The sequence below is a fragment of the Loxodonta africana genome, chromosome 1 (assembly GCF_030014295.1).
Source record: "Loxodonta africana isolate mLoxAfr1 chromosome 1, mLoxAfr1.hap2, whole genome shotgun sequence".
In the NCBI taxonomy this organism is placed as follows: domain Eukaryota; kingdom Metazoa; phylum Chordata; class Mammalia; order Proboscidea; family Elephantidae; genus Loxodonta; species Loxodonta africana.
Window position 1 is genome coordinate 155,504,272 of NC_087342.1, and position 72,089 is coordinate 155,576,360.

General features: G+C 34.3%; 1 protein-coding gene across 1 annotated transcript; it reads right to left on the reverse strand.

Annotated features, from left to right (window-relative positions):
• Positions 1–12,638: 12,638 nt before the first annotated feature.
• On the reverse strand, positions 12,639–44,056 carry LOC100666884 (ephrin type-A receptor 7). The gene is made up of 12 exons (XM_064294737.1): positions 43,955–44,056; positions 40,294–40,477; positions 34,620–34,728; positions 33,883–33,938; positions 29,297–29,422; positions 28,105–28,290; positions 27,475–27,536; positions 25,632–25,859; positions 24,698–24,847; positions 16,221–16,414; positions 15,092–15,247; positions 12,639–13,016 (listed from the first exon to the last, which is right to left on the reverse strand). The coding sequence occupies exons 1-12, from the start codon at positions 44,054–44,056 to the stop codon at positions 12,902–12,904; spliced, it is 1,668 nt and encodes a 555-aa protein (XP_064150807.1). The 3' UTR covers positions 12,639–12,901.
• Positions 44,057–72,089: the final 28,033 nt, after the last annotated feature.

Genomic DNA, 72,089 nt, shown 5'->3' on the forward strand with positions numbered 1-72,089 from the left:
TCCTAGCTAGAGCAATAAGGCAAGAAAGAGAAATAAAGGGCATCCAAATTGGAAAGGAAGAAATAAAACTATCCCTATTCACAGATGATACGATCCTATACATAGAGAACCCCAAAGATTCCACAAGAAAATTACTGGAACTGATAGAAAGATTCAGGAGAGTAGCAGGATACAAGATGGACATACAAAAATCATTGGATTCCTGTAAACTAAAAAAAAGAACCTTGAAAAGGAAATCAGGAAAACAATACTATTTTAAATAGCCCCTAAGGAGATAAAATACTTAGGAATAAATCTAATCGGGGATGTAAAAGACCTATACAAAAAAAAAACTACAAGACACTATTGCAGGAAACCAAAAGAGACCTACATACCATGCTCATGGATAGGAAGACTCAACATTGTGAAAATGTCAGTTCTACCTGAAGTGATCTAGAGATATAATGTAATTCCAATCCAAATGCCAACAGTATTCTTTAGTGTCATGGAAGAACTAATCACCAACTTTATATGGAAACGAAAGAGGTCCTAGATAAGCAAAGCATTATTGAAGTAAAAGAAGAAAGTAGGAGGCCTCGCACTACTTGGTCTCAGAACTTCCTCTACAGTCACGGTAGTCAAAACAGCCAGTACTGGTACAACAACAGACACATAGACCAATGGAACAGAATTGAGAACCCAGATGTAAATCCATCTACCAGCTGATTTTGGACAAAGGACTAAAGTCCATTAAATGAGAAAAGACAGTCGTTTTAACAAATAGTGCTGGCAAAACTGAATGTTCATCTGTAAAAAAAAAATGAAATAGGACCCTACATCACACCATATACAAAAAGTAACTCAAAACAGATCAAAGACCTAAATATAAAACCTAAAATAATAAAGATCATGGAAGAAAAAATAAGGACAATGCTAGGTAGGGTCGCTATGAGTCAGAATTGACTCGACGGTACTGGGTGGAGGGACCCTAATACATGACATGAATAGAACACAAACCATAAGTAACAATCCTCAAACACCAGTAAATAAACTAGATAACTGGGAGCTCCTACATAGTAAACACTCTCATCAAAAAATTTCACCAAAAGATTAAAAAGAGAACCTAAAGAAAAGATTTAAAAAACAACCTAAATGCCTGTCAACAGATAAATTGATAAAAAAATTTATGGCACATACACACAGTGAAATACTATGGGGAGATAAAGAAAAATGATGAATCCGTGAAACATCTCCAAATATTGATGAATCTGGAGGGCATTATGCTGAATGAAATGTCAGTCACATAATGACAAATATTACATGTGACCATTATTATAAAAACCCAAGAAAAGGTTTATACATAGAAAAAAAAAAATCTTTGACAGTATGAGGGAGGGAAGGGGGGAAGAAGGGTGGGGAGGGGAAATCACTAACTAGATAGTAAACAATTGTTAACTTTGATGAAGGGAAAGACAACACAATATAGAGGAAGTCAGCACAACTTGGTCAAGGTAAATACATGGAAGCTTCCTAGACACATCCAAACACCTTGAGGGACCAAGTTACTGGGGCTGAGGGCTGGGGATCATGGTCTTGGGGACATCTAGGTCAATTAGCATAACATAGTTCATAAAGAAAAGGTTCTACATCCTACTTTGGTGAGTAGCGTCTAGGGTCTTAAAAGCTTTCTAGCAGCCATCTAAGATACATCTATTGGTCCCATCATATTCAGAGCACAGCAGAATGAAGGTTACAAAAGACACAAGGAAAATATTAGCCCAAAGGACTAATGGACCATATGAAACACAGCCTCTGCCAGCCTGAGCCCAGAAGTAGATGGTGCCCAGCTACCACCATGGACCACTCTGACAGGAATCATAATAGAAGGGCTCAGAGTGGGAGAAAAATGTAGAACAAAATTCAAATTCACAAGAAAAGATCAGACTTACTGGTTGGACAGAGACTGGAGGAACCTCTGAGGCTATGTCCTCCATCACCCTGCTAACTCAGAACTGAAGCCATGCTGGAAGTCTACCTTACAGCCAAAGATTAGATAGGTCTTTAAAACAAACGACGACACACATGAGGATCACGTTTCTTAGTTCAATCAAGTTTACAAGAGCAAATGGGCAACACTTGCCCAAAAGTCAAGAGAAGGCAGGAAGGGGCAGGAAAACTGGATGAGTAAACATGGAGAGCCCTGGGTCGAAAGGGAAAGGGGGAGAGTGCTAACACATTGCAGGGATTGCAACCCATGTCACAAAACAGTGTATAAATTTTTGAATGAGGAACTAATTTGCACTGCAAACTTTCATCTAAAACACAATAAAATTAAAAAATAAATAAATAAACTAAATATCAAGTATGAAAACCCTGGTGTTAAAGGAAAGAAGTAGCTATAAAACTAGGGAAATACTTAAAGTGTATAAAAAAGTGTATAGCTTAATTATTTTAAAAAAGGTGGGGAGTAGAAATCTATAGATGTTATGGCAGTAGCCATATTTTAACTAGTCAGAATGCTATTTTGGAATAGCAAACTTAAAATTGCACACGGGTTATCCAGTCAAAAAGATTGTGAACATTTAATGTATTTATGATGTTTTATCCAATCAGATATTAAGATGTGACCCTTCATTGCTGATGTCATTTTGGTAGGTATGAGGCGTTGTTGGTCTTTGTGATGGTGTGCTCTGGTAGCTTCAGGTGGGGCTATGCAGACTACACAGGTCAGTGCAGGTGGAGGGGGTGTGAGCAATGGCATAACACAACAACTGAGAGTCTTCCCTGACGTTGCAAAGAGAAGCACTTCAGGAAGAGAATGATTGTCCTGAGAGCTGGAGCTCTGGAAAATAGTCTTCATGCTCTAGGTCAGGACCTACTGTTAGAGTATCAGAGAGTCACTGGTTTGGAGGGTCTAGTGATTTTTAGTTACTAAACACACATTTCTTAGGAATCCGCAAGGCATCAAGCACAGTGGTAGCTTTGGGATATAAATATGAGTAGAGCAAAAATTCCACCTTTTATCTGTGAGGCAACTTGATTAACAGATAAAAAGCAAGTAAAATATTACATAATGTAATTGTTTAATGGCAAATTAGAGGGTTTTCTAATTTCTTGACAAGACGGCAGTATAAATTTATATAGCAATCCCCACCACCACTTCTCCAAAAAAAAAAAAGCAATAAAAGATAAAGTGCAAAACATATTTAAATGAAAGAAAATAGAAATTATCATAAACAAACAAACCAAAAAACTAAACCCACTTCCATGGAGCCGATTCCTACTCATACTGACCCTATAGGACAGAGTAGAACTGCCCCATAGAGTTTCCAAGGAGCACCTGGTGGACTCGAGCTACAGACCTTTTGGTTAGCAGCCATAGCTCTTAACCACTACGTCACCAGGATTTCCAGAAATTATCATATTAACATATATATGTAAAGTTCTCCTATGACTCAAAATATGATGTTCATTAATAAAATGATTTAACTGTTTTATCACAAAATTTTCAAAGGAGTATTCAAGTTGTAGAAGTGAAGAAAAATGCTATTATGATATGAAATATAAATTGAAGGGGATTGTGTGTTTTTTCCTAAACTTATTAGCCCAGTAAAACATTACTAATATAAGAATTTTTAAAAGATAATTACATATTGCTTTGAAGGATAAAAATAGAAGCCATTTCCAGTGAAGTCAATGGAATTAACTCTGTGTTGGGCACTGTTTTGGGGTCAGTAGATCTAGGAGGAATACAATGTATTTCCTTGCACCCCTCAGCATCTCTGGGTGGTGCAAAGGTTACCATGCTAGGCTGCTAACTCAAAGATCGGAGCTTCTAGTCCATCCAGAGGCACCTCAGAAGAAAGAACTGGCAGTCTACTTCCAAAAAATCAGCCATTGAAAACTTTATGGATTACATCTCTATTCTGACACACATGGGGCCGCCATGAGTCAGAATCCACTTGATCACAACTGGTTTTTGTTGCACTTGGCTTCCTTCCCTCAGAGAGTTTATAATAACAAGGGAGTGCGTTATGGATTGAATTATGTCCCCCAAAAATGTATGTCAACTTGGCTAGTCCATGACTCCCTGTATTGTGTGATCATCCACAATTTTGTCATCTGATGTGTTTTTCCTATGTGTTGTAAATCCTAACTTTATGACGTTAATGAGGCAGGATTAGAGGCAAATATGTAAATAAGGCAGGACTGAAACTACAAGTCCTAAGTCAATCTCTTTTGAGATATAGAAAAGAGAAGCCACCAGAGGGAGGGGGGGACCTCATACCACCAAGAAAGGAGAGCCAGGAGAATAGCATGTCCTTTGGATCAAGGTTGCCTGTGTTGAGAAGCTCCTTGACTGGGAAAGATTGATGGCAAGGACCTTCACCCAGAGCCGACAGAGAGAGAAAGCTTTCCCCTGGAGTTGGCATCCTGCATTTGGACTTCTAGCCTCCTAGACTGTGAAAGAACAAATTTCTCTTTGTTAAAGCCAACCACTTGTGGTATTTTTGTTATAGCAGCACTGGATAACTAAGATAAAGTGTGAAAGAACTTTGTGTGCCAGAGGCGATACGAGTAGTTCAGTCCAGCACAAGAATTAGGTAGGAGGGGAGAATGATGAGAGATGACCCAGGCAGGGTCCTAAATGTTGATGCTGCATTAAATAGTTGAGTGCTATTCTCTGATCACTGAGGGGTCACTGAAGTCTTTTAAAAGGGGGAAATAACATGATTAGTTATGTGTTAGAGAAATTATTCTGAAAGTAGTAAGAGGATTAAAGGCAGAGAAAGAGAATCGGAAGCAGTGACATTAGTTGAGAGAAGATGAAAACTTAATTTAGGAAGCTGGCTGTGGGTATGGTGGCAGGTTCAAAAGATTCCTAAGAGCTAATATTAATTGGACATTGTGACCCATTGTTTATAGCCAGTTAGGTAGAGTTTGACTCTTTGGGTACTGATTTGATAAATATTATTGATACTGATTAAGGAAAGGAAAATAAAGAAATAAACCTGAGGTAAGTATAAGGATGAAGCTTCAGACCAAAAATATATATATATAACATATATCTTAGAATTCATTTGTAAGTGAATTAGTTATGAATTCCCAACCATCTGTTTATGAGCATTTGTTAAGCTGAAAGATAGAGAGAAAGGCATACAAGTATATTTTCCTGCAGAAATAAGACCTAACATGTATTTTAACGTGTTTTAAGCGGGTCTCTGGGTGGTGCAAATGGTTAAGTACTGTACTACAAACCAGAAGTTTGGCAGTTCAAACCCACCCAGAGGCACCTCAGAAGAAAGGTCTGGAGATCTACTTTTTAAAGTTCACAACCTTGAAAATCCTATGGAGTGCAGTTCTACCATATCACTTTACACAAATGGGATCACCATGAGTTGGAATCAAGTAGATGGCAACAATTGTGTGTGTGTGTTTTGGTTTAACATGTAGCAAGTACTCTTTATTTTCATAAGTATTTTTCTAATGTGAGTGAACAAATTTTACGACCCTTGAAAGTAGGTATTATGTATGCCCGTTTTAAAGATGAGAGGAAAGACAGAGAAATTAAATCATTTTTCCCTCTGTTACATATGTAGTAAGTAATAGAGCTAGAAATTAATCCCAGATGATCTGGCTTCAAACCCTATGCAATTAATTACTCATGACATTATGTTGCCTCTTCTTGATTTCAATAGTGAATAGACTTACAGTCTGGCCCAAGAGTCTATTTTATGATACTTTTACTGAACTATAGAATTATTGGCATAATCTTGAGATCGGGGCTGGAATGAGAGCATTTTTTATTACGATTGAAGAAAAAAATTCTTTCCCCTTGTCTAGGCCTAATTTTTAAAAATAGTCATTGGTAAATAGCTCTTTATTGTTTCTCTCATCAAGTCTAATTTCTTCTTCTTGATTTCAAGATCTTCTATGATGTAGCCCTGCTGGTTACAATGACATCTCCTATTCCTTTTTAACATCTGGAAGATGCTGCTATGTGCTAAGCTATATCCTGGTCTTGTTTACTAATCAGTTCCTTCTACCTTCCTTCCTCACACAGGTCCACATCTTTGTGTGTCTCTTCTTAGTCCCTCAGGGCATTACAGCTTTCCCAGCCTGCCACAGAAGCATCCGTCCATGATCTAAAATTAATTTTCTTCCTCAAAACTCACTTTACTGCCACCTTCATTGTACCCCATTCATCCTTCAGAGCACCTGATCTTAGCTTTTAGGGAAAACAAAAAACAATTTGAATTAATTTACACTTCAAGCTTTCTAAAATATTTATAGAGTGTCTACTGAGTGCCAGCAACTGCTAAATCCCAAAGCATAGAAAAGAAAGATTTCCATTTGGCTTCTGCCCTCCAAGAGCACTTGATCTAGTGGGAGAAACACACACACAAATGATCTGACAGAACACAGTAAGATAATCGCAACACCAGCAGCATAATCAGAGCACAGGAAGAATAATTAATTCTGGCTCCAGGGTGTCAGGGAAGACTTGGACAAAATAAATTTTTAGTTGTGTCTTGAAGAATGAGTGGGATTTCCCCCATTAAGAAAAGTGAGAGGGAATGTGCGAGTGGAAAATAAAACTACAGAAGCATGGAAGTGTGGTCTATTGCTCTGATTCAGGGGAAAAAATTGTAGTTAATTCCTATTTCAGACACCACTGACAGAGAGCTCTTGGTCCCTTAAATCCCATTTCTACCACATATGTGTTTTTTCTGGTCAAAATTACCAGTAGCTCTTCATTGCCTCTCCTGTTAAGCTTGCTTCCTTCTCTTTGACTTTCAAGCTTTTCTGTAACCCATCCCTGCCTTTTATAACCAATGATATTACTTAATCCTCTTCAAATTCTGAAGGATAGTCTTTCTGTTTTTGCTGGTCTTGTTTTGTAAGTAGATCAAAAAAGGGTTAATTGACCTTGTTTTTCTGGCTTCAAATGGCACCTAACCTAGGTCCCCCTTTATGTGTGTAGAGCCGTTGAAGTAGCCGCAGTAACCCTTGCCTTAACCCATGTCCGTTTCGTAGATAGAGCTAAGCAAGTCTTTGCAATGTCAAGGTCCTGTCATTTCTTTTCACTTGGGCTCTGGTGAATACATGTGCAGCTTGGTGGGCAGTTGTCAGAGTTCCAAGTGAAAACATGGAATCGCTATAAAGCATGGCCAGCAAATCTTCAGCCCAGCAGATTCCTGAAAACACTCCTACAAAAGACAGAGCTGAAGAAAGATGTGTGTTTCTTACATCTGCGAAGAGTACATTTCAGCCTAATATTTTGTCTGGCTTTCAGTGTTAACAGTGCGTCTCTCTTGCAAATTGACAGAGGGATAACAGGTTAAATTTAGAACTTTCTGTTTTAACAGCTATGCTAACAGCTTAAAAAGTTTCTGCACATTCACTTCACTTTTTAAAAGTGCTTTTGAGTTGTTTGCATCATTTCTATGAATTGTCAAACATTTTATAAATAACACGATCCTGCATATGTGGTTTAACACTCTCTGTTTTCCTAGAATGTTTGTCCTGTCATTCACATTATTTAGTGAAACGGTGAGACATGGACTGTACATGTTTGTCCTCTATTACCTGAGAACCAACAGTACTTAAAACAAACAAATGCATCTTCTTCCTTTGAGCATCTTCAGTTGTGATTTATGATTTACCACTCATTTAAAAACATCGTGCCTTCTTTAGTTATATGTAAAGTCTACAAATATACCTGTTGCATTAAAGGCCATGAATTTCAAAGAGGAAACAAAAATAATCTTCAGCAGGAGAAAGGACATTTGGAGTAATGAAATACATGGTGCAGGTTATATCTGATGGAGACTTATTTGCAATTCATGAAGGTTCAGGCAACACTTCATTTGCTACTGTTCCCAAATTATCAAAACTCTGAAATTTAGGAACCTCTAGATACTAGACTACTGTTACACACTTGCAAAACACTAGACTGGAGCTACTTATGAATACTTACCAAACTATGCAATAGGTTCAATTAATTCAGATCAATTAATTGCATTTATTTTAATCTCAGGGTCAATGAGAAGAGGTCTTGTTAATTATAGATTTAATTACATTCTATCACTGAACTTGAAAAAAAAAACCCACTTTATAGCACTTAACTGTCTAATGAGGCCCACAGAAGCTTTCCCATTGAGATATTTTATGCTCTTGCTCATGTTCTTCAAACTACACTGAGGAGCATTAGAAAAGTGAGCGCAGCTAGGTAGGGGGCTACTGTTGGGACACAAACACAAAGCCAAGAGACTGCTGTTCCCTTCAGAGCAGCTTGAAAATGTGCCTGAATCACCACGGACTGTCTTTTATCATTTGTTAATGTCAGTAGCTATGATCTTTTGAATTTAGGAATTTGATCATCTTTCTTTTGTATGTGTTCCTTTCAGCAGCTTTCTTCAAAATTGATATTGAGTTTTCATTGAAGTGAGCAAAATAAAACAAGGGGTAAAAATAGGAGATAAAAATGCTTTAACAGAAAATTGTTGCTGATCATCCTAAATATTAAAATATAATTCTTTGTGATGGTACTTGGATATCTTTAATCACACCTTTATATTTTGAAAGAGGGATGGTACGATGGTGGTAGGATAGTGTATCTTTGTACCATTTAATATACCCAGCAAGTTAAAGATCATTTTGATTCTCCCTCAGTGTCCTAGGCTACATAATGACCGCTGTGTGTTCTTTTCCTCATTCATGCCTTGCTTCTGTGACCACCATGTTATTCATAAGCACGCACATCAGGAATGGGCAGGGACAGGCCAAGAATTTGAGACTAACTCTAGATTTCAGTTTAACCTAGCCTGATCCTCACTATCACAAGCACGATAACCAGTGACAGCACCTCATCTTCTTTTGTTATTATTTGAAAACTTTTTGGATATCTGTTAACATTAAGCATTTGTAGAGCTTAAGATGATGATGCTATAGAATAGGGGTGCTTAGTTTTCTTCATTTTAGGTTATAGTTGTAATGATCACTCTGTCAATGTCAATGTTAACTCAACCAGACAACCAGAACTACCACTTTTTCAGCTGGCTCTGGATACTGTGTTTGCATCCTGTAGCATCCTAAAGACAAAAACTCTACAAGTTCCTCTATAACTTCAAATGCTTTAAGTACTTGTCAAGGTCCAATGATGAACTATCAAAATAGTCTTGTTACTATCATGTTGTTGTAGTTTCAAGCAGCAACAACAAAAAGACTTGAACTGAAATGTTTGACAGAATGGCTCTTTGAAGACATAGCCTTAACTTGTTATTTCATAATAACAAAAGTGGAATTAAGTCAGTGTGCGTGAGGGGAGGTAAAGACTATTAATTTTATTTGTATTCTGAATGGTTCACTGATATGTTTCAATAACATATTTACTCTGAATATCTCTTCTCATGATATTGTGCAAGACAAAGAATGCATAGGGACATAAAGGAATCTGACAATGATTAGAGACAGGATTTTCTTTACATGGTCTAATAGACTCGTTTATTATTTTAGGCTGGTAAAAAGAGACCTATGATTTGTGTTGAAGAAAGTTATTTGTGCTTGATACATTGAAGACACTGTTCAAAAGCAGTTTGTCCTTAGAAAAGGATGACCCCTGTAGTAAGTCTTAGGCAAGGAGGGACAAATTCAACCAAGAAAAAGCACATCTCACCCCCACGTTCCCCATGAGTTCTCCACATATAGCAAAAAATACACATCAGTAATTTATTTGAACATGCACATCAGTGAGTAGCACAGTCTTAGGCTACTCAGGAAACAAAAGGGAGAATATCAGCATTACCTAAATAAAAAAGAGAGGTGAAATACACCATTTTAATTGTCTTAAAAACACGGATAAGAGGAGCGATTAAAATATAGTCCTAAATAGTACTAGCTAATGTAGATTACATAAGTATACAATATGATTTAACTAATAGTGCTCTGACAAGCATAAACCACCAGTTCTAGTAAACAAGGCCCAGGTCAATTGCTCAGAAAATGTTAGATTCAGGTGTAATAAAACAGTTCTTTTATTTCAGTACTGAATGTAAAACACAAGTCAAGTGTGAAGACAGCGTTCTATAAAAGGTGGCTCTATTAAAGCAAGGAGGCCATTCCCTTTTGCATTTTTATAATTTTGGAATTCTATTTTTGACGTTCGCTTTCTCTACCTTTCCTCCCCTGAGCACTAATTTATCAAAAAAGACTTCAAGGTGCAAGTTGTACATTCTTATCATTATACCATTTCGTCTCTTTCTGGAAGAGAGTATTACAATCAGCATGACTAGGTTAATTCGTTTTCTCTAAATATTCGTTTCACATACCTGTAATTCAAAATCATAGTGTTGACTGGGAAAAGAAACCTACAAACGAGAGTGATGCAGTCATACACTTCCTATTGTGCTGTGTGTCTTTCCCATCCCTTCTCCCCTTTCCCTGTAAAGAGCTGTAAAAAATTTAAGGCAGATGAGGTATATTGCTGAAGAAAAAAGTTATTTTTGAAAAAAAACTCAAAAAAAACTTTTATTCTGCCCTTCTACTCAAGAAAGACGACTCAACTATAAATCTAGTGCTAGAAAAAAGCAGGAAAGACACCGTTTGCATGTACCATACTATGTCTTCTATTTCTAGAATGGCTTTTTGTTAATTTAATTTTAATAGAAAAAATAAGCACCTTAAGCTATGAACAAGAAAAGAACTTCGTTATTAGTGAGTCTAGAATCCAAACGGAATTAAGAACACTCACTCAGACTCTTTCACTCATTCTCACAAAGGCCAATGCTACTGATTCGAATTGTAAAGTGCTGTACTTAGTATAAACACTTTGTATACACTGCAGACACTGAAAAATAACCCTCAAGCACATTGTGTTATAGTTCCAAAAATATATTTACAGTCTATTACAAAGATTACAAATGGAAGTGTCTATGTGACTGTATTATGCTAATTAAAATTATTTTTACAGATTATTTTCCTTAGGGACAAAAAACATTTTAGTGAAATTAAAATGATTTTTCTAGTCAATCGAAAAATAAATTAAACTATCAAATAACACTGTACAGTAATTTAAAAGAAAAAAAAGGGGGGGTTGGGGGGTTGGGGAGGGGTTTGGGAAGCAATCCATTTGAGTTTTTCTATAGCCATCTTTGGTCCTAAATGTGGGAAAACACATTATGTAGCACTGAAAATACCTGTCCTTTTGTGATGCTCTGCAAGTAAAATAGAAAAATATAGTGCATTTTCAATGTATTCAGAGCCCACTACGGAGAAATGTGTGTACAAAACAAGACAGTATAAATAAAATTTACAAGTTTTACAAAGGAACATTTACAGATTTTGTTTCTGTTATTTGTTTGTTTGTGGATGCCCACATTATCAAACAAGACCAATTGGGACCGATCCCTGGGATCTTTCTCTATTAAAATCATTATAAACAGCCCAATTTTCTTTGGAAGTACAAGAGTTCAATTCTGGGGTAGTTCATGATTTTCAGAACTTCTGAAAGCATTACTCAAAATATGTATACATTCCTGTAATATCTATAAAGACACATTTAATTATTGCTTATGAAATTCTAACACAGTAATCAAATAATAATGGTTTAATAAATAAATGGAAGAAACAAAACAAAACAAGCCAGGTCCTTCACCTCTTCCTTAGGTGGTAATGAGAGTTCTTTTGTTTAACAGCGTTCTTGCATCAGTGTTCACAAATTAAAGTTTTTTTTTTTTTTTTTTTTTAAACTGCAGTGGTGATATTCTTCGCAGCAAATTTGTTTTGAAAGGTGAAAATTGTGAACTGCCCCTTTTATCGTGCTCCAGAGTTCTAATATAAAACAATTATTTTCTTTCGTGTTTGGACTGCATTAAACAGAGTAGGATATAAAATATATGTCAACTACTTCTCCTAAATTTCCTAATGTCACGATATTGAAAAAATCTTTATGTGCTCAGATTATATTTTAGATAACACTGGATAGTTCTTGCTTTCAGAGACTTGCTTTTACCAACATTCTTTAGATGAAGTGCATCATCTTTTTATTTTAAATAGTCATAAATCTACAATTTGAGTTTTTTTTTTAATTATTAAATTCTGTCTAGTAAAATCACTCTATAAACAATCCATTAAAAGTGCCTTATAGTATTTATGGATCATTATTGCTTTTTTTTTCATTGAAAAGAAAATGTGTTGTCTGATCTATTAAAAAAAGGAATTATTAAAAAAATCAGAGCTCTTGGCAACTTGCATTTTCTTGACTATCTTGCCAATTAGCAAACAATATCAAAACAGCACTGATTAAACAGAATAAAATGGCACAAAAAGGATACCAATGTTCTGATAGAAGTACATCTTCAGTCATGCTAATTTTCTTTTATGTGAGATTCTTTCAAAGGTACCCAGTGTAGTAACGTGTCACAGATTTAACACTAAAAAGTTCCAAAGCTATAAACAACTTTCTAAAACAAAGTCCTTATGAAGAATAAACACAAATGATTTTAAAAAGGAATAGTCTGAAATCACATATTTAAGGAAAATAGTTCATTGATTTTAACAATAAGATCATGATTTTATTTGACAAATATATTCTTTCTTAAATTCTTTATGTACACTTTAAAAAGTCTATAAGATAAAAAGGAGGTTAGAGAGCTCAAGGTGTTTGGATGTTTTTCAGGTAGTACTTTGTTTATTGTCACTGCTGTTTTCCTGGCCACCAGTGGTGGATCCTAAATTCCCTTTTTTTATAGATTCTGGTGGCACTTAGGAGTTCAAGTCTATAGGTGCTTCTTAAATCTTCTTTTCACTCTAGGAAGGACCCAGGACATCAACTGTCTTCTAGCAGCATTCTATGCATATACTGAAGGCCAGTACTGTTCTCTCGCAGTCCATAATCTCCCTCATAAGGGAGAAATGCTTATCACACTTGGATGCCAGTTCCATGTAAATGTAGCATTTGTGCTCTCATAGTCTGAATGCTGCCCATGATTTTCTTTTGATGGCCAACCAGTGTGATCCCTAAACTCATCACATCCCTGAGAAAGACAAATAAGATTCTTATTAATTACCAAGCATTTATATTGCATTAAACTGCCACCGACTCTAAGAATCTGTTTATCTTATTACTATTCATCCTTCTTGGGTATTAATGACCATATTACTGCAGTGGGTCAGACTGGCAACTTGCATCATTATTCTTTTCTGTAAAAGGCCTCACTGATTCTCAATTTGCCATTATCAGCTGTTTTTAAACTGATTTGAAATTTTATGCAAGAAGTTACTAATGTTTTAACATTACTCTTAAATACGCTATGAACCGGAATCAACTCAACAGCAATGGGCTTGGTTTTTTTTTTTTTTTTTTGGTTTTTAAGGCTGAGAAAGTTCATTCTAAATGCTGTGTTCTTGAAAATAATTGGGGTTTAAAATTTTTAAATGGAGAAACAGTATATAATATGAATGGAAACATTTGCTAGGATATAGTAGAAAGATGGAGAACCATCAATAATCATACAAAATTTTTTCATTGAGTTTAATTATCATGTGGTAATTCTAAACACATTGCTGGCTGTATATTTAATCCAGTTAACTCAGTCATTTGAGTGTCAGATAAATACTATTTTTTAAATGTATAATACCTATGTTTAGCAGCTTAAATTTGATGTAAGTACATTTTTTTCTATTTTATTTTTATAAACACAAAGATTGAGCTTAGTTATTTATTTACAAACAGCTAAAATATAGCAACAGTAGAGTCCTACAGAAGCCCCTTGGTGGCACAAGCTGTTATGCACACAGCTATCAACCCGAAGGCTGACATTAGAGCCCACCCAGAGGCGCCTCAGAAGAAGTCTGGTAACCTGCTTCCAAAGGTTCACAGCCATCGCAAACCCTGGCGAAGGCAGTTCTACGCTGCGTACACGGGGTCACCGTGAGCTGGAATTGGCTCTGTGGTATCGGGTTTGGTGTTTAGTGTCCCATAGTATTTCATAGATGTGGGCTAATAGGACCTTGAGAAACACAGTTTTCCCAAGGTATAGATTGCTTCGGGGATCCAGGTGTAATTACGCCAGATCCACCCACATGGTGACTAGCAAAAAACAGAACAAGAGAGTATGCAAATGTTTAAATTCATGCACATGTCTTTTCCTCACATGAAAGAATATCTGGTCTTCTCATTTATAAACTGTGAAACCCCTCTTATGAGAGTAAACGAAGAGGATCCCACTAATAAAAAAGAGGGAAAAAAATATCACTGCCTTTGAACCAATTCCAACTCATGGCAATCCCATGTGTGCAGAGCAGAACTGCTCCATAAGGCTTCCAATGGCTGTGACCTTTCAGAAGCAGACTGCCAGGCCTTTCTTTGGAGGTGCCTCTGGGTGGGTTTGAACCACTAACATTTTGGTTAGTATTTGAACACTTAACTTTCTGTATCACCCAGGGACTCCTAAGTTCCAGTTCAGGGCAATTTCAAAATTATTTTATCAGGTCATTTTCAAGGTTAAACAAAAAAATGGAATCAATCACACACCCTCTAAAAAGTAAGTTAAACATTTAACAACAGTTAATTAAATTCAATTTCCTTTGGCTACTTCAAAAGGTCAATATATTGGGGGAACTAGTGCATTTAGGTATTGGGCATGGAAGTTTGAGATTTTTAATGTCTGATAAAAGCATGGTAGAAGAAATCCTCCCATGCAACGGATAAAATTCTCCAGGGAACAGGAACCTAAATGATGCAGTGGGTGAATGACAGAGGGAGTGCCACTGGGTAGTGTTTAGAAAACTGGATATGAAGGCACGTTAGTTGCCACTTACTAGTTGAGTCACCTTCAGGAAAATATTTAAATTCTATGAGCCTTAGCCTCTTCATTTGTAAAATGTGTATAAAACTATCAACTTAATAAAATTGTTGCCTTAAGGGTTAAAGACAATTAATGTATATTCAAAATATGTGTTTAGCATAATCCCCAGCACATAGTAAGCACTCATCAAAGAGCTACTTTTATTCTTGATTTTGTGGCTTATATCCCTGTAATGGAAGATGAGTGGATGTATAAAGCTTGTATTGTACCTAATAAATTCTTAAATATAATTTCAAGCTTACTCAATAGTCATCCTAGCAACTGATTCAAGGGAGTTGTAGCCAGCTGCTGTGAAGTTATCTTTATATCTTTCCATCTTAATAGCTTGCAGCCATTCTCCAACTGAACAAAAGGTAGTGAAGTCAGGAGTGTTTTGATCCAGAAGAGGGCTTATTGGCCTAGATAAGAATGAAACAGAAAAACAAATATTTTCATAAACTACCAAGGAAAGAATGCCCTGGCCCGTACAAAATTAATGGTTTAAAAGAATAAAATTTAGATATTTTAATTGGTTTATACAATAACAAATAAACAGATATGCTAATAAAAACCTAAATCATGGAGGTTGCCCAATAACTATAAACTCCCAAATATGTGTTTTACTTAGATTTTTTGCCCCTCAGACTGTGTTTTCCTTGTACTTTTAAAGTACAACAGACAATATTTGTAATCAGTAAATATTTATTCATATGCTCTGCTAAGAGTAACTGGAGCAGAGGAAGCAAACTTGGCTGTGCACTACCTTGTTTGGGTCATGAGGGTGCTGTTGAGAACACTGTACAAGCTGTACTGATGGTACACACAAGTTAATACACTTCAAGTACCTAATTTATTACTAATAGAGACCAGTGTGTCATGATTTAATATGCATCACAATAGAGTAAGCTAAGGTTAAGAAATGAATGGAAAGTTTCTGACTGTAATGCTCACAAATTTAAAAATTCTATTGTGTATTGAATTACTTCTGATAACTTTTATCTTCATAGAACCACTTTACTGAATAATTTATGGCTGAACAATAATACAGATAATATGTATATAACAGAAAAGTAGGGCAACAGTAATAAAAACCCCTAAAATAATGCCATTGGTCAGAAAACTTGAAATGCTACCTTATCACAAAAATCCAGTTTACAAAATTTTCCAAGCAATGGCAGTCAGTAATACTGATTATAATTTTTAAGGAAAAAAAGAGGGGGGATAATAATAGATTCTCTTTAAACACTAAAATTAAGCTAAACCATCTAAAAAAAAATAAAGCATTCCATAAATACAATAAATTTAATATAGATTTAATAATTTAACACAAATATCAATTTTCCATTGGAGTGAGGCTGAGGAGCTAAATTTCATTCCCTTAGTATTTCTTACCTACTACAAGTTCCCAGGGGTGTTTTCAGACTATTTGGATTTCGAATCATTTTGTCTAGAATTCCAACTATCTGTTCAAACTTTGGCCTTTCAGCGCGCTCCTTTTGCCAACAATCCAGCATCAGCTGGTGAAGGCCAGCTGGGCAGTCCATGGGTGCTGGTAAACGATAACCTTCTTCTATTGCTTTTATAACCTAATAGCCAAAAGGACATTAAAAGTATTACTGACTGAGGTTCAATTATAATAAAATTAATCACCCAGTAGGCAAAATGATTCATCTAGGTATGAGTGAGGCACACTGCTTTGCAAAAGACTTACTTTTTTCCAAAACATCTATGAATATTAAAGATGTTATTAAGGGGCACCTGAAATACAGGATATGATGACATTTTCTAGTTAATTCAGCAATAGGGAGCAGCAATTAAGTTCACCTGGGGTGGAAGAGATGGAAAAATGTTTAATGCCATCCCAGAGGTTTTCAAAATGGAACATGTTATGGAAATATTTTACTTGTATATAGTTGTGAGTGTACATATTTGCCCCTAAATTTAAAAATTCTTCAAGTTGAGAAAGGAAGTCTGATTTATGCAAGATGAGCCAAAAAGAGATCCATTTTTTGCTGAGTTATTTCAGATAACACATTTTAAGAGGAAATCAAAATACAGGAATGTACTAGGACAGAAGACATTACCAATCCCATTATTCTGTTAAACAATCTGAAACTCAGCACCTGGTGTTGTGAGGCAGAGTGGGTTACCGGAGCCAGCTTGTACTGTGCTTGAGCAGCAACCGTACCCCTTTCAAACTCCACCTTCAGGGATCTCACACTGGCAGACTAAAATAATTCATCAGTGGTGGGGGAGGCAGGTTACTCCAGAAAATTGACAAAAGCTATAAATCGGGGTTTTCCTACTCACAGAGATCGTTGTTAAACTTTACCAGCATACCCAACCCAGAATCCGGTGCCATCGAGTCGATTCCGACTCACAGCGACCCTACAGGACAGAGTAGAACTGCCCCATAGTTTCCAAGGAGCGCCTGGCAGATTTGAACTGCCGACCCTTGGGTTAGCAGCCGTAGCACTTAACCACTACGCCACCTATTCATATCTAATAAAAGTCGAAGATACTATTTATATCAAGCTTTGAATGTTAATGAAAAATAAAAAATAGGGACCCATAAACATTGTTACATGATAACCAGAAAGTATGAAAATTACTTATCACTCAGACTTGGCTTTTGTATCTATACAGAAAGCAAAGAAAGTGTCTTAAAAATCAGAAATTGTTACAAATCTGAGCAGCATGGAGAAAAGAGCAGGAAGCAAACAGCACAAATAAGAAGGGCTTGCAAAACATTAAAATAGTCTGTAAAGGGAATTAACAAATCTTATGACACTAACTAGAGGCCCCTGGGTGGTACAAGTGGTTTGTGTTTGATTACTACCTTAAAGGTAGCTGGTGGTTTGAACCTACCCAGTGGCACTGTGCAGGAAAGGCCTGGCAATCTGCTTCTGTAAAGATTACAGCCAAGAAAACTATGGAGCAGTTCTACTCTGTAACACATGGGATCACCATGACTCAGAATTGATTCAAAGGCACGTTTTTTTTTTTTTTGGTGACACTGACATATATTAGTAGAAATGTTAAAAGAAGAAAAAAAAAAATAACCTTGAGTTTTTTAAGAAAATAAGGCCAAAAGTAGGTATAGGCAGACAAAAGCTGGCTTTAAGAAATGTTGATGAGCCTAATATTTTAGGGGAACATACCTTTAAGATGCAACCTGACACTAAAGGATAGCACACTAAATGTAAAAGGATAGTGAAGGAATGGAATAAAGTGGTTGGCATCAATAATTTTTAGCGAAAATCTTTTATATAAGAGAAAAAAAAAAACTGGAGTCCACTTTATTCTTTAAGTAAAACCTACATAAACAAATTGACAAATTTTAAAAGGCAAATTGATGAACTTAATCACAGTAATTTTTGAAAAGAATTGTAAGTATAAAATCCTCTGCCCAAACTCTCTCCTGACCTCTAGGTTGTATATCCATTAGTCTGCTAGATAACTTCACTTGGATTTTCCATAGCTACCTCATACTCTACATATCTAACACAATTTATCACCTTCCACCAAGCCTTTTACATTTACTATTTCAATAAATGGCACTACCAGCCTACTAGTCATCCCAGTCAGAAAGTCGTGAGCAGTCCCAGAATCTCTGTCTCATATACCACAATTAGTCATCACTTTTTGATGATTCTACTTCCTAAATATTAAAATACCATATACCACACACGCACACACACAACGGAGTCATCATCCCATAGTTAAGTCTTCACAAAGTCTCTCATACTATGTAGTGTTTCTGCAATTATTTACTTTGACTAACATTACAGAAAAAAACAAACAAAACTTTAGCCTTAAGGGGAAAAAAAAACCTGTTGCCATGGATTGGATTCCGACCCATAGTGACCCTACAGAACACAGTAGAACTATCCCATAGGACTTTCAAGGAGAGGCTGGTGGATTCAAACTACCAACTTTTGGTTAGCAGCCTGAGCTTTAAACCACTGGGCAACCAGGGCTCTTTTATGAGCAAAGAATAGTACCACTAAATGACTCTTAAAGGAATGAAAGAGTCAAGGAATCTCTGCAGTTGTTTAATTGTATTACAGTAATTTGATGATTTTTTTTTTGTTATAGCAGAGAGAAACAATTATCTCAGTATAAAATGAAACTTCAAGTTCTTTATGATATATTGTTGTTAGCTGCTATTGAGTTGATTCCCACTTATGGCCACTCCAGGTATGCCGAGTAGAACTGCTCCACAGGGTTTTCATGGCTGTGACCTTTCAGAAGGAGATTGCCAGGCCTGTCTCCAGAGGCACCTCTGGGTGGGTTCTAGCCGGCAAGCTTCTGGCTAGTAGTCGAGAGCTTAATTGTTTACGCTACCCAGGGACTCCTCTCTAAGATACAGTGGTTAGTTTTAAAGGAGCAGCAGCAAATTGTAGCATTTAAATTAAAAGATGTTCTGGATGGTAATGGACTTTGGGAACCTAAAGTTCCCACAAATAATTACACCCACAGTGGCACAAACAATAGTTATACTGGGGACTCCTAAGCCTCTATAGAACACATACCACCTATCAGTCTGTCAGTGGAGGCTGGTGGGTTGCTATGATGCCAAACAGGTTTCAGTGGAACTTCCAGACTAAGATGGACTAGGAAGAAAGGCCTGACCATTTACTTCCAAAAATCAGCCAGTGGAAACCCTAGAGATCACGACAGTTGCACTGTGACTGCATAAGACCAGGCAGCAGTGTATGCACGGGATCCCCATTGAGCTGGGGAGACTCAACAGCAGCTAGTAACAAGAACAACTCATTGAGGATAAACCAATCGATAGGGGCAATTTGGGTACAAACTCATCCTCATTGTTATGTAGTTTTTATTTAGTTAGCTTGCCAGAAAAAAAAAAAAAAAAAACAACTTACCTGTTAAAGAAACAACTAACAATCAAATAACTATTTATTGAATATTTACTGTATGTCACTGTTTTAAAAAAGAATTATCTCATATAATCTTCTCAAAAACTTTGTTAGATACGTATCTTTATTACATTGATTCTAGAGATAAAGAATCTGAGGTGCAGAGAAGTTAAGCAAAGGGCCAACACAACAAGTTGTTAGTAGAGGAAACAGGATTTATCTGACCACAGGGTACATGCTATAAACAAGGCACTATATTTACAATTGGGAAATAAAAAGTATTCTCTGCAAAGAGTTATATATTCCTAGAAACAACAAGGTACACAGGTAAGATGGCCAAATTTATATTTCTTAGAGCATTATGTAATTATTTGCAGAATTCAGTTAAAATATATCTTTTATTGCTGAATTACCAGAAAAGCCTTAGATTTGCTTGTTCAGATCTGGCTTTAGTATTCTAATAAAAGTCAGCAAAGAAAAAAAAAAAAAAAAAACTGTTGTAAGCAATTCTAATACTAGATAGTTCCTAGAGAAGTAGGAAGTGGCTAGGGTAAATTACATTATTATTTTTTTAAAGGCCTGTGGGAGACAACAGGGACCACTTCCCTGGTATATGCTGTGAAGGAACTTAGAAATAAAAAAAAGTTGCTCACTGAAAAATGTTTACAATATTATGACCACTGTGACTAAGAGAAAAAAGGAGCGTAAATGCCCATGAAAATGGGTCTGTAATAACTCAAAATGGAATATAATATGGTTGATTTCTGTTCTCTGCTCAATGCCTGTTTTGACTTTATTAATTTCAAAATATTTGACTCACATGTTATACAGTTAAATAAATATTTTGGATTCTACTTATGGAATTGTGGAAAAATTTTATCCAAAAAAAAACTTTTTAATCGTAATATGAAAAAAAATACAAAGTCATACATAAGTGGTGACTTCTAAAAGAAAAAATCGAGGACTCATAATTTAGTTGAAAATTAATTATAAGCATATTATATTTTCAAAGCTTTCAAATGACTTCTAACATACCAATTAAAGTGATTATCTGGTGCCATATCTTTATGGAAGCTTTAATTTTTCACCATCCTTATGACTACGAGGAGCCCTGGTAGCACAGTGGTTAAATGCTGGGCCAGTATCTGAAAGGTCAGTGGTTTGAACCTACCAATCACTCCTTGGCAGAAAGATGTGGCAGTGTGCGCCTGTAAAGATTGCAGCCTGGAAGCCCTATGGTGGCAGCTCTACACTGTCCTATAGTCGCTCTAAGTTGGAATTGACTTTACAGCAGTGGGTTTGGGTTTGGGTGTATGGTCATAACCTCACTGTCAAGTTGATTCCAACTTATAGTGACCACATAGAGCAGAGTAGAACTGCCTCATAGGGTTTCCAAGGCTGTAACCTTTACGGAAGCTGACTGCCACATCTTTCTACCAAGGAGTGGCTAATGAGTTTGAACCACCAACCTCTCCATTAGCAGCTGACTACCTACTCATAAAATTAACAATCCTTTGGCTTAGCATAAAGTAAGAAGAAATAACTTGATTGTATACTATAAACAGAAAAAAATTAGTGCATATGTTTATGTGTGTGTGTATATATACATACATATATAAGAATTTCAAAATTTCAGAACTTGAGGGTAAAAATTTTATTTATACTAATCAATATATAAATTCAACTAAAACACAGTTGCTGTGAAAGACAAATATAAGTACTTTCAACTCCTGCATATTCTATTAGGTTTCACTGCATTTAAATAATTTTTTTCTTTGAAAGGCCACCAATTTCCTGCAGATTGTGCAGAAGAATAAAAGTTGGAAATTTATTTAGAAAGCTCAGCCTTTTAATTTTCATAGTAAATAACTAGATTTTAAATAGCCTTTCATTGCAGTTAGAACTCAAGAAAGTTACAGGCACATGATAATACTAATAAATGTTCATTCAAGTATTAATCAAGTGATAACCTTCTTGAACATGGGTGTCACCCTTCAAAATCATGTAACTTTTTCTCAAGTTCTCCTTGCTCACAGCCCCATCCAGAGCACAGCTAAAGTATCCTAGTTAAATGACTCACCTTGTTTCTAGCACTGGCAACTATCCCACTCATCGACTTCTATACCTTTTCCATTTCTTTAGTGATCACAGAACCCTCACCTTATTCAGTAGTCAGCATGGAGCTCTGTGGAGTTGCTTAGAAACATAGCCATCAATTTACACCTTGTTTTCATGGTATCTTATGAAGAGTCTTTTAAAATCTAAGGCATTTAAAATTTGTGGGCTTTTTAAATTCCCTGACAAATTCTAGCAACTGAGTTTGAACGATGCAGAATGAATTGTTCCACGTAATAAATCAAACAAGATAATATTTTTCAAATATATACCATTGAAAATATGACGAAGGATAACTTCACAGAAAAATACAATATATTCACATATCCACAACAGTTCCTATATATACATATATATCACGACGTTCATAGATCTCTTACTCTCTCCATGAATTCCTGCCAAAGATTCCAGGTCAAAAAACTTTTTATCTGGAGAATTTTATCTCAGATTGGATTTATCTTGAATTATTCAAGTTTCTCTTCATTTGGATATTAGAGTAAACATATAATTGCTCATATAGCACACAAACAGCATAATATAATGAATATTATTCCATAAAGGAAGTATTAATATCAAGTTTACTGTACAAACTGAACTGCGTAGATAACCTCTTACTACTATACAAACTTGTGTCCAACTTTAAATAATTAATTGAGACCGTCAACATTTAAAAAAGGAAAATGAAAAATGGTACTAAATGTTCTAGGTCCAAACTAAACTTTAGATGCAACAATTTGATTAGTAAAAAGTATTAGTTCTTGATACACTAATTCTATATTTATAATAATTCATTTTCAAGAAAAATGAACAAATATTTAGAGAATTTCTAAAATTAGAGTTAAGGATAATTGTTTTCCATTATTCGTCTTTTGAAGTTTAGTGAACTTTGAATTTAAGTCATCTTATATTCATTTCAGTCCCTTTACGTTTGAATCTAGTACAGAAGGAAGGTGTCAAAAGAAACAAAAATCTACCAAGTGTCTAGGGAATGTAAATATTTCTCTTTCTCTGCCCCAAGGATTTGTTTGCCCACATTTTGACAGTCCATGAAATCTTTGACACTGAGACCTGTCAGATATTAACAACTCTGCCTCTGCCAACCTGCCTTATCATTTAGACTTTTATCTTGGATAAACAAAAACAAAACAAAAACAAAAAAAAAACAAAGTTTCATGTCATCACTCAATTCCAAACACCAAATGATTTAAGTGATTTGAAAGCTACCCCTTTTCAGTCTGCGATTTTTTCAGTTAAATGGAAAAGGTACCTAAAATAACCTTTCCAGCCAAATATGAACAGTCTGACTTTAGCTTTCTATTTACAAGTTTTAAGAGCTATAGGAACTTAATGTGGAAAATTCTAAAATTAAAACAAAGATACTGATTTAATATAACAATTCTCATGATCTGTTTTTGAAAACTAACTTTATTTCAATCAGCTTCTATTGCTGTGCATGTTTATAGTACCTTAAGAGTTAATGACTCCAGAAGTTTACTACTCACATCCTTCTTCTAAATGGCAATACAGACTTTTCCTCAAGCACTACTTTTTTATAAAACTTTATTCTTTAAGAACTTGCATTTGTATCATTTCTAAACTCTTTCAAAAGAGCCTTTGTTCAATTTTCCCTGGCCATATCTTCACTTCTAATTACTAGCAATATACACATTCTCTGTTATAGGAAACTGAACCTATCTGATTAGTCCCCCGTACAGTTCACTTTAAGGAGCCCTGGTGGCAAAGTGGTTACAGCAATTGACTGCTAACCGAAAATTCAGTCTGCTTCTGTAGAGATTTAGAGATTTACAGCCTTAGTTACTATGAATCAGAACCAACTCGATGGCAGTGGGTTTGGGTTTTTTGTTTTTTGGGGGGGGTACTTCACTAAGCCTTGTTTTTGGACTGTCCAGTGTGCTCCCTTAGAAGACTTTTTCTAATTAATGAGCTATAACCAAGGCCTTCTCCAGATTTCCAGTTCAAATTCAGGGTACTTTTCTAGATTTTACACTTCTATTTTTATCTATATCGTAGTCACATTTTCAATAGGTTGGACTATATGAATTTTCCAGTATTTGAATGCTTACCTACAAAAATGGCAATTTCATATAATTCAACATAATTGGAGCAAATATTCACTTGCTTCTCTCAAAGGGTTTTATATCTCATGTTTTATATCTCAGCGTGCCCTCATGGCAACTAAGTACACATTTAATAAATACTATTTCTTTTATAGGATTGCTATGATTCGGAATCAACAGCAGTGGGATTGGTTTGGGGTTTTATTTTTTTTCTTTTAGGAATTTTCAGTGATACCCCCACTATGTTTACATTCCAAAATATCAGTATCAAACACGTAACTGATATTGACAATACAGTCGAGATTCCTCATGAAGTTAAAATTTAATCAAACCAATCAACAATAAAAAAAAAAAAGATCATTTAAATAGACCTTCTCAGAAAATTATAAAGAAAAAGAAAAAAAAAAAAGCTTCGAAGACAAAACAAAACACAGCTTCCCTTCACTCTCCTCCGCGAGTGATCCTTTTACTCATGTGACTCCCACTACAGCTGTGCAAGCACAGCGTCAGTACCTTTATTAAGAAGGAGATGCCTTTATAGGCTTTTACTCGTCCACAGAATTTAAGTAAAAAAAAAAAGGGGGAATACAATTCTTCAAAATGAAAACCAATAATATTAATAGAAACAATAATGTGAGGTTCTCTTTATAATAAACAGAAAACTAAGCAACTATGTTTTAAAATTCTATTAAAATTTCTTTTTTATGAGCCATTACCTACGTGTTCCGATAATAATATACATTAATGTACAAAATCCTTTTTTTTGTTGTTGTTTAGCTAGTGTAACACTTACATCTTGATTTGACATGTCCCAGTAAGGTCTCTCTCCGTAAGACATAACTTCCCACATGACTATTCCATAGCTCCATACATCACTGGCTGACGTGAATTTCCGGTATTGGATGGCTTCTGGTGCAGTCCACCTTACTGGAATTTTTCCACCCTGTTACAAAAAGACATTGACATTTTAAATGTGTATAATAACTTATACAACATTTATGGCAATACTAGAAAGCTACAGTTTAACATCTGCATATTTGCTTGGCAATTCAGTATCAGGTCTATCCACCTTGAATCGCTCTAAGTGTATTTAAAGTTGCTAAATATTTATTGATCTGATTACAAGCTTTCATTTGTAAGGCAACTCAATTTAATGTGACCTACGTGATCTTAAGGCAAGAGTCTAGTCAAAAGACAATGACTAAGGTAAGTAAAAAAGTAAGTAGCTATTAGTAAAACTGAATGAAATGTGGGGTATTTAAATAAAATGTCAGTTATATACCTTCTCTCTAGTTTCACAAAAGTTATGATATGAATATAGTTAATATTCTTTTTAAATCTTTATTAACATTGGTTATATTTTTCTGTTACAATTATTAGTGTTATATCACTCAAGTATTAGGTCCAAAAGAATATGCTAAGTTTTAAGTCAAAGTCTGGGAATGGAATATCCAAAAAACTAAAACAAAAAACAAAACTAGATGTTATTTTATATGACTATCCCCTATTTATATGAAAATCACAATATGATATAAGCATGTTACCACTGCAACATTACTTCTCCTCCAGCGTATATGTAGATGGCAATAATAACAATTATTCTTCCAAAGGGAAATGACAACGGTGACACAAAGCTGAGGTCGGTTTGCCACTTTTCTCCTGTTTAGCTGTGCATTATTAAGACCTGCTTTCTTGTAGGAAAATCTCAGGAGCACGAAAAGGGAAACTAATAGACTTTTTCTTACAGTAGTTGTGTAGACAGCTTCTGGATCATCCTCTATAACCCGGGATAGGCCAAAATCTGACACTTTACAAACTAGATTGCTGTTGACAAGAATATTGCGAGCTGCAAGGTCCCTGTGAACGTATCCCATATCGGCCAAATATCTCATTCCAGCAGCAATTCCTCTCAGCATTCCTACTAACTGAATGACTGTAAATTGCCCATCATGTTTCTGCAGGAAGATTAAGACAAAACTCTGGTTAACTATATTCTGAAAGGGACAATCACTATTAAAAAAATGTATGCATGCTAGTCATTTATTATTATATAACAGGAATTATTAATTTTCTATATAAAATAGATGTAAAATAATATAATAGAAGCTGATTTAACTGATAGAAAAATAATACATAGTTTTGGTAATCATTTAGTTATTTACATTAATGTGTTATTAATATTAACAATCATTTGAGATTATTGAAGTCCAAAAAATATATGCTAATACTTAAGTCAAAGTTTGGGAATGGAATATTCAAAAATATTCCTAGTAGCTAAGTGTTTTCCTCTCATGCCAAAAATGTTATATAAATAATCTAAAATATATATATATAAAGAATGAATATGCATTTATTAATATATTTTTCTTTTCCAAAGAGTAAAAGAAATGAAAAGGAAAAAAATATTTGAAGAAAAATGAAGAGAAACAAAACAAAGAGGTAAAAATGATTATAGTGACTGACTTTGTTTTCATTTTTTTTTTACCTTTCCTTTCTTTGTTTTGCTATTGGTAGGAATATTACTTTCAACAAAGATTCTCTAAAGTAGAATAGCAAATGGGGTTGAGAACTTTGTTTTACTATTTATAACCCACATATTTTTCTAATTGAATTACAACTGTATTACATGAAGCACCTTGGTTTGAGTTGATGAACTTCCTAGGTAATGCTTTCCTCCAGAGAGCTAATAGTTATGCCTAATACAGTGATGCAGTAATAAAATATTCTCTAATTTCTTATAAATGTGGGTTGAATTTATCATTCTAGGTTTGGTCAGAGAACTCTGCATGCCTTAATTATTCTTCAGAATATTTTCTCCTTGCTATTTACAAAATGTTGATATATATTCCTACACTTAGGTGAAGGGCCTCTGAGAGTAAGAATATGCACGTTTACATATTTAGACACTGCAATATAATAGGTACCACAGAGTAGGGCTGGGATCACTGAGCCAATGTTGAACAGCTTCCTCATTGTTTTATTCTTCTTTAAATTACTTCTGTACTTTTTTAAGATTGTTGTTCCTTGATTTCTTCATACCGAAAAAACAAAATGCTACTCTAATACCAAACCAAACTGTTGTGGTTGAGTCGATTTTGACTCATAGCAACCCTGTCGGTCAGAGTAGAACTGCCCCATAGGGTTTCTAAGGCTGTAATCTTTACGGAACTGGACTGCCGCATCTTTCTCCCATGAAGTGGCTGGTGGGTTTGAACCGCCGGCCTTTCAGTTAGCAGCTGAGTGCTTAACTACTGTGCTGTCAGAATTCCTGTGCTACTCTAATACAAATGTTAAAATTATAGGGCTTCTGATATCCTCTGTAGTCAACTTCAGGTTATGGTATAAATAGAAACCATTCTTAAAAACTGCATTGTATCACTTGAATGCTAAAAAAGATTCTAGTTTAATACTTTGTTGAACTCTGGTTTTTAATCTGATTTTTAAAATGACGACTTTCTGAACTATTACAGTTTACGACGTTCACATTTTGCACTGAAAAAATAAAGTTCAGAAAATTATATTGTTAGCATGTATAATCCATTTAGAATGGGAGGATAGTTTGGTACTTGCCCTGAGAAATGCATCTAGGGCTCCATTTTCCATGAATTCTATTACAATCATGACTGGTTTTCCTAAAATTAAAAAAAAAAAGCTATTTTAGAAGCAGTCACCTAAACATCACTGTTATTCTCTCTTACCCCAGATAAAACACTTACTGTTCTTTTGAAGGACTCAGTGGGTGAGATCTGAGTGTTACAATGTTTCTAGTGTTGCCGCTAACCATAAAAAGTCATTAAGTCTGCATGGAATATGTTCGTGATTCAAAAAATTAAATCGCACAAATAAAGCCATGATATTCTTTTGACTCCAGCTTTGTGAAAAATATTCCAAGAAAATGACAAGCTATATAAAATGTAAAGATTAAACAGTATCACTTTTATGGCTTTGAAACTAAATGAAAATATCTATCCATCTCTCAAGCTACCTATCAGATTTATTCTTCAACTCCTAATCCTGAATACATTTTTTTTCCTGAGGTGGTAGCATAAAAGAGGAATTGTTTTAATTGGTTATACACCAAAATAAAATTCATTTTGAACATTATGTTAATAATGTTTTTTATTATTATTATATATGCAATGACACTACTTTCCCTCACTCAGTTCATTTGCTAAATGAAATATATATACCAATATATACCTCTTGTAACAACCCCTTCCAAATGCACAACGTTTGGGTGGTCAAATTGTCCCATGATGCTTGCTTCACATAAGAAGTCTCTCCTCTGTTTTTCTGTGTAACCAACTTTGAGGGTTTTTATGGCTACTGCGACATCTCTTTTCCCTGGAAGCTTCAGACGACCACTGCAGACTTCTCCAAATTCTCCTTAAGTAACAGAACAAGCAGGCATATTTTAATTCCAGAAATATTTTTTTTTCTGTCAAAGTAAATGCATTAAAATTTTAAAAGTACTTAAATATTTTCCTAAATACTTTGCAAAACTTTCTAACTTACATTGAAAACATTCCTATAGATTGGTCATTCTATTTTCCAGTCACAATGAAGTTGTTTATGAAAAGACTGGCATAAGTGAAATTGAAATGTGAAGATTCATTTTTGCCCACTCATAGAAATTAAGCTTTACTGAGCTGCTACACAAACTTTTTTTTTTTTAATTGGATTAACAAAAACTCAGAGTGAACATTTAGATTTGAAAGTTTCTGTATAATTGTATACCACCTTCTAAAGTATTAGAACACATAAGCAAATTCTAAATCTTTCTTCTGCTTTTTTGGTTTGAGAAGTAAAATTAAAAAAAATTTAAAAGTCTGGAATTCATATGCACCATGTCTGCTAAATTTAAGGGACTTGGATCCAAAACTGTATAATTATTCTGAAAATATATTGTACATACCAAATATATTTTCTTTAAATAATTCATAAATATTAACTTTCTATATGGAATTAAATAGTACCATAGCTAACATAACTACAAATACAAGAAAAAAAAAAAAAACAGAAAAATATGAAAGCTTTGCAAGAAGATAGTAAGTCAAGTAGGAGGAAATGTATATTCCAGCAAAATTCAGGAACATTCTGATCTTTTTAATACCAAGACATTTATTGAACAGGGCAGAACTTAGCTTATAATAGAGCTATATCTTTAAAATCCAACAGAAAACCAAATATATAGAGATTCTCTGTGTCACGTGCTTCTTTTTTGCTTTTTTCTTAAGATTTCATAAACAAGTACAGCCTCACTGCTTCTAACAGTTTAGGTAAATGCAAAAATTTTATACTTGAGGTATAATTATTTGCCTGTCATTATGATGTATGACTTTCGATCTTGTCTAAAAGGAACAACCAAACAAGGAAGCTACAACAGCCTTACCTGCACCAATCACACGCTCAATTTTAATACAGGAGGCATCTAGCTCCTTGGCGAATTGATGGACAGCTCTATTTGGGTCCTCATAGGTTTCAGGGTCAATGTAGGTTTTGGTGCCTGGAAATTTAACTGTAATGATGTAAGAAAGCATGACTGTGATGAAGCAAAGCACTTATTGTGCAGTCAGCCCAGGAATTTCATTATGCAGAGTGCTCCTTGGAACAGTGAACTTGCTTCCACATCACCTGATTCACAGTAGTTTTAACAGACTACTTCAGTGTGCTGGCGCCTAGGTATTATCTGCAAGCTTCTAGGTAACATAGGATCCAGCTCATGGGTTACTAACCAAACTGCTTTTCCAGTAAATCAGCAAAAGACATCCACAAAATTCTCTGTTATGCCTCTTATCAGACTGGAGGTTTAATTTAATTCACTGCTATCATGGCATAGTTCAAGCCATATCGAGGTTTGTAATGGACTTAGAAACACATTTGTAAATCTATCAGTCAGTCAATCAATCAAATTAATACACTGGGAAAAGAAGACATTTCATTTACAGGTAACCTACTACACTGACAGCAATATTAAAAAACATTTAGACACCTTACTTATTTTTTTGATTTATTTTATAAAGACCAACCATTGTTGACATATACATAAAATTAATACAGGATGTAAGGGATTGCTATCACAGAATCAAGGAGAAATCTACTAAAGACACAGTTTCATCTTCACCTTGAATAGAGGCCAGATATACAGGGTGCAGAGTAAAGTTAGAAAATTCACAATATTTCTGGGATCTGCTAACCAAGTATGACATCACTTTGAAAGAGGAATGGTTTATATAAACTTTCAGTTATACGGCTCTGGAAGATCTTAACTGCCACAAAGAGGTAGCCAATATGCCTCACAAAAGGTAGTCAAAATCCAAACAACATAGAATCATCTTAAAAGTCAAAATCTTCTTTAAATGCACCCAGAAGCATGCAGGTAACAGATAATGCTATGTCAACTTTAAATCAAATTCAATTACAATAATATATTCCAAATGTAATCATTTGGTTAAAGACAAAGATAAGATAGATAAGCATATATTTGGTTATATTAATGCAACGAAAAAAGTTACACTACGTCCTCAAAAAAAAACTTTATTGTTTTTAACAAAGCCACTGAACAGTCTTTTCATTAAATCTTACTATTCGGAGAACAATATATTTCTTTTACACTGCTGCCTAACTGTGCTTATGTCATCACATCAAATTAAAATTATATATATATTTTTAAAATAAACACATAACAAACAAAAAGCAGAATGTATAAAGGAAAATGGGATTTAAAAATCTTGATTTATTCTGTTGTAGTTGATTGTCCAAAATTGATTGTCTTAAACAATTATTGTTACAGTTTATAAAACTGACAGATGCTCGTTTGTTACTAAAGCTGAACATGAAAAAAACAAAAACAACACAAGAAGAAAAGAGAGAGGGGATAGGAAGAGAAAAGAGAGAAGGAGTACAGGGAAAAGAGGGGAAAGAGAAAAAGAGAGAAGGGAAAAAAACAATAGGTTAACCTCCTAGATCGGTAGGCAGATGGAGAATGAGCCATCTTCTCCCTTTTCATTCTCTCTTTCTTTCTTTCTTTCATTTTTTTAAAATTTTATTTTGTGATCAGGGAGCTAGATTGGAGGTAACCTTCTGCATCTCAAATGGGTCTCTGATGGTTCTTTATTCAAGCTGTCATAAAACATTTTGACAAGCCAGAGCTATTTTGGCATAAAAACATGAAATACTGCCCGGCTTGGATTCGAAAGCCATTGTTAGAAGAAATGGTAGGAGGAAACAAAATGTAAATTGGAATTGCTTCACTAAACTCCTCCATTGTGTTTATATCTTTAGATGTAGCACTTGGGGCCATAGAGGGTTGAGAGATCTGATACAAATGACTGGACATTCTATTAAATTCAGCGCTCTAAAAGCTAGTTAAATGGTTGCTTTCAGGTTTCTGTAAAAATTCAATCTGGTGTTTTAGCACCTAGGAAAATTGTCTGGATACTATAAGGAATAAAAGGACACCAACTTGTAAATAGCTGGTGACCACAATGTTGTATTTCTGTATTTTAGATAACAGTCATAAAATCAAGTAAAATGGCTGGTTCCCATCAAATGACAGGAAAATATACCTTGTAAAAAAGATGATTCAAAAATATCAAGCATTTACCAATATATGATACATTAAGAGGACTTTATTATTATTGTTTTAAAATAATGGATGTTTTAAAATAAGAAAAACACTGACATGATTTCCAAATATTCCAGTCTGTTGCGTATCCAAATTTCAGAGCTGAGCTTCCCTGTGTTTTAATATTTCATTTACATTTCTCATAAAAGTTCAATATCTTAAAACCACGATTGATATTTATCTCTACAGATGAAAAATGTTTATATATAACAAGCTTATCATACCTATGCTAGAAAGTAATACATGCAGCCATATTTTTTCTAATTATAAATCGAATGTCAAATGTGAAAAAATTAATGGCATCAAAATATTAAAACTGAGTGATGACACTTAAGCATAAGGCTATCCTACAAGTTTTGGATGAGCCAAGTTTCCATTTACCTTCTGCATTAGCTTGTAAGTTAACAGCAAATAAACTAAAATGTATTTGATAACTTTGGGATGTCTCAGATATATTCAATAAAAGAGAAGGAAAGTGACAGAGATTAAGATAATATTAAATGATTTGCTATCAAATTATTCACATATGAGTAGGATCAGGGATTCTGGGAACTGGAGTCTTATGTTACTTTACTATATACATTATATACTAGAATTGAGGCATTCAAGTTTTGATCTTCTCCTTCCTGTCTAGGGAAGTGTTAAAAATATTCTCTCATGTAAGAAAGAGAAAAAAAAAAGTAATCTCCACTTTTTCTGTATATCCTCTAGCTATAAACTACCTATGGCATTCTCATCACAGAGGCTTAGTCACAGGGAAAATCACTATTAAATTAGCAAAAGGAAGCTCTGTCTTGGGAGTATCAGATAACCCGAGGGGGTGGCAGTATCACATATCTAGAGGTGGATCCAAGTTTCGTGAGGCTTGAATCTTAATTTGGGATACCATCCTCAAGAAAAAGAATATACAATTAATAATACCTACAAAATTGCTGGGGCCCCTCCCAGGGCCTTGGAATGAACCTGTGGAAGTGAGGGGTCCTGAAGCTTAAACCTCATGAGCTACAGGATAAAGCCACCTCTGAGCATACCTTCTGCTTTAATTTGTTGTGTCCTACAGGCCCATCCTGACTTCAGCAGTTGGATTTTTCTGGAAATTCATATTCAGTCTGGATATATATTATGTTAAACTACTTTTCTTTTGAAAACTAAAGTCAAGGTAATTGTTGACTCACCAAACAAAAACATATTGAAGAAACTTAAGAATGATTTAACAAATAACATTTACGATTTGTATCTTTAAACCAGACATTGTAAGGTTTTTTTTTTTTTTTTTTTTTTAAAGAATCATGAGGAAATTCTAAAGTGGATTTTAAATTCTTAATTGATGCTTAGGTATTTTTGTGACTTGAGGATGCTTACATGACAATATTTTCTTAGATATTGGCATAAGAATCTGATATATAAGACAATGAAAGATTTAGTTTTATGGCCTTTATAGGAAATGTATCCATGCATGAGAAAAATCAATAAAGATTATGCTTACCAGGAAAAATAATAAATAAATTTGTTCTCAGTATTTTCAAGTATTAAAAATAAGAATAATGAGTTTGGGTGAGAATATCATTAGTTCTGAAATCAACTGATTGTTAGGTTTACACTTTGCCTGCATGGAGTAATGTTAACATTTGCTTGCATGACTCTCATCTTTATTTGCCATCCACCTTGTAGTCGGAATTGACTCGAGGGCACTGGGGTGGGGTTGGACCTTGTAACAAGAGTAACATTAATGCAGATAGGCATCTATTTTCTTAGGGTCTCTAAGCTCTCTACTGGATATGGTCTCTAAAATGAATATTTAAGAATCAGGTGATCTATATGCACAGGAAAACTTCACAGGATTGAATCCCATTATCACACTATTTATGTCCCATGAAATATCTAGTAGTAACAGATGATTTACAGTAGCTGAAGAGAAAGAGGCTTCAGCTCAGTCTTTCATGGTAGCTTCACTTATTAGATGAAACAAAGGGCCTAGCCTTCTAATTTGAGGTAGTTTCTTAGCTAGAACATGGGCACATGCAACATTTAATGGATTATTATTATGATGGGATGAAACACTTGGGCAAAGTTTGCAAAAGGAAAAATTGTGACAGAAAAACACCTGGATATCCTGCGGGTACATTAAAATTTCTTATGAGAGATTACATTTCTGAATTTGTTTTTAATTCACATGATTTTCATTCTAAAAATCTTATCTTAGATATGCTTCAAAATGCTTTAAATCAACATTTTGAGCTCATTATTTAACGTCAAGAATAATGCATTAGGAATTTTTTCATGCCAATACTAACAACCAGATTTCTGCAGTAATTGGGGTATATAATAATAAAGAAAAGCCAAACACTTACAATGAAAGTAAAGTTCTTCATCCCCTTCTTGGTCAGCTTTGCTATAACCACAGTGCCTGGGGAAAAAAAGAAAAGGAAAATGAATGTGTGACAATCAATGAATGTATTTTAAATTCTGTATGATGTACAGTACTTATCTAATAACATGCTAGTTAGAGCCATAAAAAAAAAAAACACAAAAATGTCCTGTCCACAGTAACTCATTTAATAATTATACAGCACTTCATATGATATAAAAATGCCCAGAAAACAAAGTTTTCTTTAGGACAAAACAACAGGAACTTTTTTTGTGGATTTGGACTTATCAATGAATAAATATTTGCTTAAAATTTTTCTACAAAAAAAAAAAAAGATTTTAAATGACTGCTACCAACTTTTATTTCAATAGCTAGAGCAGTAAATCTTTCCCTAGGTATCCTGAACGCTTATTATGAAAACAAAACAATCTAACTCTGAATATAACTAATAATGATTCACCCAATAGCAAATATAATACTCACTCCCCTTAAACCAAGGGCAGTAACCAAGCTCAAATTGTATTTTGATCTTGAGAGAATGCCAACTTACTGACTGATAATGATTAATATCAGATAAAGAATGTTTTCATTTAGTATTTAAAATTATAATGTACAATAAATAATAAACCTGTTGTTGCTGAGTCAATTAAATAATATGATGAGATAATTCTGAAAATCAATAAATTTTATGTCAAATATTACAAAAACTTTGTCTTTTACCTTCTTCCAATAATGAAGCCAAAAACCATGAACACCAAAATGATGGTCCCTGCCACAGCAACCACAGCTATTATAATAACGGGATTCTGTTCACTGGAGACAGCTGTAGCTGTAAAGAGAGGAAAGAGGTTCTAAAACTCTCAACATCATGCAAGCACTTGAGAGGTACATAAAATGTTATAAATAAAACTTCTGTATTCTATTTAGTTAACAACTAATTTTAAATAAATGCATATACTATAATACTAATTTAAAAGAATGTTTATTTTGTGCATTTTAAAGAAGTGGTAAAGAAAAGATTTTCATTCATTTTACATTTCTCATATATATACACACGCAAAACCAAAAACCCATTGTCATCAAGTCGATTCCAACTCATAGTGACCCCTAAAGGACAGAGCAGAACTGCCCCATAGGGTTTCCAAGGTTGTAAATCTTTACGGAAGCAGATGAGCACACCTTTCCCCTGCAGAGCAGCTGGTGGGTTCCAAACACCAAGCTTCTTGGTTAGCGGCCTGGTGCTTTAACCACTGTACCGCCTGATGTATATGTATCTCCCTAACGAGTGCCTTATTGAGTGATTATTAAAAAAAAAAAAAGAGTGATTATACTCCTGCTTAATTGTTGGAAACATCATTATGAATCAAGAGATAGAGATATTTGATCTGGAATTGCTATTAATTCCCTGTTTGCTGCTCAGCAAGGTATCTGATTCGTCCATGTCTGTTTATCTGCTACGTAAAATAGGAACCAAAATATATACCTTGTGTATTTTTCAAAGTACCTTAATATACACTAAATGTTTATCTCTCATATCATCAATATAAAGTAAAAAGCAGTATATAATCCTAGTAAAGCATCAATAATTTTTCATCTACCATAATTCAGGAATAAGATGAGCAGAATCATTTAGGTTAATTTCTACGAAGTATACAGTAAACAGTGCTAACCTATTTACGAAAGAGAAAACTTTCTGCAAGTACTTTGAAAAAACAACTTAATCGTAGGCACTTCCTGGACAAAACTAAACGATCCTTCTATGCTTATTAAGGTGAGTCTAGCTGGACCTTCATGAGATTCTAGCTGGAAACAAGTATATGTTTGCATGTCCTTTAAAGCGGCTTCTGGTCCAGATTCTTAGTTAAGTCACATGGCTTCATCACTTCCACTCTGCCAGAGTAGTTAAGTTTTACTTATAAGTTAATTCATAATTATCATATTTCCCCTAGAGTATTGTATTTTCCATACCAGTATGGATATCACAGAGTAATCAAAGGCACATGAAACAACAAAAACGTATATTCCAATTCCAATAAATGACTCAGTTGGAAATATTCTACACTATACAATGCCAAAGTAACATAGTTTGATTACTTCTAAATCAACAGCTATAATCTTTAATTTAAAGCAGAATGGAAAATACTGCTGCTTCTTGGTGGTGGCAAGGGACTGGGTCTCTAGAGAAGTAAAGTATACACAGGTAGAGTAAGTCTTACCACAATAGGCAGTGTGGAGTTTTGTTTGTTTTCCTCTGATTAAACTTTCTGTATTTTATCTATTTCTGTTCCTTTTGACAAATTATCTCTAATTTTGTATACCTATAGTAAACAATCACTCAATTTTTGAAATAGTGAAAATAGCTCTGATTTAAATAGTTTCTGACCAAAGGTATTATATGTAATGCCAAAATCAGCACTGCTGATTTGCTCCCTAAGGGGGCTAAACAAGGATTTAAAAAAAAAAAAAAATTGAGAGAGAGAAAAAAGAAGGAAAACGATTTTCAAGCTTTAATTTCTGAATTATAGCCTATTACCATCCAATAGAAAAGAGATGACTTCACATATTTTTTTAATTTTATCTTTTTGTTTTTGTTGTTGTTTTTATCTACCTTTTATATATATTAAGTGAGAAAAAAACAATGGAAGAGTTCTGTTCCTGAGGAAGGAAAAAATTATTCTCATATGTGTAGAAATTATTTCCATTCCATCGATGTGTCCCATGGGTCTAATTCTTTGCCTGTCTTTGTCTCAGTCATTACCTTAGTTTCAGAAATAGAACAACAATGAGAACACTGAACTCAGGTGAACGATGAAGTATAATTTTGTGTTTATGTGTTTCTATGCGCTCCTTGGAAACTCTGTGGGGCAGTTCTACCCTGTCCTATAGGGTCCCTATGAGTCGAAATCGACTCGACGGCACTGGGTTTTTTGGGTTTATATATAGTTAGAACTGAGAGGGATGGAAAAAGATGTCACAGCATCTACTTCTTTTGAGATAGTCAGAGACACATTTTAATCTTTCTGCAGTCAAAATTTATGTTAATATTTCCAGATATTTCATGGGTAATATATTTTAAAATGCAAAATCACCATAATTTGATTATAATTTTTATAAAAACACTAGATTTGACTCTGAGTAGATGGGGAATTTAGGATGTTTGTGTAATGGAATAGTTAACTTCTTTCTCAACAGTTCTCAGGAGACTTCTCCTGGGTCACATCTTCCGTCTTGCCCTGCTCCCCCGGGCATTGAGTCACTGTTCCTGGACACTCTCAAAGCATTGGGTGGTGTACTCTACCAGAGCTTACCTGTATATTTATAAATTATGCACAGATCTCTCTCTTTCACTAAACTTTAAACTAAGAGTAACGTGTTATGTCTCTGCACATTCCTGATTTTTAGCACAGTGACTTTACTATATCAGTGGTTCTCAAAGGGTGATCTGTGAACCCCCCAGGGTCCTCAAGAACTTTCCAGAGGCTCCTGAAGGTTAAAACTATTTTCACATGATATAAAGATGTCATTTGCCTTTGTCACTCTCAGTTACTCATGAGTGCACAGTGGAGTTTTCCAGAGGTTACACGACATATGATGGCATCAAGATTCTAATGGCTAATGAAATGTATGCTGTGTGTTCCATGTTTGAAAAGATTCTCAGCTTTAATTCATAATGTGGTAAAGACTGATGGAAATAACCCACATAAATAAAATTTCTTTGGGCTTCTCAGTAATTTTTACATTATAAAGTGTTCCTAAGACCAAAAAGTTTGAGAACAGCTGTGCTACACAATAACAGCTGGCATTTATTGAGACTTTCCATGTGCTAAGCACTGTAAAAAAAACAAAAACAAAACACTGTACTTAGCACTTAATCCACATTAGTTTATTTAATCCTTAGAATACCCTCAGAATTGGGTACCGCTATCCTAGCAATTAGGGTACAGAGAAGTAGCTCATCTAAAGTCACCAAGCTGAACATGGCACAGCTGAGATTTTAAACCAGGCGTATGTCTGTCAACACTGACTGATACTGATAGTCTGGCTTGTTTTTATGACTGAAGCATTCATTAATTGCTTATTAGTTGGGTGCTTCATAATAGGCACTGGCAAGACAAGTAAGAAAAAGAGATATAGGCCCTTCTTTGATCAAGTTTATATTTCACAGGGGAGAATATTCTTATGATAAAAGATCACTAAATTCTCTCTAATTCAAAAGTTCCATTTTATAACACTCATCTCATGTGGTCATTCAGGTTACACTACATCAACTTAATCTCTTTTAGCCTTAGTTACCTCATTTTAAAAATAATGATAAAAAATCTATAATCTCAGCATTCAATAAATAATAATTGTCTGTCCAATATTCTCAATTAACAAATTCATGGAAAGGCAAACATTCATTTGGAAAGTTTTTAAACCCGAAGTTCGTACTGATAAGGAAAATTTAGGTACATGTGAGATAACAAACTGATGTTTTTAACCTAAGTTTAAACTCTTCACTGGAGCAGGAAAACACAGTATTTGAAATGCTTTATTATATTAGAAATCATAAGGTAATATCCTGAGATAGGTCAGAATTGAAAACTACTAGAACATATTTTAGCACAAGACTCACTCAAAGGTTTAAAAGTTAAAATTCTAATGTAAAATGTTCCGATGGTTTTGGGGTCACTGAGCCTAGACAGATACTATTATTTTTTGTTTTACATACTCTATTTTAAAATGATAATGACTGCTGTTATTAAATTAATCACACCAAATTATATGACTTTTTTTTCAACTAATGCCTTTTGTGCCTACAAGTCTATACAAATAATTTCTATTTCAAATTAATTTCAACATGTGTCTTATTATTTGTGTTTATGAGACTTTTTAATTTAAAAAATATTGCAAAAAACATTTTGAAAGAGTACTGTTAGCAAACCATTAGTTAATATGAAGAATATTTATCAATTTACTCCACCTTGTAAAAGATCTATACAAACCATTTTCTGAAGGCAAAATAACTCATTGATCAAAATGGTATTAATTTATTTTTAACATTTTTTTAACTGAGGAAAGAAAACTGTATAACATTTTAAAAATTTGTTTTTGAGTGTTTATATAATTCCTTGTTTAGAATTTTGTGAGAACACTACATTGGCAAGGAATGACCAGGTAACAGCTAGGTATACCTTGTGTCTGAACAGTAACATAAGGAGAAATAAAAGTTCCAAAATACAGAAACATCCTGAGACATCAGGCCAGCTAAAGATTAAGCACCAGGGGTATACTAGATGTTCTGAGTCTCCCCTCCAACACCAGATTGGGGCATGAATCCCAAGATATGTCTGCTTATTTGTTATACACTATACTATTTGTTAGGAAGCCCAGGTGGCAAAATAGTTAAGCTCTCAGCTGTTCACCAAAAGGTTGGCAGTTCAAATCCACTCAGTGGCTCCACAGGAGAAAATACTGGAGAACTGCTTCCACGAAGATTACAGCCAAGAAAACCCTATCTGGCAGTTCGGCTCTGTCACATGGGGTCACTATGAGTTGAACATAGACTTGACAGTGCCCAACAACAATATACTATTTGTTATAGTGTGTGTGTATGTGCATAAGTGTACAAATACATGTATACATACTGTGTATACTATGTGCTATGATACTATGTCACATTATAATACATAAAAAATGATAAGGCTTCAAAGATTTGATGACGCTCAATTTTTACTATTTTTAAGCTGAGGGGTAGGCATCAGAATATTCATTGTATTCATTTAATTATTTTTCTTTGTAAAACATATATGCTTCAAATATATTTGTTAGTATATTTAAAATATTTTGTAATGAAATGAATGAAATAAAAATAAATACAAGTCCTAAGATCTTTCTGAAACTCCATTTTTTAAAATCATTGCTAAAGAACAAGTAGCTTAAATTAACAATGCAGGTTCTTAAATATAATCTTTTTCCTGCCCACCCTAGTGTGCATACTGGCCTCATTTGGGGTTTCTGTGAAAGAGAAGCTTTGACTTACAAAAATAGAGTAAGATCATTTTGTAGTCTACAAAAACAGACTATCAACATACAAATTGAATGAGTCCTATTTGTTTATAACTTTACCTTTTCTCTTAAAAATCCCATATGAATTTAAATAAACTAATTTAAATCACAACACAGCTGATCAAAATAGCAAGTTTAAAATTATTATTCTTAATAATCTTTCAAAATGCATATAAAAACTGGTAACTAAAACCAGCTGCTGTTGAGTCAATTCCGAGTCATAGCGACCATATACTTATTTTGATGCAAACCTTCCACAAAGAAAAAAAAATAACCAGAGTTATAAAAAAAAAAAAAAAAAAAAGAGTTATAGAGAGTAAAAATCCAAACCAAACATGGTAATTACCTTCAAACATTTTACCTGTAGCTTCCTCTAGTGTAGCAACATCAAGTCTGGGACTGTAATTTCCATAGCCAGCAGCAGTAAAAGCCCGAATCTGGAAAACATACACTGTTCCTGGTTTCAGATTATTAATAGAGGCTGAAGTGGACTTGGTTTTTACTGTCGAGTAGGTCCGTTCCCTTTGATCCTAGAAACAATATTTACAGGGGATATTTAATTATGATGGCAACCATGCAATTTGACAGCCAATTCTTGCAATTTAATTTAATTTGCTGCATTGTTTTTATAAAGGCTACATTGTACCCTGTGGAATATTATAACATTGAGTTGTTTCTAGGATAATATAAGATGTAAATGGGAAACACATGCCTTTGTTCTATAACTTTCAAAGAGAAATACCTTTGTTAGAACACTTATGATATTTTGAGCATTTGCTTTATTGGTAGAGGGCATAGTGGCAAAAACTATTTAGCCATAATATAATCTAATATTCTATTGGCCAAAGCATGGGTATATCTGTAAAGTCTGTGGGTTAGTAGGGTTTCTTACATCAAAATGTAGGTTTAATTTTCTTCTGAATGTTATTCAGTAAACAAACAAAAAAAGTAAAAATTTAAGAAGGAAGTTAACATCATCACACTGATATATCAACTGTTTTCATTGACATTGCCTTTCTCACAGAAAAAAACACTGGGAAATAACAGTATTATTGAATGTTTTTAAATTAAAACTATTGACATAAAAGTTAAAGTGTCAAAATTCACAGTTTGAGAATATTTTAAATATAACTCAATTCCTTAATTTGTCAGCTGTGGAAACTGAGTCTCAGTTAAAAAAAAAGAAAGAAAGAAAGAAACCCATTGCTTTCAAGTCAATTCTGACTCGTAGAAACCCTACAGGAGAGAGTAGAACTACCCCATAGGGTTACCAATGAGTGGCTGGTGGATTTGAACTGCCAATCTTTTGGTTAGCAGCCGATCTCTTAAGCACTGAGCCACATAGGTCTCCCAGAGTTTTTTTAAATTATAATATTATTTTCATAAGCATCAAATGCATTTTCATATACATTATATATGATAAGCCTAAGAATGAAATACATATAAAAACTCAATCACATAAAAACTCCATCATAATAATATTCAAATGAATCCATATTTAAGGTTTCATTGATATGACTCATAGATTATTTATGAAAAAATATGAAAAACATCATACATTAAAATACACAATTTTAGACCATGTCTTATTGATGCTATAATACATACCTGTGCTCAACTATAAGCATCTGGCAGTAAAACGACTCACTGAAAACTGAAGATGTCAGTCTTGTTTTTACAGTATAATACAGTACAATATAATGCTACGACTCTCTTCTAGTAATTGCCTAATTTGTAAATTTAGTGAAGTAGATACATTCTACTTCTGTTAGTCAAAATAGAAAAGTAGCAATTTGAACTGATTTATTCCAGAGCAATAATTTGCAGAATAGTTATATTGTGAGAAATTTTGTTCACTTACCAGCTAATTTATATATATATATTTTTTTAAACTGTGTTTTATCTGCAAGGAATCTAAATTGCTTTTGAAATCTGATACAATTTCAGGGTGCACTATAACTGTTAGAGTTCACTGGAAAACAGATAAAATAAAAACAACATTTAAACAATAATGCCCTCTGAAACAAATTTGTGGGTTAATAAATATATTTCCTGGTACAAAAATAAGATATTCATAGTATAACTTTGCCCATGAAAGTCATGAATTCATAACAGAAATATAAGAAAATTATATAAACTTAATTTGGACATTAAAATTAACCTTACATTAAACTTTTTTCTTCAAAGAAAAAACACTTGTAAATATTAACAATGTACTGTATGCATTTCAATTTATTCAATCACGTCAATTCAACCCTAAGGTTTTTCCAAAACTGTTAAACTGTTCATGTTGCTGTTGTTAGTTGCCATGGGATTCCAACTCATGGTGACCCCATTTGTGCAGAGTAAAACTGTTCCATAAGTTTTCGAGTATGCTGCTTTTCAGAAGCAGATGGCCAGGTCTGTCTTCCAAGGTACCCCTGAATGGGTTCGAACTCCCAGTCTTTCAGCTAGTAGTCAAACACTTAATAACGTGCACCACACAAGGTTGGTCTCTCTCTCTATATATATGTAAAAAAGTTCTTCAGCTAACTCCGCCAAGCAACAATACCCACTGCTGTCAAGTTAATTTCGACTCATTTGTACCCTATAAGACTGAGTAGAATTGCCCTGTAGGGTTTCTGTAAATCTTTATGGAAGCAGACTGCTATATCTTTCTCCTATGGAGCAGCTGATAGGTTTGAACCGTTGACATTTTGGTTAGCAGCTTAACACTAAACACTCTGCAACCAGGGCTTCTCAATAAGAGGAATACTTATTATTACCATTGAATTGACTCAATAGCAACTGGTGCTGACATTATTACTATTACTGCTAGTAATATACCTACTCCTCACTTATCACTATCTCGTTATCCAACATTTCACATTTATGATGACAGCAAAAAATCTACTATCTGGCTGCTTTGCACATTGAGAACGTACATCTGGCAGTAACGAACACCAAGGTGAGAGGCAAAAGTTACACTGGCCATGATGGTTAAGGTTCTGTGTCAATTTAGGTGGGCTGCCATGTTTCCCGGTGGTTTGGCACATGGGAAATGATGTACTTTGGCAGGTATGAAATGATGTAATTTGGCCATTATATAATGATGTAGTTATCCTCCATTTTGTGGCCTGATGTGGTCATGCTCCATTTTTACATAATGTTGATTTTCACATAATGACCTGGTCTTTGGAACCTAACGGTTTCAATAAGTGAGGAGTGAGTGTAGTAAATTATTATTCTTACTGATAGTTTCAATATCCGAAAACTTGAATCCGGTCTTTCTGTGAAGCGAATTCTAGCTAATGATACCCAAATATCCTTTTTTTTAAAAAAAAGTTTTTCCTCTCTCCATATGGGATAGAAATAAATATACTCATATACTCTGATAGTTCACTATTTACTAAAATTTATCCATTATCTAAGGACATAAAAGGGTCCGTACTTGGATTTTAGCCATACTATCTTTTATGGAGTGAGGGGTGTAAAGAAATGGTGGACATAATTAGTATAACACAAAAATTAAATTTCATAAGAATTTTAAATGAGGGGAAAATGAGAATGGCTGTGCTAAACAATAACAATGACACTGAGACTTTCCTCACTGCTAAATATTGCTAAATTATCTGAGACCATTGTCATTATCACAGTAGTCACATAAATAAATCATTAAGCACTCAAACAGACATACTAAAAGAAATATTTTTCATAAATGAGTTGAGCTGTACAGTTCTGCAGTACTAAAACCTGCTACATCTAATATTATGATATCAAAAATTCAGTAAATATGCTACAAATGGAATATTTTCATTTGTGTAACAGAGATAATATACAGAAATCATAATGGCAGTAGTAATGATCCAGAGAGTCAGGGAGATAGTTTTTAAAAATAGCTACAATTAACTACGAATTCTGAAGTAGCTCCAAATAGTTGGCATAATGACCAACTTTAGTCTAGAGTACAGTAGGATGACGCGAGACAGAGCATATCGTTGTACATTTTGGCTGCTCTTAGCACTTACTTTCTCGTAATACTTGATTTCATATTCGGTGATGACTCCATTGGGATGCTCTGGTTCCTGCCAGGAAAGCTCCACACTCCGTTGCAGCACTCTCTCCTTCATTACTCCGCTCACTTGCGAGGGAGCTGTTTGGACAAGATGTGTCAATAAACAATGAGAAAATTCACTGGATGTCTCAAATCAAATGTCACAACTGATCAGTCCCATGCTGTGCCAGTTTCATTACGGTAAAAGAAAGCACCTTTTCATAGCTCACAATTCAGAAGCTAATGAATATTCAAACAGGACCTTATTACTGTTCATAAACCTTAATAGAAATTTAAATTAAAGTGCAAACAGCAGAAGATAGCATTGTTCAAGTTAGTGAAAAATGGAAACGATGGGGGTAAGAATGACAATTAAACAAGTGAATGCTAATTAAGGCTAGAAAATGTGATTTCAGATTAATCTCCAGCATTAAACTAAGTCCAAATATTTATTTCATATGCGATAGTAATACTTTTTTTTTTAAAGAAAAAAATAACGTAATAAAAAGTGTATGAAATGCCTAACTTAAGCTTTGAGTAAAGGGATGAGATCCACTTTTTTATGTTTTTATTTCGTGTGTGTGTGTGTGTCGCCAAAGAGTTTAAATTAACCTTGGAAACATTTTTACAAGTGGTCAGGATACAAAAACGTTAATCTGCTGCTATTTCAGTATGTACATAGACACACATACATACATATGCAGATTCTTGGACAAGCAATTTATATCTACATAACCTAGGCTTCAGACTTTGATAGAAACAATTCAAAGCTCCACTCCTTTCTCTTCCTACGTAGACAATATGCTTAGAGTTCTTTCACTCTAATTAGTGGCACATACTCTTTTTGGTAGCTAAGACTGAGGAATGTAGCAAACTAATTTGCTTGGTGATGATTAACTAGTTGTCTTCTCTGTCTAAATGAGTAGCTGCTCTGGCATGGCTGAATTTCAGTGGGGTCATTATGTTTCATGTATCATGCTCTACCTCATTCTGTAAAATATTTTCAGGCTGTTAATTTAATTTTCAGATGTCTGAAATTGTTAATAATCCTGCTGACAGAAAAGCAATTATATGGGGCCAAAGCTGTCTAAGCAAACCTCCAATGTTTATCCCTTTGGCTTTATTTTAATATTTTCTTGTATCTATGACTATAAAGCACATTTTTTACTTATTTCTGGCTTGGTGATTTTGAGGGCAGAACATGTAAGATGCATGACTCCTATTTCCTCTCAGATTACTAACAAAAGCATAGCTAGGCCAGATTAAGTGGGACAACTTTCACTTGAAAGACATGTTAGATGAAATACTCAACAGACTTTACAGACTAAAGGCAGTTCTGATAAGTTTCCAATAAAGCATATTTCTAATAAAGAACCATATTTTTGCCATGACTTTTGAAATTTGAACATACTCAGAGAAGAGGAACTTGGCTCTAAAATCGTGTGTCTCTCCATCCAAAACACGCCTAGCCTGTCTCAGCAGACTGCAATGTTTGAGAGGCTTTCTTCCTTAGGCCATAGCTTTGGGAAACAGAAGCCCCAACTAATTGTGAAGTCAGAGTCTACTTAACAAATAATCTCTAATTGTTGATTTTTTTTTTAATAAAATCATTCAGAAAAAATCCATATTTTAACATTATTTTATTAAAAAAAAAAAGAGTACAGTGCAAGTGAGAATACTGCATCAGTCAACATGTTAAATTACCAATAGGGCTGCTGGTCTCTGATTACAGTTATTTATTTGTGTCATTTGGAAATAAGTTAGCAGGAAATATGTTAGAGCGTAAATCCTCAGATCTCTTCAAATAACACACATAGTTTAGCATGATTTTCAGTGTAAGTCAAATGTTAATACACTTTACGCGATTTGTGTTCCTAAGTAGATAAGACAGTGAAGGAGGGAGGATACACTGAAAGCTGCACGTGAGGGAGTAGACTTGGGGTATAAATGTACCTCACTTAGTCTGATATATAGCAGCGAGATTTGACTATAAAATTAGACTTGATTTCTGTAAGTTACACACCAAAATTGCATTCATTATTTGGTAATCACACTTCATATTTCATCCTGTAGAAGAACTTTTACAATAAAATTGTTGTAAGTGGGGACTGAGGGGGAAAAAAACCTAAAATACATTTGAAACATATAGTATTTTGATTTCTATATCATGACATTAACGGCACAATATGCTACAATGTGTTTTTGTACAAGGAGCCATATCTGTGACTACATTCTCCATTTCCTGAATAAATAACTATGTATTTCTCTTTTCTTTATCCCTTGCTGATACTGTATCAAGTCACACATTTTAAGTGGGTCAGAGAAGGAAGTACTTGAGAATGGACAAATTGCATGCTCAGAAAAATCTTTCCATGTCTTATGTCCTTCAATTACATTTTTTACATAGGAATGCTGATTACATTTTCCCCTGAGTTTCAAAATTTTGCAGGATATATAATTCATAAGATACACAGCTTATAAACAAAAGCATGTCTAAGCTAGTCATATTCTAACATTGTCATTATTTTTAGATCAAGCTAAAGGTAAAAGTAAAATTAAAGCAGCATAAGGTATCCTAATCTAAAATACAATGATTTCTAAAATTAATATACCATATTAGATCTACTAAATTAATCCTATTATAACAATTTCACTACGAATGCACTCATTCTTACACCAAAATATTCAATCGGCACAACTGAAGTTCATTTCTGAAATGAAATTTATACAACTAAATTATATACATATTTAAGAACCAACTGATTATGACATTTAAATTATAATTTTAATAATTATCAAAATGAAATAACATTGGAATTGATAAGAAGCTAAAAAATAATAATAAATAATAATAAGTTCCCTGAATTGCAAAACAGGAAAACAACACATTTAGAGGAGCTTTATAACATGAATTTTTAATAGAGTTTTTAACAAATGATTAACAGATTCATTTCTCATCTAAATTTCTAGAAATATTCAAATATAAAAATTAATTCCAACTGAAGAAATAGATGAAACTTTCTTTGTCCCTAAAGATGTTATAGACATTTCGGGAATATAAGACATAAAAAGTAAATAGAATATTAAACAGAAGATACCATAAAGCACATTATTACTCGTAACTGGAACCTGCACAAATGACAGTGATATATGTTCTCAGGAAATTCAAAACATGTTTGCTGTGGTTCAAGAGTGGTAAATACGAGGAGCATGAAAACAAAATTGGTAACATTGATGAAACAGGAAAGCAAGAGTTTTAACAACAGACTAAATGTAAATTTGTGGGCTAGGTTTGTGAGTATGAAGCTTTGAATTTAAAAATAACCAGAGACAGGAATGGTGGGTTTATGTGCAGACCTGAACCAATCAGAATTTTACTAATTTTGAGCTTCAAACATTCATGCATGAGCTTTGATCTTAATTTCTAATTAAAACCCATGAACAAATAACATATTTAAATTACAGGATGGAATATATTCATAAGTGCTCCATATTTTTTTCCCCAGAAAAGGTTAGGCTTACCTATATATATGGGAAAATTTCCTACTATGTTAAGTGGCAAAAAGCTTAATTTTATAACATTTAGTAGGCAGAATGCCTCCAAAAGATATCCACATCCTCTTCCGTGAGACGTGAATATATAACATTAATGGCAAATGGGACTTTGAATATGCAATTAAGGTTACAAACCTTCAAATAGGGAGATTATCCTGAATTATCTCAGTGGGCTTAATCTAATCACATGAGCCCTTAAAAGCAGAGAAATTTCTCCTGCCAGGGTCAAAGAATGTGGTAGAGAAGAAGTCAGAGAGATTTGATCTATGAGGGGGACTTGACTGGCCATTGCTGAAGACAGTCACATGGAAAACATGACAAGAAATGTGAGCAGCCTTTAGCATCAAAGCCTGGCCCCCTTGGCTAACGATGGTGGGGAAACAGACTTCAGTTCTACAAATGCAAAAGAATTGAGTTCTTCAAAGTGGATCTTCCCCAGAGCCTCCAAATATGAGTCCAGCCACACTGAAAACTTGATTTCAGCCTCGTGAGGCCATCAGCAGAGGCTCCAGCTGAGCCTGCTGTGCCCATATTTTTGACCCAAAGAATTGTGAGATAATACATGGGTGTTGTTTTCTGTTGTTAAGTTTGTGGTAACGTGCTACAGCAGCAATAGAAAACTGATACATACAGTAAAGAAAAAAATAGACATACTAGAATTTTTAGGGAGTTCATGAAAAAAGGGTAATGATGTAATAGTTTAATAATGTTATATATCAAACTTTGTGTTGAAATAGCATAAAGAAATTTCGATCCTAAGACCACAAACAGTGTTTTATAGGAAAGAAATCTGTAGCATGCATTTGAAAAGAACTTTTTTTTTTTAATAGTAGAACTGTAATGAAGGTCATGCATTTGATTTACAAATTAAATATATATATATATATATTTACCAGTCATCACTTTACCTATGTGAAAGTACTCTTATCAAATTTGAACAAAAAGTGATAAAGTGGAAAATAATATATGTATTTCTAAAGAATACAAAGAGGTAAGATGGGTCAATGAGCATGAAATGACCTTTTACATGGATCTCTATTGACATTTGTTAGATTTACATTAGTTAAAGATAAAAAGTAAAAATAAAAACATCTTTAGAAAAGTGTCAAATACAAATCTGACAGTAGAAATATTCTTTCACTGAACACTTTTGTTGCTACACATTATCAGTAAAAAATTCATCTTTAGCAATCCTTTGAAATAACAAATGTATGTATTAATAGAAGCTTAGTATTTTATAATATACAACATTTACTTTCTTACACTTTCCCACAGGTGTTTCATTTTTGGGCTGTAGGACAAACATAAAAAGTGAATATCAATGTATTTCAGTAACAAAACACTAGGCCATAAGATTACATGGTCCAATGGAATATCATGAAGCACATTAATTACTTTTCTAGGGTACACAGGAATATGTGTCAAAATTGTGACACGTGATTTCACTAAACTTTAATTTCCTGGATGCGAAAAAAAATGGTCAGTTAAAATATTCTGAACAATAAGTATGAAGTTTTAGCTAAAGAAAAGCACAGGGACTAAGGAAAATTGAGTCTGCAGCAACTAAGAGCAATCCATTTGCAATAGGTATCTGCCAAAAAAATTTTTTTTTTAATTTTCGTTGGAGAGAAGCATGATCTGTGGTGAAAACTAGCAAATAAAATTGCATTCTATAAAAAGTAGTTGAAAAAAATTTGTGGGAGGTGAATTGATCTTTATTTTTCCAAAATAAAATTATTTCCATTGCTAGCTATTTCACATCAATTAGTATGATGTTTCATTCAAAACGCAAAACTATCCAAGGTAATAAGATATATCACAAAATGGACTGTTAAATACATGTAAAGAACAGTTAATAAAAGACAGCTTGAATAAAAGCTGAAAATGAAATCTGAATAATAGTGTGAAAAAAAGAATATGATAATGAACTAAAAAGGCAGGAAAATAAAAATATCTTGGATAGGAGACCAGTCAAGTGTACATGTGAGTAAATTTGGGTAAATATGCATGTAGATGTGAGATATATATGTGTGTGTGTGTGTGTGTGTATACAAATCAAAAATTGCTACTTCATTATTTAACTACGAATAGCTGTGTTTTTTTAAAAACATTGGTCACATCTCTGTAAAAATGGTATGACAATATATCTTGCTGAGAATTAAGTTTTCTTCGTTATCGTCAAAGGATTAGTAAGCAATTATTTGGATATTTGTTATAGGAGTTAGCACCTCCTGGAAAAATCTCTAGGTAAAATTCTTTAAGGGTCAAAGAGGTGAAGGCTGGGGAGAAAGCTCCTGTTGGTCACTGGTGTTAAACACAAATTGAGACTACACTTCTAAACTAGCTAAAGTGTCAAGTTATAATGGATTAATTTGTCACTCATATGCATTTATATTTCCAGCCTTCCTCTAAATTTTTTTTTAATCATAATTGTTGTTCTTATTAGGCGCCTTCGAGTTGGTTGCGAGCCCTTATGTACAACAGAACGAAACACTGCCCAGTCCTGTGCCATCCTCACAGTCCTTTTTATGCTTGAGCCCATTGTTGTAGTCACAGTCAGTCTATTTCGCTGACTCTTTCTCTTTTTTGCTGATCCTCTACTTTACCAAGCATGATGTCTTTCTCCAGGACTGGTCCCTCCTGATAACATGTTCAAAGATGAAGACTCACCATCCTCTCCTCTAAAGAGCATTCTGGTTGCGCTTCTAGGCGCCATCCTCTCCTCTAAAGAGCATTCTGGTTGCGCTTCTAGGACAGATTTGTTCGTTCTTCTGGCAATCCAATGTATATTTAATATTCTTCTCCAACACAATAATTCAAAGGCATCAATTCTTCTTCAGTCTTCCTTATTTATTGTCCAGCTTTCGCATGCATATGAAGTGATTGAAAATACCATGGCTTAAGTCAGGCACACCTTAGCCCTCAAGGTGACATCTTTACTTTTTAACATTTAAAGAGGTCTTTTGCAGCAGGTTTGCCCAATGCAATGCCTCTTTTGATTTCTTGGTTGCTGCCTCCATGGGTATTGATTGTGGGTCCAAGTAAAATGAAATCTTTGACAACTTCAATCTTTTTCCGGTTATCATGATGTCACTTATTGGTCCAGTTCTAAGGATTTTTGTTTTCTTTATGTTGAGGTGTAATACATACTGAAGGCTGTAGTCTTTGATCTTCATTGGTAAGTGCTTCAAGTCGTCTTCACTTTCAGCAAGTGAGGTTGTGTCATCAGCATAACACAGGTTGTTAATGATTCTTCCTCCAATCCTGGTGCCCCATCCTTCTTCATATAGTCCATCTTCTTGGATTATTTGCTCAGCATCCAGATTGAATAAGTCTGGTGAAAGGCTACAACACTGATGCATACTCTTCCTGATTTTATAGTAGGTTATAAATTAGGTAGTTTCCCAGAACCACCTGTCCCAACCCTAGTGCTAGTCACAAAGTATAAATAACTAAATAATGACAACGAAAAGTTAAGGAGCCTAAGAAATTAAGCAACACATTAGCTATCTTTTCAATCAACAGGTAGTATTTTTTTTTTTTTTTACTATATACAGGGCATTGCGGCATTAGTACAGTTTGCAAAACTTTTTATGCATAAATCATCTCTTTTCTTTACTACTGATGTTGTTCTTTCTATTTTATTGGTGAAGAAGCTAAGGCTTATAGAAATTAAGTAGCACCTTGTCAAAAAGGGGCAGAATTTAGACTTGATTCATGTTTTTAAGTTCTAATTCCCAGTTTTTAAAACTACACAACTCCACTGCTAGGTGTTGGCACTTCTTTTGAGAGCAGGTATTAGAAGGAAGAAAGTGGAAAAATTACTCATTCATTTAATATTTATTCAGAATCCATGATGTGCCAGGCAATATGTTAGGTTTTGGGGTGACAATGATGGGGAGAAAATAATGGAAACACCCTTAGGGATCTGCTCAAAACTCCCAAAGCCTGCAGATACCAGAAGAGTTCAAGATGAACAAGGATTTTTAAAATTTTAAACAATTTGTGTTTAGGACCAATGGCCAACAGCAACTTTCTCCCCAGTCCTCATCTCTTTGACTCTTAAAGAACTTCACCTAGAGATTTGTCCAGGAGGTGCACTCTCCTATATGAATTAATTAAACATCAAAATAATTGGTTACTAATCATCTGATGTAGTAACCAATAATTAACCAGACGATTAGTGTTAAAAATAACAGATGTCATTTTGAGGACCAAGGTGTGCTTGACCCAAGCCATGGTATTTTGAATCACACCATATGCATGTGAAAGCTGGATGACAAATAAGGAAGATAGAAGAAAAATTGATGCATTCGAATTATGGTGTTGACGAAGAAGGTGGACTGCCAGAAGAATGAACAAATGTGTCTTGAAAGAAGTACAACCAGAATGCTTCTTAGAAGAAAGGACAGCGAGACTTTGTCTCACATACTTTGGACATGTTATTAGGAGGGGTGTTTCCCTGGAGTGGGACATCATGCTTGGTAAAGTAGAGGGTCAATCAGAAAGAGGTTGACCCCCAACAAGATGAACTGACACCGTGGCTACAACATGGGCTCAAACACGGGAATGATTGTGAGGATGGCACAGGATTGGGCAGTGTTTTGTTCAGTAATGCTAGGGTCACTATGAGGTGGAACCAACTCAATAGCACCTAACGACAACATCTGATGATAAAATTTTTTAATAGCAAATGCTCATATATGATTCACAATTCAAAAGGTACAAAAGAGTACATAGTGAAAAGTGAAATTTCTTCTCAACCTTGTCCCCATTTCACAAAGTTACTGTTCTCTAAAAAAAAAAAAAAAAAAAGTTCTCTAAAGCAACACGTTTTAACAGTTTCTTTGGTATCCTTCCAGAAATAGTCTAGTTATGTAAAAGTGTATGCATTTTTTTTTACACAAATGGTATTATTCTAATAGTATGGTTTAGAACTTTTACTTTTTATTCATTTATTCATTTATTATTTGTATGATTTAATACACATGGATCTGCATCACTTTTCTATCAGCTGTGTTGTATTCAATTATATAGATGGACCATAATTTATTTAACCGAATCCTTTTATAACAAGCATGGTCCGTTCCCATCTCTTTCTCTTACAAAGATGCAATGAAACTGCTGGCAAACTATTATCTATTATGAATCCCATAAGGAGTATAAAAGAAGCCTGGCTGGCACAAGCAGTTTACAACTGGTTGCTAACCTAAAGGTTGGCAGTTTTAGCCCATTCAGTGCCTCTGTGAATATAGGCCTGCTAAACAGCTTCTGTAAAGACTAAAACTAAGAAATCCTGATGGAGCCATTCTATTCTGTCACCATGGGTTGAAATTGACTTGGTGGCAACTGATTTGGTTTTTGGTTTAAAGAATAGAATACTTCAGAGTGGTCTAGTGTCCGTAGGTGAAAAGAGGTGGGTAAGATTATGTAGACTGAACAGGCAAAATGTGGCCACTGATAAACTCATTTAGAGTCATTGCTTTACAAAAGGAATAACGGTTAAATAAATAGCTCTTATTTAAAGTATTCTAGAGCAGTGCGGAATCGACTCGATGGCACTGGGTTTTTTTTTTAGAGCAGTGCTAGTCTTTGGTCTACATGAAGGAACTTGTACCAGGATGTGTATCAATGATATTAGTAATAATTTCTTCCTGTTGCTCAGCTGACTTTTTTTCTGTAGCAAAATTTTCTCCATGAAAGAAGCATTTCTTTTTCTTAGCAGCTTCCTTCATGATATTTGTTCTGCTGCAAGCTACTTATCTTGTCATATACTGGCATTTTGAGTAGCAGTGTCCTTTTAAAGCACACCAGCATTAGTCTTATGAACTGTTGACTATTACATTAAAAAGTCCAGGGGTAAGATTGCTATTACAGCTTTTCTATTGATTTGCGATGGCAGTTACGTGAATCCATAAATTCAACATATAATTTTCCATGGCTAATTATAGTATAAACAAAGCAATATATGGACTACAAAGATGATGAGGTCTCAGTTCCTGCCTGCCTTCAAGGAGGTTTTAATCTAGAAAAAAAGTTAGGATGTGAATGTGCACAAAAAAATTTGCATGCTAAACTAAATATTATAGCAGAGATGTGATATATACCATGCACCAGGAAATTTTTGGAATATAGAAAAGAGCAAAATACACAAAATTTCTCCCGTTATCAAAACTTCATTTATAATTCAGTGTTTGAGTGGCATCACCATATATTTTAACTAATTATCAGGATTTCTGGCATAATGTCTCTTATCTGTAAGAGGCAGGTTCATATCAGTTAAATAATATCAGAGCCAGGTTCAAGACTGGGTCCATGATTTTCTCCCCGGTGTCCTCTACCAATTAAGTCAAACTTATGGAATCATTCTTTTTCTGCTTCAGCTAGTATGGAATTCTTCCATTTTAAGATTCTATTTCTCTTGTTGAAGGTACTGCACAATGTAGCACTTAACTATTTGGTAGCTGTCTCTTCCACTATTCAGATGCTTGAAAGCAGGAAATGTAGAGAAGCAGTATAGTGTAGGAGTGAAGAGCATGGACTCAAGGGCTGGTTGATTTGTGTCTGAATCTGAGCTCCACTGTTCATTAGCTATATGAACTTGAATAAGGAACAGAACTTCCCCGTGCCTCAATTTCCTTAGCTTCAAAATGGGGATAGTGAGTACATACTTCATAAGTATGTAGTTGTTAATAAATAAACAAATAGTTATGGTAATTAAATGCATAAATACACATTAAATACTTAAAACTATCTCTGGCATATAGTAAAAATTCAAAAATATAATACATATTACTATCCTGTACTCACTTTGTTATTAAAATTACTGATGCCTGGGACCCATTCCAGTATACCCTGTGTCTCAGTATTTTTCAAATGTTCCACAGATGAAGCTGATGTACAACCGAGTTTGGCAAGAATATAGTCATTTCAAGGTGGGATTCTAGCACTGTCCATTATAAATGCTGGCAGTTATATTTTTAAATATTATATTGACAATTTTTATTCAGTAGCCTTTTTAGTAAATGACAAATTTCTATAATTTATATTCTCTGCTGTATATATATATATATATTTTTATGTATCAGCTAGACAAAAAAGTAAAACAACAATGTCAAATCATTTAGACAGGGCACAACATTGTAAAAGAATGAAATAACTACCCAAATGAGAAAAGAACCAATAACACACATCCTTTACAAAATGTTATAATACAAATTGAATAGGGAGATAAATACAGACAAAACGGCCTCTTCTGTTTTGGGTGGGGAGGAAATTAATATTTTGAATGATTTTTTTAAAAACCATTTTCATACTTGCAAAACGGTATATCAGGTAATCTGGCTCCATCTCTAATTTTCTATGAATTCATAGCCAAAGGCTACCTTATTTATAAAGTCATCTTTCTGACTATTACCTTACATTAATGATGGAATATTTGTAGCAATGATTTATCAGGAAATATAAAGCACCTTTTTTTATGGCCCATAACCAGGGCCCTTCTTAATAATGAAAATTAGCCCCTAAATAAAAATGTATATATACATATACATGTGCTGGTGAATCACCAAAACCTCCCTTACAGGTTATCAGAATAAAACTTTCAGTTGTGCACCTTTTCTTACACTTAGGAACATGTTCTGTTATAAATAAAGACAGAATCATGCTATGATTCAATCATAAGAATGTTGTTAATGCTAGATGACAATTTTTTAAATGTTAATTTGGTCCAAATACTTGTTACGAATTTTTTTAATTATAATTTTCATTACAATGTGGATATTATTTCTATTAAATTATATAGATTGTCTAAATTGTTCTGTATTTGATGTACTGTAACTATATTTTCTTATACCACATCCATGAATGTAATCCCTCAACAATTTTAATTTATATATTATGTACTCACTATTTTAAACATACACTGAACATGCATATAGCTCTTTAAATATATAATATATATTAATATTTACATAAATTTACTTGTACCATTATGTAACTAAGTAAGCTTCTTAGTTCCTCTTTCTAAATATTTACACAATGATTATAATATTGTTCTGTATATTACGGCATTCTAAAGTCCCACAGGTTTGGTGTACTTTCAGGAGCAGTAATACACGTATTTAAACAATGTGTAGGTTGTTTATTAAGAGTAACATTGTCAATGGGAAAAATATTAAAGAAAAAGATTTTTATATTCTATTTTTTTTGTTGTTTCTTCTATTATGGTATAAATTGTTTTTTACTGTAATTTTTCTACACTTACAAATTCATATGTATCTGAACTACTTTATTGAATATTCTCTTACAGCACTGTTTTTTGCCAGCTATTGTTCCTCACTGGTGGCTTTGTTTTTTCTAAAATTATCACCCTGGCACTCTCTAGAACTAACTTGATTTTTAACTTCTCATCCTATTATAAATTGGATTAGTCAAGAAGAAAAAACAAGCAAGAAGAGAAGGAGGAGGAAGAAAAAGGGGAGGAGGAGAAGGGATTTGTAGGCTAGGAGAAGGAGAAAAGAGTGAGGAGGAAAAAAATAAAAGGAAATAAAATTGCCAAAGATCACTGAAATCACTTCATTTAAAATGCACAATTCAGAAAGTTATCTCAATTGCTCCAGGTACTCTGGTACTTAGTTACTCTACAAACTAAGCAATTAGTTTAATATAGTCTGCAGATACACGACTAGCATCGTGGGTTATACTTTAAAGTTGTTGCTTCATGATACATAATTTATAGCTGCAGTGGTTAAGAGCTATGTTTCCTAACCAAAAGATTGGTGATTCAAATCCACCAGCTGCTCTTTGGAAACCCTATGGGGCAGCTCTACTCTGTCCTATAGGGTCACTGTGAGTTGGAATCAACTTGACAGAGATGGGTGTTTATCTGTTTACTTACAGCTAGGAAGTCAAGTATAAATGAAAATGTATACATGCTAACTGTATTCATGCTTTCATGCAAAAATGTAAGAGTTGAGGGGTTATAACAGAGAGAGTATGGCCTGCAAACCATTAAACATTTCTTAACCGGCCCCTTCCAGGAAAAGTTTGCCTAGCCCTGACTTATTTTGTTTGGATGCAAGTAAAAAAACCCAACTAAACAGTGGTTTAAGGCATGTGTGCATGCATGTGTGTGTATGTGTGTGTGTGTGTGTGTGTTTGTGGTGTTATCCCTCATGCAAAGAAAAAAAAAAATTCCACAAATAGGCAGTTGTTATATTTCAGTGTTTGAAAAATGTAAAGGTGATTCCTGAGGCCTTTCCTCATGGTTGCAATATGGCTGCTAGGCATGGAGAAGGAAAAGCCAGGGTGGAATGTGGAATGCTCAGCATCTAACTTAGGAACACATACTTCTGAAACCTGTGGCAATCTTTTGCTTTCATGTCATCACCTAGGCTGGGGAATGTATTTTTTAAATTTAGGCTTGACATTATGCTCCCCTAAAAATAGGACAGTAAATAAGAAGGAAAAGTTTGATTTTGGGGAGGCAGCTACCAATATTTGCTATACTCATTTTCCCAATAGCAGGGGAGAGGGAGATCATTAGCTTGATAATCTTCCCTCTGGTTAATTTCTCATCTGAGTAGAGATCAAAAGGGACTAAAGCAGGTGACTGAGATTCTCTAAGTGAATCTAACAGATTAGATAAAAAGTAAGGTCACGCAAATGCTGATTTCAAGAGATATTTGTGAAACAAATAAACACTCATCTGTCAGGATTAAGACCTAGGTAAAGAAAAAAAAAAATTCCTTGTTTGACCCTTTTTAGCTTTTCCTTAAAGGAACAAATAATTGTAGAAAGCCTGAGCAAGACAGAGTTTAGTTCTGAAGTGGTCACATCAGGTTATCTGGACACATTTTCAGTGAGAGGAGCCATTTATTGGAATGTATGAATAAAATGTAAACTAACATGAATATAATACTTGTTTAAAGAACACTTATAAATGACATTATTTCATTTATCCATTTTATACTTGAGAAATCCCTATGTGAGATGAAAGAGTCTCATATTTACCCAGAGTACTAGCAAGAAACACTCTACCTATTTTAGGCAGCTACATATATGCTAAATAAATGCACAAATTTATGACACTACAAATTATCTTTTCTGTCTTTTATATAATCAATTTCTTCCTCTCTGTTGGATTCTTCCTAAGAGATTTTACATAAACTTAATTGTCTCCCATGAAAATGAAATTATTTCTCATACCTGCATCCCTTTCCAGTTGTTGGAGAAACTCTATTCTTTCCTTTACAAATATGACCAAATAAATTAGTCTAGATTTTTTTGTCTACTTTCTTAACTCCCATTCACACTTCAACCTTCCCCAGCTTGGCTTTGGCCCACATGTTCCATCAAGTGAGTTTTGATAAGGTGACCAATGAGCTGCATCTCACAACACTAAAGTGCTATTCTCAGTCCTCATTCTTGGCTTTTCAGTAGCTTCAAGAGTGTTAATCTCTCTCTCATTCTCCCCTTAGCTTCCATAACACAATTCTCCTCTAATTTTTTCTGCTTGTCTGGCTGATTATTTGTTTCCTTTGCAAGCCCTTTCTCATCCAAAAGTCAAATTTCCTCAAGGCTACATGAAACAATAATCATCTTCATTAGTCCTTAGGAAAATGCAAACTAAAACCAATATAAGATATGATTTGGCAAGAATAAAAAGAATGACTATAATTAAATGACTATAATTAAAAAGACAGACAATGATAAGTGTTGACAAGAAGGTGGGGAAGCTAAAACTCTCATATATCATTGGTGTAAATATAAAATAGTGCAGCCATTTTGGAAAATCAGTTTGGAATTTTTTTTTTTTTAAGTTAACCATAAAATTACAATATGACCCAGCAATTCCACTCTTAGCTGTTTACCCAAGAGAAAAGAAAATCTATGTTCACAGAAAGACTTATACTTGAAGTATAAGTATACAGGCAAAAAGTGGAGACAGCCTAAATGTTCATTAGCAGGTGATGAGATAAACAAAATGGAACATAAAGAATGGAAAAGTATTCAGCAAAATAAACAAATGTAAAAATAGATAAATAAACACACCCATAGGCTACATAACAGGAATGAATCTCAAAAATATTATGCTAAGTCAAAGAAGCCAGCTGCATGAACCCATATTATATAATTCCATTTATATAAAATATCTAGAAAAGGCAATTCTATGGATACAAAAGGTAGATTAGTGATTACCTAGGTCTTGGGGTGGGAAAGGGAGGCTAAAAGAGCACTACAATCTTACTGGGGTAATGGAAATGTTACAACACTGCATTGCGGCATTGGATGCACAACTCTTTAAGTTTACTAAAAAACCATCAAAATATAGACTTAAAATGGGTGAATTTTATGGTGGGCAAATTATACCTAATTAAAGCTGTTAAACCTATTTCAATGGCTTTCCATGACTTTTAGAATAAGGACCAAAATCCTCAATATGACTTACAGGATCCTAAACCCTTTAGCTCCCACTTCTCTTTCCAGCTTTACCATATACAAACCTCCCCTCACTCTGGTGTCTCAGCTGTGTTAAGCTCCTTTCACACAGAGTTGAGACTTCATTCTACCTGTTCTCTCCAAGTGTCTTTGCTGACTTCTCTGACTGGGTGCAATATGCACTCTTATGCCCCTGGGAAACCTCACTTTACAACACTTTAGAACTTCAAATTTACATATGAGCAGTATGATTATTTGATAAACGTTCATAAGGGTGAGGGCCATGTCTGATTTTGCGGGCCAATATATTTCCACTACTCATCACAGCATCTGGGCTGTCCACCACCATCACCACCCGTTGCCGTCGAGTTGACTCTGACTCATGGTGATCCCACATGTGTCAGCACAGAACTACACTGCATAGGGTTATCAGTGGCTGATGTCTTGGAAGTAGATCATCCCAGCTATAGGCTCACGTTAAGTTCTGGTTTAATAAATGGAAAACAACTCTCAGTTATCTAAACTTTTCCTTTTGGATAGAAAGCATTTTTTTTTTTTTTTTTTAATTTCTAGGGTAGTTCTTAGAGAGCATTTTATTTTTTTTAAGTTCTAGGCTAATTGTTCTCTCAAATTAAAAAGGGCTAAATATCTTAAAACTCACATAGTTGTACATATGCTTTAAGAGAAGGCTATTTTTTATGATTACTTTATATTATATTGCAATTCTCTAAAGGGGCAACATCATAAAATACTCAATGATAAATAAAAGAAACAAATGGATGATACCATCTACGGTTAGAATGATAACTTGAAAGGCAGTAATTACTTTTTGGTAATTTTCGACCTATCACTAACATAAATTTTAACGCCAATGAATGCAAGCTATTATTCAAATAGCTTGATAGATTTTAAAGGTAAGTAAAGTAATATTGTTATGGTATTATCAGGCTTTCTTTTATTTTAAACAAATATTCCAAAAGCAAGCAATTTTCTCTCACTGCATCTTGTTCTGCCTGCCTGCTCAGAAAATTAGAGATCAAGGTAGGAAATACACAATCAGTTATGTATAATACACTTGTTACTAAAACAAAGCCACCAAAATGTTAGTTTTGATTCTCTGAATTTTCATTTAAATAGTCATTTTGATGGAAGATTTTATTTTATACATACTCCTTGGCCTTAAAACTGCTTTGTATGGAAAAACAAAATGTTTACAAATTGAAAAAGAACTGAGTATTTTCATTTAAATAAATGTACATTTTATACTTATCTTCTTTAAATACATTTTAAGTAATTCATCAAGTAATAAAATAGTCTTCATTAACACTACCTTAATTAAGGGCTTCCTTTCAAACATAAGCCATGTATAATAATATTTATATAAAAACTTCTCCATATTTATAGTCAAAAGCAATTAATGGCCCACATTTTGGTAATTCTGTGGCTACTGAATTCCCTAATATGGTAACTGCAGAAAAGTATTGTGAAATACTTGTGAAATAAATGACTTTCACATTCTCAAAGATATTTCTCATTTATATGATAGTCCTAGAAGTTGTATTGTCTCATACCCTCTAAAAATGAATTCCATGTGCATTAACAGCTTAGGATTAACACTTCAGATCTCTATTCAAACAATAGCCAATACATAAAAAATAGCACTAGGAGTTTCCTTAACCCTGTGTGTCAGTTTGCTAGGTCTAATCTTGAGGGATAGTAGCCCTGGTGACGCAGTGGTTAAAATGCTTGGCTGCTAACCAAAAGGTAAACCCACCAGACACTCCACAGGAGACAGATGTAGCAGTCTGCTTCTGCAAAGATTACGGCCTCAGAAACCCTATGGGGCAGTTCTACTCTGTCCTATAGGGTCGCTAAGAGTCAGAACTGACTTAACAGCAGTGGATAATCTTGAGGGAGCAGTCCCTGAATGGTATAAATGGTTAAGTACCTTTGGTTGGCCAAAAGGTTGGCAGTTTCAAAGCCACCCAGAGGTACTTCAGAAGACAGGCCTGGTGATCTGTTTCTGAAAGATGACAGCATTGAAAACCCTGTGGAGCAGTTTTACTTTGTACACAGTGTCATCAAGTGTCAAAACTCACTCTACAGCAACTAACAACAACAATAAATTCAGTTTTTGATTGATTATTCTCTTATATGAATGTAATAGTAATCTCTTTTGCCCTAAATCAGTAGGCTATTCACAACTTGCCACCAAGTCTCAGCAGCAACTTTCATTTCTTGAGATAAGAAATGATGCAGGGTTATGAGTCCTTTCCCTTATACATTCAAGTAACAGGCTCACTTCACAGCCATAGCAAGGCTCTTCAGGCTGCCCAGCGTCTTAGCATTTTAAGATTAGTGACCAGCAGAAAGTTGTACCAGTGATTCATTAAAGGCAATTCTATCTCATAGTAGATCTGATCTACTGATCAGATCTGATTCTTCATTTGATTATCATCAAAACAACAAGAGCAACAGAAAACAACAAACGCAATTTCAGACAATATATACAATGTTGAAAAATACCACAATAGTCTATGTTGCAATTATTACCCTGCTGATGTTTTTTTGATGTTCACTTTGTCTTTGCAATTCACTGACTGACATCTGCTTAACTGCTCTTTCAAGTGAGTATATTTCCTATTTCACCCGGTATTAAAGTTTGACTAATGCTACCCTTCTCTGCAAAATGCCATTATATTTCTAAATGCATACCTTACTTCTGTTCTAAATCCTTGATAGCAAACAAAAGCAATTGTGTAGCATATTTGTTTAGAAATTGCTATACATTAATGAAAAATAGAAGAAATATTCTGTACGGTTTGTACTTATTTGGAATTTATTTTGTGTGGAAGTTTCCTTACACGTATTTTAAAATAAGAATTTTTCAATGTAACAGAGTTCCAGTATTTTAGTTTTATTTTTCTTTTAGTCAAAGATAAGGAAGAATTAGCATTAAGCATCTAACCAGAGAGCAACCTGAAATATTTGACAAAAGTTACAGAATAGATTAATATTCTATCTCTAAAAAGCAGACAAAGAATACCTTTCTGGTGCAGGATTACCGGGTTATATGCTCAAGAAACAGGAGTCATTTGTTAGCTACTGCCCATTGTCAAAATTGGGGGAAAAATGTGAATTATTCCTTAGATAAGATGTAAAAGGACACTTGGCCACTGAGAAAATACACATACACACACACACACACACACACACACACACACACACGTGGGTATAGCTTCATTAAGTCGCAGGATTAGAAAGCATTTCAAATCAGTAGAGGTTAAATTTCTTTTCCCATATTTTGAATTAAAATAACAATGACATATGATTTGGTATTGATTTGTATGTATACAGAGGTAATTTCAGTAGAGAAAAATAAAATATATTGCTAGAGAGCACCCTCATTCACTAACTTTAAAAGTCATTCAGAAAAAAAGGTTCAATCTTAACTCTGCCACTTATTTGTTATACCATCTTGCTCAAATTGCTAAACCTCCCTGAGCCACATAATCTTTATCTGTAAAATGGGAACAGTAAGGGTCACTGAAAGGATTGGAAAAAAATGTAATGAATGTAAATCACTTAGAACAATGCTTAATGATTAGCAATATTTCAATATTAACAAAGAAATTAAAAACAAAATTGCAAAATGAACTTTGCAAAAAGCACATCAAGAAATGACTATATTCAGTTCATTTACAGTTTTCTTCCAGCACAAAGTGGCATTTAATTTTTAAATTTTTGTTATTGTGGTAAAACATTTGCCATTTTATCCATTTTTAAGTGTACAATTTAGTGACATTAATTACATTCACCATGTCGTACAACCATCACCACTCTCCATTTTCAAAAGTTTTTCAACCGCCTAAACAGAAACTATTATGATGACATATGCAAAGACCTGGAGATAGAAAACCAAATGACAAGAACACACTCGGCATTTCTCAAGCCGAAAGAACTAAAGAAAAAATTCAAGCCTCAAGTTGCAGTAGTACTGAAGGATTCTACAGGGAAAATATTAAACAATGGAGGAATTATCAAAAGAAGATGGAAGGAATACACAAAGTCACTATACCAAAAAGAACTGATCAATGTTCAACCATTTCAGGAGGTAACATATGATCAGCAACTGATGACAGTGAAGGAAGAAGTCCAAGCTGCACTGAAGGCATTGGCAAAAAAACAAGGCTCCAAGAATTGACGGAATACCAATTGAGATGTTTCAACAATCGGATGCAGCTCGGGAAGTGCTCACTCATCTATGCCAAGAAATTTGGAAGACAGCTACCTGGCCAACTGACTGGAAGAGAGCAATATTTATGCCTATTCCCAAGAAAGGTAATCCAACTAAATGTGGAAATTATCAAACGATATCATTAATATCACATGCAAACAAAATTTTGCTGAAGATCATTCAAAATCAGCTGCAGTGGTATACTGACAGGGTACTGCCAGAGGGATCCTGGATGAAAGCAAATACCAAAGAGATGTTTACCTGTGTTTTATTGACTATGCTAAGATATTCAACTGTGCAGATCATAGCAAATTATGGATAACATTGTGGAGAATAAGAATTCCAGAATACTTAATTGTGCTCATGAGGCATCTGTACATGGATCAAGAGGCAGTTATTAAAACAGAACAAGTGGACACTGCATGGCTTAAGGTCAGGAAAGCTGTGCACAAAGGTTGTATCCTTTCATCATAACTATTCAATCTGTATGCTGAGCAAGTAATCTGAGAAGCTGGGCTATATGAAGAAGAATGGGGCATCAGGATTGGAGGAAGACTCATTATCAACCTGCCTTATGCAGATAACACAACCACCCTTGCTAAAAGTGAAGGGGGCTTGAAGATGAAGATCAAAGACCACAGCCTTCAGTATGGATTACAACTCAACATAAAGAAAACAAAAATCCTCACAACTGGACCAATAAGGAACATGATGATGAAAGGAGAAAAGATTGAGGTTATTAAGAATTTCGTTTTACATGCACAATCAACACCCACGGAAGCAGCAGTCAAGAAATCAAATGGCGCGTTGCATTGGGCAAATCTGCTACAAAAGACCTCTCAAAAGTGCTGAAAAGCAAAGATGTCACCTTGAAGACTAAGGTGCGCCTGACCCAAACCATGGTGTTTTCGATTGCCTCATATGTATTGGAAAGTCAGACGAGTAAGGAAGACAGAAGAAGAATTGACGCCTTTGAATTTTAGTGCTGGTGAAGAATACTGAATATACCATGGACTGCCAAAAGGACAAACAAATTTGTCTTGAAAAAAGTACAATCAGAATGCTCCTTAGAAGCAAGGATGGCGAGACTATGTCTCACATACTTTGGACATGTTATCAGGAGGGGTCAGTCCCTGGAGAAGGACATCATGCTTGGTAAAGTCGAGGGTCAGCAAAAAAGAGGAAGGCCCTCAGTGAGATGGATTGACACAGTGGCTACAACGATGGGCATAAGCATAGCAACAATTGTGAGGATGGTGCAGGACTGGGCAGTGTTTTGTTCCATTGTGCATAGGGTCGTTATGAGTAAGAATCAACTCGAAGGCATCTAACAACAATAAAACAGAAACTCAATTGGTATCTCTTAAGTAATAACTTCCCATATCCCCCTGACACCAAACCCTAGTAACCACTAATAAATTTTTGTCTGTACACATTTATCTATTCTAAGTAATTCATATAAGTGAGGTCATATAGTATTTGTCCTTTTGTGTCCTGGCAATTTAAAATTTAACATATATATTTTAAATACAATATATATGAAACCCTGAATAGTTTCATTTAGAGCCACAGAGAATGCTATACTGAGGCATCTGGTGAGGTACAGAGATGTACTGTCTTATTCAATTAAATCCTATGTAATTTTTTATTTTGTGTGTTTAGATACCATGACTTATAAATGCTCTACAAAATTTAAAATCATTCATATAAATTCTAATGTAGTGATAATATCTATTACATAAACTACTTAATGGTAAATTCTAGGAATTAATTAGATAATAATTCCAAAATTAGAATGAGTTTATTTGATAAGACAATTTATTATTTTCACAATTTATTCATAATTTCACAAGTGATATGAAAGTATGACCTTAACACATCTTTATAGCATCTACTATAACCTTTCTAAAACATATATTTATATGTTTTATCCCAATGCTTTTAAATGTTTTTAATAACTCCTAATTAAGATCATAGTCTTGAGTACCTTAATCCATGACTCTGTACATATTATTTCATCTCACTGTGCCTCAGTTTTCTTTTCTCTCAAATAAAGATAGCAATATCATATTTTAATAGGTTGTTGAAAGCATTAAATGAGAGAAGACGGGAATAAATACTATCCCAATATTGGAGCCCTCGTGGTACAAATGGTTAAGCATTCAGCTGCTACCCTAAAGGTCATTGGTTTGAATCCACGAGAGGCTCTGTGGGAGAAAAGCCCTGGTGATCTGCTCCTGTAAAGACTACAGCCTAGGAAAACGTACAGGGCAGTTCTACTCTGTCCTATAGAGTTGCGATGAGTCAGAATCAACTTGACAACTCATAACAGCATCCTAATATTGGCATAATGTTCAAGGTCTGTCATGGATTGACCTCTTTTTACTTCTCCATTACCAATTACCTGTTATATTTTTCCTTGTATCTATATGCGAAGGCTGCAAAACAATTTCAAATTTCTATAAAAGGGAAATATCTCTTTTTCCTTAACTGATTTTATTTCACAACTCCATGGCTTTGGTTGCCTGATTACTCCTACATGGAAATTCTTATGCCCTAGTGTTCTGGAAAACTCTTGCTTACAACTTCAAGACAATTGAATATTTGGCTTCTCTGGACTTGGTATATACTTCAACTACAGATAGTTATCTGCTTATATAGCTCCCTCCCTTACTTTGTGTAGGGAATGTATTTGGTTCATGGTTACATCCCTGGGAACTGCACGGTAGCAAACAAAAAGCAGGCACTCATTATATGTTTATGGAACAAATAGTTTCTTTGACATTTGGACAAGAAATGCATCTACCTAAAAAAGGTCTCATATTGAACTCATATTCAAATTTCTATTTTCATTGTGCATAATATAGTTGATTTTATCTTAATATTTTAATAGCTATGTTCAGACTGACGATACTAGTCAGAAAAAAACAACAGCAGATATGCTTGTTATTGGAAAACTGCTCATTTAAAAGAAAAGGCAGGCAAAATGCAGCACTCTCACTTGTACTGAAAAGTTGTTCTTTGGTCTTCCTTAAGTCACCACTTGACAAAGCTGCCCTTATAAAAGGTTATGGAGTACTACTGTATTATGCTATTAGTACCTATTGCTTTAGATCAATACCCAAGAAATTCCCCACTGTGGTTACAAGGCCAGCATACTAGTCATAAATACATCAGCTATTTTATACTAACAATGGCCTACAGAGAAGCAACTTAACTTCCTCAGGTAAACTTTCATTTTGTGGTATAAATATAGCAGAGAATGCTTACAACTTCAGTAAATGCTAGGTATATAGGCAAACAACTGATTGAATCACACGTGATGGGGCAGTAGATAGTGATGGTGAGCTATTCAGGATAAATCCCCCCCCAACCCCACCCCGGGCTCCATTTCTAATGAAGTGCTTCCATTTTGGAGAAGATATAAACTCTTTATGTTCCTGCTAATCTGTAGGAGTAAAGATGGTGAGGAACACATTAACTTTTAAGTTAGAATATTATTTTAAATCATATAGGCAAGAGAAATAATTTTGGACCTTGCAAAGAGCAACAAAAATTTTAAAAAACAAAGTATAAATTCTTTTTTTTCCAAATAAGTTGAAGTTTTTTTTAATATTGACACTGTCACATTTAAGAAATAAATTATTTTAAAAAATCAGGTAATACATAAAAACACTAAAGAAAGCCACACATGATTCATATAATAATTTTTTTATTTATAATTTTTAATATATTCAATTACAATTTAAACTACTTGCACTTCTAGTTTTGTTAAATTTTTTATTCAAAACCATCAAAGTTTGGGGGATAATTTGAGAATACTTTCACAGACTCCTCAGGTATTTATTATCTAGAGATTACTAATAAAGTATAAGATACCTTCTCCTTTGTTTTAAAATATGAGTGTCTTACAATGTGAAATAAAGGTTCAAAATAAGATGTAAAACCATATAAGCCATTTAGGGAAATTAGAAATGAAGGTTTATCTGTCATGTTTTTACGGTTTGTGTTTGCTCCCAAGATCATCTTTATAAAATCCTGTTTCTTTGACATCTGAAAGAAAATATCGTCATTCTTATGTCTTTTTAAAACCAATCTGTCGACATTGGTATCAAACAACTTTGAACTTATGTTGAATTGTGTAACAAGTGACAATATCAACTCCCAAGACAGCCAGCATGCTTCCTTCATGAATGAATTTTGACAGGTCAGGCACAAACTTGATACTTACAAATGTGTGGTGGCAATAAATGAGCATCACAAATAGTACAGAAAGGCTTCTATTTCCTTGGAAGACATGTTTAGATTCTTTGGAAAAAATGTTACATATTAATTATCATTCCTTTGTCTGGTCTTTGTTGTGATTCAGCTCTGGCCTTGTATTTTTCAATAGCAAAATGCTTGCCACCCACTTATGGATAAAAACTGTGGCCCATAGGTGTAGATATTGCTGTCTGTAAATGACTCCCGAAGGCAACAAGACATCATTTTTCCAGGTGGACTACGCATTTAATTTCTGTTTTCTTTCTCCTACTATTCATCTACGGTGACAAGTGTCAATTATGGACAGAAGATTTATAGGATGGGAAAGATAAAGCCCAATTTACAAATCATTTCCCATGCAAGCGGACAGGTGCAATGACAGAGCAGCCTTGCTGTAATTGAATTTCTTGCTGCTATCTACTCAGTCACAAGAAGATGTCAACTTCAAGGATGTTAGCTGTGGAAAAAGTCTTAATTGACTATGATTTTGGATGTGCAGATGACAGTATAGCCTAGGTTTTAACTCTGGACTCTTTATGAAAAATACTAAACTTAAAAAAAATTTTTTTTTTATGTAATGGCAAGAATTATTCCTGTGGCTTAAATGGGCAATGCACCAGGGACATTGTGTCAAGGTAGTCTAAATTGAAATCCAATCACAATTATGGTTAAGAAATCCATTCTGATATATAAAAGAATTGATTTATATGTGATAACTGACATACTAAAACTGAAAAAGAACATTTGTTGGACAAATGTACATTTTTGATCCTTAATATCCAGAATATTATCCATCATAAACTGATTTTTTTTAAATGTGATTAAATGCTACAAATTTCTAATTAAATCTTGCTTTGTTTCAAAGAATATATTAATGTATTATATATCATCATAGGACACTATCTATGGTTATAATAATTAAAGCTTACCAGATCTCAAAAACTTATACAACTCTTTTATTATTCTTACATTCTTAATTTAAATCTTAAATGTTAAAACTTTTTCAATACATAGGTTACTAGGTAAGCATCCACTTATGTCACCATAGGAAGCCAAAGTTTTGGAAGTATACCGAAAGTAGAATACAATTAATACCTTTTGTTTTGCTTGCACACATTTCATTGAATATACCTAGAATATATGACAAACCTATTTAAAACCAGATTGACTTGTATTAATTTTAATTTTCTCAGATATAACAGTTTTGAAGTTCTTTTTCTGAAAAATAATCCCAAATCCCATAAAATGTGATTCCTTTTTGAAATGAAAGTTTTAAGAAAATCTAGCTAATTTTTTTAAAACCCCCATATCTAAGAAGAGAAAGAAAAATATCATCCAGTAGCCATTGTTTCCTAATAAACATTTATTTCAATTTTTTATTACAATGGTAGAGTGAATCATCTTGAATTTGTGTGTATATGCTAGAATTCCTCTAGTATAGATAATTTCGTTTGATAGATATTGCTACATTACACTAAGCAGGTTTATCCATTTTTAGTTCCACAAGGAATTTATGAAATTTCCTATTACTTTGTGTCCTAGACAACATTTTATATTTTGTTATACTTTTATTAACATTTTCTTCTTCTTCTTATATGTAAAATGTTCTTCCAGTATTGTCGATTTTTTGTATATTCCTAATTTTCCTAACGTTGAACATATTTTCTTATGTTCATTGGCCATTCCTGTTTCTTCAATAAAGTAATTATCAGTATTTCTGCACATTTGATTAGGTCATTTATCTTTTTGTTAGTGCTTTATGGTGTTCGTTTTTAAAAAATCTACACTGGATATTCTTTGCCTCTCTCTCTCTCACACACACACACACACATATGAATACCTGGGTGGTGTAAATGGTTACACACTTGACTCGGAGCTGAAAGGACGGTGGTTCTAACCCACCGAGGGGTGCCTGGGAAGACAGACCTGGTGATCTGCCTATAAAAGATCACAGCTTTGAAAAACCTATGAAGAGTGGTTCTACTCTGACATATATGGGGTTACCATGAGTCAGAATCCATTCAACAGCAATATACCATTTCTTCCAAGTGCATGGTTTATATTTTCAATTCTATAGCGAATTTTATCAATCTTTTATTTATGTACTGGACTTCCTGGGAATTTCTGCTATATCCAGAGGTCATAAAGATATCCTTCTATATTTTCTTGAAAATGTTTAAAGTTATATTGTCCTCTATATAATTGTCTTAAATCTATGAAATTTATTTTGGTTTACTGTATGTGGTATAATAAATAATGCTATAGTACTATGTTAGTACTGAAGAACAATGCTGTCAGTGATAGGATAATATCCTTAGGCCTATGAAGAAGACCAGTTAATACGACTATTATTCAACCTTAGGCACCAACCGCTAATGCCAAAGATGAAGAAATTGAGGATTTTTACCAGCTTCTACAGTCTGAAATTGACCAAACATGCAAACAAGATACATTGATAATTACTGGTGATTAGAATGCAAAAGTTGCAAACAAGGAAGAAGAAACAGTAGTTGGAAAATATTGCCTTGGTGATAGAAATGATGCTGGAGATTGCATGACAGAATTTTGCAAGAACAACTTCTTCACTGCAAATACCTTTTTCACCAACATAAAAGCCAAATATACAGGTAGACCTTGCCGGACTGAATATACAGGAATCAAATAGGCTACATCTGTAGAAACAGATGATAGAGAAGCTCAATATCATCAGTCAGAACAAGGTCAAGGGCTGACTGCAGAAAAGACCATCACTTGCTAACAGACAAGTTGAAGCTGAAGAAAATTAGAGAAAATTCATGAGAGGCAAAATAAACCTTGAGTATATCCCACTTGAATTTAGAGACCATGTCAAAAATATATTTGACACATTGAGCACTGATGACCAAAGACCAGACAAGTTGTGGAATGACATCAAGGACATCATACATGAAGAAAGCAAAAGGTCATTAAAAAGAGAGGAAAGAAAGAAAAAACCAAAACAGATGTCAGAATACTCTCTGAAACTTGCTCTCGAACGTACAGTTGCTAAAGCAAATGGAAGAAATGATGAAGTAAAAGAGCTGAACGCAAAATTTCAAAGGGTGGCTAGAAGAGACAAAGTAAAGTATTATAATGAAATGTGCAAAGACCTGAAGTTAGAAAAACAAAAGGAAGAACATATCTCAAGCTGAAAGAACTGAAGAAAAAATTAAATCTTTGAGTTGCAATACTGAAGGATTCTACAGGGAAAAAATTGAATAACACAGGAAGCACCAAAAAAAGATGTAAGGAATACACAAAGTTACTGGACCAACAAGAATTGGTCGACATTTGACCATTTCAGGAGGTAGCATAGAGCAAGAACTGATGGCAATGAAGGCAGAGATCCAAGGAGCACTGAAGGGAATGGTGAAAAACAAGGCTCCAGAAATTGACAGAAAATCAGTTGAGATGTTTGAACTAAGAGATGCAGCACTGGAGATGCTCACTCATCTATGCAAAGAAATTTGGAAGGCAGATACCTGGCCAACTGACCAGAAGAGATCCATATTTATGGCCATTCCAAAGAAAGGTGATTCAATGGGATGTGGAAATTATAGAACAATATCATTAAAATTGCACCTAAGTAAAATTTTGCTGAAGATCATTCAAAAGCAGTTGCAGCAGTACATTGACAGGGAACTGCCACAAGTTCAAGCTAGATTCAGAAGAGGATGTGTTATGAGGGATATTACTGCTGATGTCAAATGGATCATGGCTGAAAGCAGAGAATACCAGAAAGATGTTTACCTGTGTTTTACTGACTATGCAAAGGCATTTGACTGTGTGGATCATAACAAATCATGTATAACATTGTGAAGAATAGTAATTCCAGAATACTTAATTGTGCTTATGAAGAACCTGTACATAGACAAGAGGCAGTCACTCAAACAGAACAGAACAAGGGGATAATGCATGGTTTAAAGTCAGGAAAGGTGTGGGTTAGGGTGTATCCTTTCACCATGCCTATTCAATCTGTATGCTGAGCAAATAATCCGAGAAGGTGAACTATATGAAGAACGGTGCATCAGGATTGGAGGAAGACTCATTAACAACCTGTGTTATGCACATGACACAACCTTGCTTGCTGAAAAGAAAGAGGACTGATGAAGATCAAAGACCACAGGCTTCAGTATGGATTGCACCTCAACATAAAGAAAACAAAAATCTCATAACTGGACTTATAGGCAACATCATGATAAAAGGAGAATATATGGCAGTTGTCAAGGATGTTATCTTACGTGGATCCACAATTCACACCCTCAGAAGCAGTAGTCAAGAAATCAAATGACAAAAAAAAAAAAAATCAAATGACAGATTACATTGGGCAAATCTGCTGCAAAAGATCTCTTTATAATGATAAAAAAAGAAAAGCAAAGATGTCACTTTGAGGACTTAGGTGAGCCTGACACAAGCCATGGTGCTTTCAATCACCTCATATGCATGCGAAAACTGCAAAATGAATAAGGAAGACCGAAGAAGAATTGGCACCACTGAATTATGGTGTTGACAAAAACTACTGAATATGCCATGGACTGCCAGAAGAATGAACAAATCTGTCCTGGAAGATGTACAGCCAGAATGCTCCTTAGAA

Coding starts and splice junctions, on each gene's coding strand:
- LOC100666884 (XM_064294737.1), bottom strand. CDS start 44,056: ATGAAGGAGAGAGTGCTGCAACGGAGTGTGGAGCTTTCCTGGCAGGAA. Junction 29,423..33,882: donor TGAAGAACTTTACTTTCATT/GTAAGTGTTTGG, acceptor ACATCATTACAG/TTAAATTTCCAGGCACCAAA. Junction 25,860..27,474: donor CCCTAGATGCATTTCTCAGG/GCAAGTACCAAA, acceptor ATCTTCCTGCAG/AAACATGATGGGCAATTTAC.